The sequence below is a fragment of the Thunnus thynnus genome, chromosome 15 (assembly GCF_963924715.1).
Source record: "Thunnus thynnus chromosome 15, fThuThy2.1, whole genome shotgun sequence".
In the NCBI taxonomy this organism is placed as follows: Eukaryota; Metazoa; Chordata; class Actinopteri; order Scombriformes; family Scombridae; genus Thunnus; species Thunnus thynnus.
The window spans coordinates 29,188,963-29,261,051 of NC_089531.1; the positions used below are offsets into that span (position 1 = coordinate 29,188,963).

Sequence of the window (72,089 nt, forward strand, 5' to 3'; positions counted from 1 at the left end):
AACAAAACCATTTATATTAGAAAATAAAGAACTGAAAAAGTGGGCTAAATCTCACCTTCTTTGTGGGTCTGGCCATAAGACTTCATCCTAATCACATGCGATGTTGTCTTGAGCTAGGCAGTGTGGAAAAGTATCACGTGGAGTGTTGTATCCAGGCCTGGCATGACCCCTGATTGTCTCCACAAGCCTCCTCCACTGCCTGTAGAAGGGTTATGCGTTGGTGGAGCTGGCGATCATACACCTTGCAATGCCATGCAGAGAAGAATTCTTCAATAGGATTCAAGAACAGATAGTATGGGGGGAGATTGAGTGTGATGCAAAGTGAGTGACCTGTGAACCAATTGTGGACCAAAACAGCCCAGTGGAAACTAACATTGTGCCGGATGATAACGTACCTGTGCTGCTGTGGCCCATGGTCATTAGGAATTAGTCTATTGTGTCAACGTGGAAAGGCAATTGGCAAAATATTGCAGCAATGTAGAGACCAATGTTTACAGTTTTGCTAGAAGTGTGTTAATGAATTGCAAATTGAGTGTAAAGCAGTGAGTTGTCTTTACAGTTTTGCAAAAAGTGTGATATAAAATTACAAACTGAGTGTAAAGCAGAGAATGTGCATTCAGTTTGGCACATTTAGTAAATGCATTGGCTACAAGTGTTAATGGTTTCAGAGACAGGGCTTCAAGAATCACTGTTAGTGTTTAAGCATTCAGAAAAAACTGTAAAACTTCAGATTGAATTTCAGAATACATTGTTCTCTCATTATCTTGATTATTCCAAGCTGATTTTAACCTAAATCAGTTGTAATGTAGGCTAAGTATTTGGCACATTTAACATGCATGTGTTTAACTTTGCAGATAAATTGTGGACTCTCCAGTAACAGTAAAAATAATGATAAGATCAATAAACTGCCGGATGTTTGTCTGCCTTGAGATGATGAAGAAGTCAATGTTCACTATGAACCAATATAATAATGATGCATTTGAGTCTGTAGGAAAACAATTAATTTTTTTCTCTTTTTTTTTGTTACTTTTGGTTGAAATATTACCCTCTGAACATGTCACCAACTGTTGAAGTGTGTAAACTACAGTGTTAAATAGTCCAAACAGTCTGTTTCATAAAAAAAGTTTTGATTACTGTTCCGCATAAAAGATGAAGACAATTATTGCAGTATAAGTAAGTCGTTTTGTTAATTTGTGCCCAGGGCCAAACAAGTCCAACACAAAACTTTATCCCATCATGGCAGTTAATTGTTCGTAAAATTCGTGATGGAAACAATTTATTTTGTCGCCGATTTTGGTTGTATTGGAAATAATTGCGTCTTTATTGTACCTCACTACAATATTTGAAGAAATTACAAAATCAGCGACTCTGTGTTTATAACCAACAGAACAGAAGGTGACTGAACAGTAGCCTATTATCAGACTTAAAACGTTGGCGATTAGAATTATCTACTATTTTCTAGCAGAGTTTACGTGAAACTGTATCAGAGAAAGGTATTGATGAATGAGAAAGCGTTTTTTCCCACGGTTAGGAATGCATCATATCCGCGCATGTGTGTTTGTTAGAGGATAAACAACTGGTAGCAGTAATCTTGTAAATAAACAGTCACATTCAGGTAATTCTCTGTCTTTCTCTATTTAAATCAAGTGATATGTTATTGTAGCTCTTATCGACATACTGTGTTAGATATTAAACTGGCTCGGTAGCTTAGCTGGCATAGTAACGGAACTGTTCACCGCTAACGTTCATTTTGGACAGTTGGTAAGCTGTCAGCTGAAAGCTAGTTAGCTTACACAGGCTAACTGTTTTGTTGTAAAGAGCAGCTTGACAGCTTATTTGTTCATTTTAATTCGCTGTACACTGAAGTTAGCTACATTTACACTGACTCCTCTTCCAATATATTTTTTAAATAACGTTAACTGTGTTACTATTAAACTACTCTCTAACTCACAGTTAGAGTAGCCTAAAGGCCTTAATTTAAGGTAGCGGTGCTAACGTTAACTTGCTAAATACTAAATAGCTACTACACCGGAAGAGTGAATGAGGAGTTTTATCAAAGGCTCAAAACTAAATAAATTTAATCACCGCAGAGCTGCAACAATTAGTCCATTAATCGACTATTAAATTAATCGCCAACTATTTTGTCGTTTTGAGTCATTATTTAAGAATAAAAGTAAAAAAAAATCCCTGATTCCAGCTTCAGTGTCTTAAATGTCAACATTTTCTGTTTTATGTAGTCCTATATGAGATTAAACTAAATGTCTTTGGGTTGTGGAAGTTGGTCGGGACAAAACAAGACAATGGAGAACGTTATCTTGGGCTTTGAGAAATAGTGATTATCATTTTTCAAGACTTTCTGACCTTTTATGGACCAAACGACTAATCGATTAATCGAGAAAATAACTGACAGATTAATCAATAATGAAAATAATCGTTAGTTGCAGCCCTAATCACTTTTATAGATACTTGCTTATATGTTGCAAACAGACAAACTCGATGTAGAATATTCAGACTTTTCTGAAATACACCTTGAAAAATACAGTGGGAGACACAAAACATAAGAGGGAATGTGTGTAAAATCCCCAAATGGAAATATGAAGTTGGAAATGTTAAGGTAAAAAAGCAGAAGAATTGGGAATAAACAGCACAGATGAAGAATGTAAACAGCTTTAATCAGATTCTCAGAGCAACAAATTCTGTGTTTTGCAGATAAATTGCTAGGAAGGGATATTTCTGTGTAAAAACATAACATTTTTAGGGCTGACAAAGCTGTCTCGTCTCATTCTTTAAGCAGTGAGATGATTTATTGTATTTTCTTGTGTTTTCATTATAGGCACAATATACTTGTATATGCATACAAAGTACTAGATGAATGGAGCGTTGTCCTTATGCAATGTCATTGTTCAATCTGTCATCAGTGGAAGAATAATGTCCTTTTTTGCATAGAGGTGTTAATCAAATCTTGATGAGAATTAATACCAATAAACAGATGTTTATTTTAACAAGTTAATTTATGACACACTGGAATTGTTGTTGAAACATCTGGCTGAGGGTGTCTAAGCATTGTGTAATTGCCAGCAAGTTGCAGGTGAAAACTGTGGTAGAAATCAATGTTACCAGTGCCTCAAACCTTTAAATTGAAAGACTTGTCAGCAGTAGAAGAAGCTGTGTACACAAAGTCTAGTAAATGGTTGTTAAGCCAGTAAGGAGTGCTGGGGGAATCCCCTGCCTGTGCACCTTTACTGTGTTGTTATCATTGACCTGATCAGCACAGTCATTTAGTACTGTTTACTGTTATCACACTGCTTTCCATTGGTCCTTGGCTTAGCCAATCACTGAGTCCACGTATGGAGAGTGTTTTATACCCATCTGACAGTGAGAGTGACAGACTGTTCTTCTGTTGTGTTTTGCAGGTGTGACTATGGGGAAATCCTTTTCCCACCTCACTAAGCAGACAGGCCATGATGAGGGCCAGGACAGTCTGACCTCTCCTCTGGAGGACACGCAGAGTGAAGATGGGAAATGTGGAGATGTCTCCCAGTTTCCCTATGTGGAGTTCACAGGACGGGACAGTGTGACGTGTCCCACATGTCAGGGCACCGGGAGGATCCCCAGAGGTAACACTGCTGTGTACACAGGCTTTAGTTGCACCACAGACTTAGTTTCAAAATCAGTAGCTGACAGTGACTCATCATTGATTGCTCCCTGTGTTTCAGGACAGGAAAATCAACTTGTGGCATTGATTCCATACAGTGACCAAAGGCTGCGGCCCAGGAGGACGTAAGTTCACTTCTCTTTGTGTGTGTTTCACAACTTTGCATCTCTCATATATGTGCATGAGCGGGGAAGGTGAAGTAAAGGACCAAGGTTAACTAACACACTCAAAAAATAACGTGCTCATGTATGGAAATTGCACAGTGTGTGCTCATTATCTTCAGATAACCACACAGCTGTGATGAACTGTAGCATCTTTACCAAAACATATGAGAAGTAGGAGAGGACATAATTGATGAAAACTTTCCTAAAAGTATTTGATTTTGCCAAAACATGATTCTGCCCCAAAATATGAATAGATAATAATTTTTAACAACCATTTATTATCTTTGATTAGTGGTATAGGACCACACAATGTGGAAGCAAAGACCTTTTGCATTAAGGACATGTTTAACCTGAAATTAGCCCTGCATTAAAAATTGTAGCCCCCTATTCATTTCAATGAGACCAACACACTGGCATTGCAACCCACCTCCGCAAAACTGAGCTTTTTGAAAACTGTACTGAATTTGCGCAGTTGGGGGCTGTGTGACAACTTTTAATCACCTCCAGTGATCTCTCTCTAAACAATATCATCATAAACTTAGGATTTGGAATGACTGCTGGGTAACACGTGGCAGTGTTTCCCCTGTAATAGTACAGGCCTGGCGAGCTGTCACGCCAACAAGAACACCCACCATGCCAAAAATATCTTTTTTTAAGTCCACAAATAACGTCAAATATCCATTCATTCGTCTGGGGGTGTCTCTGTGCAGCGCTGTTCCGAAATGTGATTCAACCTCTGTGTCGTTGCGTGGGAAACTCTTGGTAGCCTTTTAAGGAACAGGGCAGTGCTTAATGTGTGTGCATAGCAAGTGTGTGGTTGAGCGAGTAGAGCGAGCGGCAGAAAAGTGATAGTGAACGCGAGCAGAGCAGAGGAAAAAGTTAGCAGTTAGTCGTCAATCTGGTAGTAAATGTACAGTACAGACTACAGTGTGTCAGTTAATAAACACTGCAGCCTCTCAAGACCAAGAAAAGTCCCGTCTGTTGTTTCCCCCAATTACATACATTCCCCAGAGTACATGACATACTCTGCACCAAAAATTCTCAATTTTACATATTAGAGTTTGGAAAAAGTGTGCAACTGTGGAATAAGCCTGTGTTTAGTGAGAGAATCATGTGGTTGTCCTGTGTCCTCTTCAGGAAGCTGTACGTAACAGCGTCAGTGGTGGTTTGCCTGCTACTGTCCAGCCTGGCTGTCTTCTTCCTCTTCCCTCGCTCCATCGATGTGACCTATGTCGGGGTGAAATCTGTTTTTGTCAGCTACGACCTCGACAAGCGCAGTGTCTATCTGAACATCACGGTGAGCCTCAGGTCCCTGGTCTGAAACTACTACAAGCCTTCAAGTCCTGTTAATGGTCAAAAACAGGAGAAGGCAACAATACAAGGGGTATATGTAATGTTCTTGTACAACAAAAAGAATTTGAGTTTATTAAATAACATTAACACGTCATTTACATTCATGTGTAAATACAAATACATGAAAATGATCCCTTATCAATATTTTCAACCTCTTCAGCGATAGTGCATCAAAGTCAGCATCCCTCTGTAGTGTCAGTTTTTTAAAAACTCTCCCTGCCCAAGAGCTTTAGAACAATTGTGGCTCCGCTGTCCCCTTGTGGATGAATGCTTAACAACCTCAGTAATGTCCAGGGAAAAGTGTAAGAATTTGGTTTGTCACCTGATGAACCATGCACCATTGAACCCAGTCCACTTGCTGATTTGTATTGACAGTAAGTGGCTTTAACTCTGCAGACTGACCTGATAAGTAATCCATATCATGCGCACTACTTGCTGGGGGTTTTTCTGGCATGTGTTTTTCTCATTTCACTACAGTTTGAACAATTAAAACATACTGAATATGGCAACGTCTTTACTCTACAACAGTTACAAAGTCTTTCAAGTAAGATCTCAATTGGCTGGGAAATTGACTGAAAGTTTACAGAACACACCTGAAAGTAGAGCAACAAATCACATCCAACCCAAAGTAACAACCGATCAGTCCAGGCTGCGTCCTTTTGCATGGGTTCAGTAATAACAGAAGAGGTGAAGTGATATAGTTGTGAGTCTCTGATAGAGAAAACAGCTCAAATATTGGAGAAATGAAACTGGGGTGTGGCTGTAGATGAGAAAGATCTGATAATACAGAAAAGAGAAAGCGTGTCAGTTGTGTGGGCACACGTTGCCATTAGTAAACAAACAGCATACAGAACAAAACCAAGTCTCAACCAAAAGGAAACAATCCCAGAGCTACTAGCATCACTAAAAACATGATTCTGCCCCAAAATATGAATAGATAATAATTTTTAACAACCATTTATTATCTTTGATTAGTGGTATAGGACCACACAATGTGGAAGCAAAGACCTTTTGCATTAAGGACATGTTTAACCTGAAATTAGCCCTGCATTAAAAATTGAGACCAACACACTGGCATTGCAACCCACCTCCGCAAAACTGAGCTTTTTGAAAACTGGGGTGTGGCTGTAGATGAGAAAGATCTGATAATACAGAAAAGAGAAAGCGTGTCAGTTGTGTGGGCACACGTTGCCATTAGTAAACAAACAGCATACAGAACAAAACCAAGTGTCAACCAAGATGAAACAATCCCAGAGCTACTAGCATAGCAAAAAACTGTTCACCTACTGGCTGCAGTAGAGGAGCAAAACTACAAATGTATGTAGCTGATTACAGGATTTTGTCTAGTTAAAAAAAATTAAAAACAAAAAAAATTAGCAACTATATCAGAATGTGGTTCCCATGGTATCCACACTGTCTAGTAAAAAGTATTTGGAGTTGAACACTGTTTTTGTGTTGTTTGTATTATGAATAAAGGAAACATGGCCACTGCTAGAATTATACAATGATACTGGTTAACTCTTCCAATGCTGGTTCTTCCTCAGAACACTCTCAACATAACCAACAACAACTACTACTCAGTGGAGGTGGCCAACATCACAGCTCAGGTGCAGTTTGCCAAGACGGTGATTGGTAAATCTCGCATCAGTAACACCACTGCCATCAGTCCTCTGGACATGAAACAGGTACAGCTCAGTGTCTGTTCACCAGTTAACCATTCCTCTGTGTGTGGGTACAACTCTGACTCTCCATTGTTGTCTCCATCTCTATCTCCAGATCGATTATATGGTCCCCACCATCATAGCAGATGAGATGAGCTACATGTAGTAAGTATTGTGTATACTGATGCAGAGCATGGATTAATCCAGATATACATGTCTGTCAAATGTTTCATCAGGTTGAGCTGTTTACCTGAACCTCTTCACTACACTTGTTTGACCTTTGACCTCAGGCCAATGCAGGGTATGGTTTGAAGTAGAGCAACAAGCAGCAAGTAATCATGAATCTGTTGAAGCTTTGTCTTCTTACTGTGTATCCAGAGTGGGAAAAACAGGTGTAATTAATAACATTAATTAAGGTGTTGAGTGCTCTGATATTGTGCATGCAGCCTCATTGGAATGTCTTATTAGCACACTTCATGAAACAAGAGTTATTATTGATTTCACCTGTTCATGTGAATAATGTTAAAAGAATGTCTTCTCAATGACCTTTAAAATAATGGAGACTGGATCCGAAGTATCGAAGTTTAAGTCGAATTTATTTTCTTGTACAAGAAGGAGCGTTTCACAGTGCAACACACAAACAGGGTTACAGAGAAAAAGGCTCGTCTCAGAATATTCACAATAGGTTTATATACCTTACAAATGGGCGTCTCCTACTTCTTCTAATGTTTACAGACATGCTCCATAAATAACGTCATGACATTTTCTCAGTTCTCTAATTGGTTGGCCAGCTGTAGGTCCCTAAATGGAGATGACACACTTCTGACCTGTCTCTAACTTTTATTTCCTCCTGACTTCCTCTAATGCATGTACTGGTCTCCCGTCGTTAATCTTAGCTGCTACGTTTGCTGTTTCTGCAACTTTGCAGAGCAAAACAGGAACATTCATCATGAAATGCAAAAACAAGAGCACGCATATAGTAAGGTTTTAATCACAGTATAATTCATATTTTTCAAAATTCAAATAAAGCCTATAAATCCCTGTCAATTATTTCCAGGTGTCTGATTTGTGATCATTTTACCAAAGACATCATATATCATATAAATAAGACCTTTGAAGGACTTGAAGCAACACAATTTTTCACAAATTTTCCAGTTCATGAGTGAGCTAAAAATAGTTTGAGCAATCTGACAGCATGAAACGTGGAATAACTTTACGACTGTACAGTTTTATACACTTGCAGTACCTTTGTCTGTATGGCCCAGTATGCTGTACTGTGTATGTTTTTATGTCATCTGCTGTAATTTTTACTTTGAACCCACACACATGTCAGTCAGTCAGAGTTACCAGGTTAAGAAGGGTTGTTTCATCATGCTTGAAAACATTAATTGATCCACATTACACATTTACCAACACTTGTTTTATTTTATAGTGACTACTGCACTCTGCAAACCATCAAGGTTCACAACATTGTCGTCATGATGCAGTAAGTAATGTTGTTCTTTTCATTTATTCAAATCTTCTCAACATTTAAGCTTGCTATGTGTGTTCTGTGTATTTGTGGCCTCACCACGTCCCTTTCCAAACCCTGCAGAGTGACTGTCACCACAACATACTTTGGCCATGCAGAGCAGGTGTCTCAGGAGATGTACCAGTATGTAGACTGTGGAGGGAACACCACTTCTATCAGAGGGATGACCAAGCCATTCAGCCTCCCACATCCTGCTGAGTAAACACATCACTGTCCAATCCAGGAGCTAGCCTTAGGTGGTTCACTGTTTCCCCCTTCCCCTCCACCTGCTGTGTCCAACTAACTGCCGTTGTCACAATACCATGATGTTCACTTCAATACCAGTACTAGAAGAAATCCACACCAAGATAAGAAAATTCATCTAATGAAAGCGCATTGCATTCAGCAAAGAAAAAACATGGTGATTGTTATCTCATAATTATTTTTCATATGATAATTTTGAGATGCTAGACAATGATTACTCTTGATCACAAGATCTGTATTTTGCAATTACAAGACAACAATTTAATCCTTAGCTCAATTAAATACTATTTCATAATAATGAGATCCTTGTCTCGTAATTACATGAAAATGGTTTCATAATTAAAAAAATACAAAGCTTGTCATTATAAGAAAGCTTTCATGGGTCTCATAATTACAAGAAACTATTTCATAAACACAAGACCGGTATTTCACAATTACAAAACAATTTCATAATTATGAGAAGATGCGTGTCTCATAACTAAAAGATACCAATTTTTTAATTTGAGTATGCTTCCTTGAAATTCTAAGATCTTTTCTTGTAACTACAAGATATGGATCTCAGTGCTAAAGTGATACCTCAGTTTTGATTGATTTGCTTGATTGTATTTGGTTGGTCCTCAAAAAATACTGAGGTTTGATACCCAGCCCTTATTTCAGAATAAGAAACGGTGGTCCTAACTGTAATATTATGGGTAAGCCTCCTATTATTGATATCTCGAGATGACCTTCCAATTTAAATCTTTATCTCTGAGTAATGGGCTTAAAAAGTACATCTTTAGCATTATATCTCAACATTTCAGTTATGATCCATTTTTACATATGATCCTTTTTATTCTTGTTATGATAACGAGAATAAAAAGTTATTACAACTGCTCACATGATGAAAGTATCATTTATATAGTTTAGTATTGGATTGGATATTTTTTAACAGTGTTGAAGTGGCATCATATTTTTTGTAACAACAATGTGATAACACTGCAGAGAATAGATTCCATTCTTATGTTTTTGTTACAAACCATGATCTATGATTTATGATTTATAATTTGGCAGTTGTGATCCTAAGCAAGAGGAGGGATTAAAAGGGGTTTGTTAGAATAATAAATGTAGATTTGAAAACTTGATAATGGTAATATATTACCTACCAAACCATAATGCACTTTATAAGTCTATTTAAAATACACATTTTATTAACAGTCCCAAGTTCTTAAAAGCCTATTCCTCCACCACAGTGTGTTGGGCAAAAAGTGGTGTTGTTCATTGATTCGAGTATTCAGATACTGCTATCTGATACTGCGAGAAGCTGAAGTTGTTCATAGTGTTCCTCTGACTGCACTGTCTGCTTTGAATTAGTACAATCTGTGTACTTTCCTTCTTAAGTATTTGGTTGTCGGTTGCTCGCTATTATAGTTTATACACTGCTATTCTTATTTACCTCTATCTTATTATAAAATGAAGGCACTCATGTTGCATTCCATTTTAAAGGTTGAAGTGGAAAATTCTAACCTCCTTGTGTTCCAGTGGTCTAGCTAGTGAGAGACGAACATTTTGAGAAATATGCTTTTTACCCCAACTCTAATCCTTCCTACCCAGAGTTGAGAATTTCTAATGTAATGTTTACTGTTGAAAGACTTGAGGCGTGGTCACACCAGCATTTAAATCAGATATTTCCACATGAAATAAAGTAATGCCATGGCAATCACCGCAATCAGGAGATCTGCGAGCAAAGGCCAAGTAAATAAAAAAACACAAATTTTCACCATCAGCCAATAGCAAACCACAATAGCAAGCTGACTTTGGGAGAGCTGGAAAGTCCAAAATGGAGTGAACTATCTTAGTTTATTGTGCGGTTAATAACTAAGCAAGCTAGCTGTTAGAGCTAGTGTGGCTGGCTAGCCTTGCGAGCTTCTAGCACCACCTTTTTTATGAGGATATACAGTTGAAGTTCACTTTGTGGTTGAACAGTCAAACAGCTAGTTTAGTTAGCCAGCAAGTTGCTCAGGAAGTAGATCCTATGCAATTAGCTACAATAGCTAATCTGGGGGGCTAATTCCTGTGTTTACTTTTGGTTTGACAAAGAGACTAAGAGCATTTGAAATGACTTATGGAAAATTGTTGTTTATTAGGAAAACCTTAGAAAGCTTGAGCTGCTAGCCCTGATACAGATTTTTATCTCTTATTTCCCAAAACTTAATAATGACAGTGGCGAGTGCAAAATTAACCATATGATGTGTTACAGGGCAACACTTTATGGTATCACTGCTGCTCGGGCTGTGGAAAGAGCATGTAAGCACCACTTACACAAGGAGGATTATTAGACTGGATACAGTTACTCTTTGATGAGCAGGGTTTATCACTTTAGAGGGGAGCTAGGCTAGCATTTTCCCCCTACTTCCAGTCTTTGTGTTAAGCTAGGCTATAAATGTCCCCGACCTATCTCTGCACTGGACACTCCATGATGAGACTGACATCTTCTCATCTGTATCTGGGTGAGGTGTAATACCCTAAATGTTGCACTAACTATTATTTTCATTGTAAATTAATCTGTCTTTTGTTTTGTTATTAATCCTCTATGTCTGAACTGTTGGGTTGCTTGTTTTGTTGTCTGACCAACAGTCCAAAACCCAAGAACATTCAACTTGCAATCATATAAGAGACAAACAGCAAATCCTCACAATTGAGAACCATGAATCAGCAACTGCAACATCTTGAAATCAAAGTTCATTCTATTTCTTTTGTATTCTACATGCTAGAAATAATGCATACATGACAGAACATCAAATCACTGACAGCTTAGGGTTGGTAAATAATGTAATTAAAACTGTAATTTCCAACTTTCTGACATTTCCTGAATGCAGTGTTTCTGTCACATTTTGGGGCATCCTGTGATTTTATGGCCATGAATGACTTTACATGTTAATTTCTACATTACGCATACTAATCACTACCACATTCTTCTACCTGTGTTGGTGTCCTCCAAAGGAATGATGTTCCCATTTTTATACCTTACAAAAAAAGATAAATAGTAATGCATTTCAACTAATTTATTTTGATTGATGAAATTCTAAAATGGTGTATATTTTCTCATCTTTGATAGAAAATCACCCCTTTGTGTATTAAACTAAATTATTTTGAATTTGGAAAAACATCTTTCATATCTAGAACTTTGTGTGATTTCTGTCAACATAGAACCATTATCTATTTTTCATCCTGTAAATACTTTAAAACCTTGTCTATAATGTTATCATACAAACTTTTGGTTGGAAAGGTAGACCACAGCTCTAACATTTGTACTGAGTGGAATTAAAAGAAAAGCACACTTATGTTTTTTTTTTTTTTTTAATCCTAACATGCATTAACAATCTTTATTAACATTTGGAAAAGTTATTTTAGACTCCTACCTCTTCTGTCATTTTAAACACTTTGTTGGTCATTATTCATAGTGAGTATTTTTTGTGGGAGCATGAATAAAGTTTTAAAACACAAGTATTTTTTTTGGAGTGTTTTTTACATTAGAGTGACCATTACCCCAGAGTGTAAGTATGGTAAATTCTCTACTAAAAACGGGTATTTAAAGAAAGGTCCAGTCTCAGCATAAGCAAATGAATGCTACTAGTCACTAATAAAGGCTTGGTAAAAAAAAACATTGAAGAGGGGTGGAATTACCTGTGATTTAATAGCTCTTGTGGTAAGTGAGGGATAATGCCCGACGAGTTGTCTGTTATCAGGAATTAATGACCTCCATGGAGTCCATCAATTCCTGATTATGGACACCTCAAAGGGCATTAACTCGCTTCTACCATGGTCACTTGTCAAAGAAAAAGACCATTAATTTAGTTTCCCTGGTAACACCGAAAGGTTTGACTAATACCTGGAACATTCATTACCATCCCATAAAGTTCGTAGGCAGTGGAAACATTTACTACTCCAGCAAATAGAAGGAACCTTAGACTTGGCAACAGGAGATGTTTTAAGCTCATAAAACATTTTGGCTCAGCTATGATCCAGAAAGCTAATGATATGCTAACAAGTCAATGACATTGCATATGGTTGACAAACTAAGTGTAATTTGGCAGCAAGTTATGTTTAACAACAAGACTAGCTAATTATCCCGGTGTTAACCCTTGTGCCGTTTCTGCCTTTTCTTCTCAATTTCTCTTTCTTCAGCTGCATCCCAGTCATCGAAGTTTTCATATCCTCCAAATAGGTTAAAAGATATATTGAAGTCAGTCATTGTTGAAATATGTAAGCTTGTTAACGTGTTGCAATAAATCGTAAATGGAGGCTTTTACTGTGTCCCTGTTGCTATGGTTACTCATTTTAGCCAGTGCATTGATTTAGAACGGTGAACAGACGGTTCCATTTGAACTACTTATTAGGTGTCCATTATCAGGAATTAATGGACACCAAGCAGTCAATCAGAATTGAGTATTCACCCAGACTATGGTATAAATTCAGTGTAATGTACATTATCACAGTATTAATTCTATCAGCACATAGATAGTCACCAATCTGCTGCTCTCAAGTTCCATTATAAGCACTTATTCTGATTTCATTCACTGTTTATTTCCAGTTGCTGCTACTTTGCAGTTTTTTTGGAGGGCTGTTAAGTTGAAGGCAATGAAACTCAACATTTAGGCACTGTAGAATTGTAAGGTTCTATCTGCATCCTGAGTGGTTTTGAGTTATTGAGGTTCAAAGTGTTGACATCCTTGCAAAACTAATATACAGTGCAGTTCTTTTATTTGTCAAGATAACAGACAACCTTAATGTGCTCTCTTATCACATTTTTAAATGGGGTTGTCATGATAAGGTGATTTTCAGATAACTTCTGACTCTGAGAACTCAATTTTTGTTTGAGAGGTTCTATCTGCTGAGGCTTCACAGGAAGTGATGTTTCTGTTAAAAAAAATAAATTAGTCTTACTGTTTTAATACACAAAATCAATGTATGAACTACTGAAGGGAGTTTTGATTTACAATATTTGCTCACATACAACAATTTAGCTGCATGTTTTAACTTAAGACATAACTACATTTGGTTTTCACTGACAGATCTGAACTGATAATACAGTTCATAAAATGTTACCAAACACAAAATTCAAGACAATTAAAAAAAAAGCATTTGAAATGTCTCTGCATTCCTATCTATTGTTCTTCATTTCAGAACCTTTCTTGAGCTCTGAATGTACGTATCTGTCATCACTGTGTCAGCTGCAGGCATCGTTGCCAGATGGGAAATGTTAAAGTATCATACCAGAGGCTTCAAATTATCGTATTTTGAGGAAAATTATCGTATGCGAGTCATTACCAAAAACAAGTAGGCGTAAATGTGTAATTTCAGAAAACACACTTTTATTGAGATGAACGACTTTTTTACACCACCTACAAATCTAGCCATATTGTGTAAGAAAAATAAAGAATTGCTGATGTAGTTATAAGATGCAAGATTGCACTCGTGCAAACTCTTGTGAGAAAACGACAGCCATGCTTGTGAGTTACAATCATCATCACAACAGGCATGACTGGCTGGAAAGACATCCCGTGAGAGATGCATAAAAACAGATGTAGGATCCATATTTTATGAGATAGCGTAGACTGATTATAACTACTAGGGATGTGCAGAGATCCCAGTATTTGTATTTGTATCTGTATTTGTTGAGGCAGCAAAATTATTTGTATTTGTATTTGTATTGAATAAAAGTGGAAAGAGGCTTAAAAATCCTGTTTTTGTTTTTATTATGCATTTAATTTTAGAAAATTAAAGTGTTACAATAAGTGTTCATGAATAAACTACCTTATGAAGGAGGTCCCCAAACTGGGTCTTGAACTGGAGTCTCCCAGATCATAGACAACTGCGCTGACCACTGAGCTAAAACTTTACTCATCGCCTCATTGCAGGCAGACCTCTAACTAACAAATATTTTTTAAAATATCTGTATGAAACAAATATTCATAAAAAAAAACATTATTTGTGCTTTGCCGAATAATGTATTTGTATTCGGGCACATCCCTAATGACCACTAATATTAAGTGTCACAAAATTATCAAATTATCATACATTATGGGACTTTTGGCATTATTGATCATACATAGGGTAAAATTATCGTACAAATACGATACATTATAACTTTAAACACACACAAACAAAAAACAGCGTCTTGTATTGAGCCATAGTCCCTAGTTAAGGGTGGTCAGAGAGAAATCTCATCACTGGCCAACTGCAGTAAAGGTGGAATTTACAGTAACCAGTTTATTACAGTTACTTTAACAATTTCCTACCTAAAGTGATTTCTCTGAGGAACCTGCTCTCTTGTGCACATGTAAATATGCTGAATGTTATTCTGTGTTCATTAATAACAAAAATATAAAATATGGCCCGTTTTGAAGAAAAAGAAAAGGTGTTGTTTTCTTCAAACCCGTCCTGACAGCCCTCAGTGAACTCCAGCTGCTAGCACTATGTGAGTTACATTACTCACAGGAAACAGATGTGTCATCCTCTTCAACATGTGATTAATCATGTGAGATATCAGCATGGTACATCTTGAGTGTTTGTGTCTAAATAGATTTGACATTTTCATCCTCATGCTGGTCGCATGATAATATCATCACCAAATTTTCAATTGTCACTAAATGTATTCACTGTGATCTTGCAGAGTGTCTCGAAGCAGCTCTGTATTCTTCTCTTTCCTATGTGATGCAGTGTGTCAAAGTTCTCAGTTGTCTGATGATTTCACTGTGTGCAGTTCAGAAGACTGAGGTCCTGGTTGCTTTCATTACAGCCTCTTTATTCTGTAATCCAACTTCAGATATAATTTGGAAAATTCAGTTCATTACTGTCGAAAATAATAACAAAAAAAGGACAAAAAGTCAACAAAGTACTGTGTGCTAATGCCAGTGATCTTAAGAGAGAAGTTGTAATGATCACATGTTGGCGAGAGCAACTTTTGTCAAATCCACTCAAAGACAGGGCCTGTAAATCATGTATTTCATTTCACTGACTTATGGAAAAGCTCGACACATTAAACGCTGCCATCCTTTGTACCAGACTTGAGAATGGTATTCCATGAAGCCCTGCTCATATCTGGCAAAAAAAACCCAGAACAAACATGAATGAAGGGGAGGTGAAACCACATGCAGGATACATGAAAACTAGTTGTCAGTGATCCTATCAAGATCTCAAAGCAAAGAAGCTTTAACTATGTAAATAAACATTTCTGTTTGATATTAAAGGAAGCGGTTATTTTGTGATACTGCTCTCCCTTCACACTACTATATGCCTGCCAGCAGGGTTCCTATAGAGGTTCTCCTAAGTGAGATATCACAACTACTGGCCAGATTGACAAGTGAAAATCGCACCGTCACACCAAATCAAATACTAGCACATAATATATCTCATCATCTAAATGGCAGATTGTCACTCTCAAAGGAATGAACTTACCTGATTTCAATGATCCTTGATCTTTCCTCTTTCACCTCCTTCAGAATAAATGTTACATTTCCATCCCCTATATCAATAAGTGTCTAAAAATAGCTAAGTCATCAGTATGTTGTTCTGTCCAGCACTTTGAAGTTAGCCATAGCCAAACCATAGTCTTAGTCAGATTTCAGACAGACATCTAAATTTATCAGTTGCAAAAATCTGTCTAGCTCTTGACTATCTTAAATAGGACTAATTTGCAATTAATTCTGGGTAAATTCAGATTTTCATTTTTCAGACTAAGACACTGTTGACCTAGCAGTCGTGTCACTATGTTACTGTGAAAATTCAGTGAATTTTTACATGTTACAATACAAAAAAACTTCCACAGCTTTGCAGAACTGTTGCAAAAGTCAGCTGCTGTGGCAGTACTTCTGCTAACTCAACAGTCGGGCTCAGGATAGTATCTAACTGAAATGACTGACGGTGTCTTCACTGCTGTATGTTTCCAACAGGTTACCATGCTCTCTAAAAACTCTCCCTTCTCATTACTAACCCCAAAATATTGTTATTAAACCACAAATTATCAGCCATGTTTTCCTCTTATTTTTCATTTGGTTCTAGCTTGTTAGAGTTTCTCTGCCAAGTGTCTTGAGCTGCTTTGCCACTTGGATTCTTGTATCCATTCACCAGTACATAAATGTAAGCTCTGTTGGAACTGTCAGACTATTGTTGAGTCACTTTTGCTTTTAGTTGACAACAGTAAAAATCATTGTTACATTAACATTCCAGAGTTTCATTGATTTGTTGGTTTATTCAGATCCCCATTAGTTGTTACTGGGGTAGCAACTGCTCTTTATGACCTCCAGCTGCTCCCAGCATCCACCTGTACCAGCAGCGCCGGAATGAGTTTTGAAATGGGGGGACATGTAACAATCTCAGTGCAGCCTACTGTTGTTTGTACCACTAAATTATGGTAAGAAATGCATTCCCTCTTCTCATCAGGGTACTTCCAGATCAAAATGGTAGCAGCAGTGTGCAGTGGTTTGCCGGTGGTTCTCTTGATACAGACCATGGATGTATAAAGAGAACTGGATACAGGAAGGGCGCCAGGCTTTGAAGCAAATTTGACATAGCAGCTAAACCGTGTAATTATAACATCACGTGATGCACACTGGCCCAAAAAGACTTTTTCCCATAGACTTACATCGTGAAAGAGACGTCTGTAAATCAGCGGATACATTTTTTCTGAGCGTCATAACCCCCGCAAAATGATTTGTCTCACTATCAGAATTAAATCCGTTCGGTCTGATCACATTTCAAAAGCCCAGAAGAGCCGCATGATTGAATTGTTTTATCCCCATTCAAGTTAGCCGGAGGGCTAAACCGGAAGTAGCCAACTCGGCCATCGAAAGTCACCAGTCTCATGCTCTATGGGCCGCACAATGCGGAAGATCCGGGTACTTTCATACCAGGACATCGATTTTTTATTGCTTCATGCGCCACCGAGCAACTTTTATAGGAATGAACGGGGCCCCGCCTCTGACGCTGTATCCACTTCTCTTTATACATCCCTGATACACACCCTTATGTTTTTACTCTGAGAACTGTTACACTGTAATCAATCAACCAACCAACATGTCAATATGTTTTTTTTAATGAAGTTCGGAAGAGAATCAGAATTCATGCCTTATTAAAATGGAGCCTTTACATTCAATATGCCTACTAACATACAAATATCATTGCAGCAGAGTGAGGTTTAGTCCCCCAGGCTCATTTTCCATACTGAGTGTGCCTATCACTCCCAAAGCAAACATCCTGTGTTCATGTCCATGTCATCAGTCAAGTCTTTCTAGATGTGCAGGAAAAGCAGGTTCGTAAGTCATTTCTCTGTCATTGTAGAACAGATGCTGTTCTTTAAATGACAGAATTTTATTGAATGTCAGATCACTTTGATTTAATTTGAATTACACAATGGTTGGTTATGATTGGATTTAAAGGTCCAACATGTTAGAGTAGGCTTACCATAATACCTGGCTTAGATGTTATCACTTTATTAACATAACACCTGAGAATGGGGGGACAAAAAATCTCATCCACCCTATTCTGGCTTACCTGTACTGTCTAACTCCTGCAGGGAAATTCTAACTGCCTCCCTATGTTCCGTCTGCACTCAAGGCTATGTACAATAACAGAGAAATGGGGTAGAACATGGTCATAGCCAAATGTAATTAAGGTTGGACATTGCAGGGGACCAAGCAACTCTTTTTACACATTTTACAGAAACCAGTAGCTGCCTGATAATCATGCCTTCACTCAAATATAAATGCAAGAACAATGAGCCACAAGTTGCCTGTATAGCAACAGTTAGAGAGGAAATCATACTAGACCGCAGTTTCCTGTCCTCAACATCAGTGCCACAAATCAACATGAAACCATTAATAAATAAAATAAAAGCAATAGTTTAGCGGCAAGAAGTAAAACTTATGATTAGCATAGCAGCTGCACAATGCTAACAAGTCCATTAGAACCGTGTGATTTTAGTAATGATGGAAGCTTGTAGGGCTTGATAAGGTGCTGAGCAGTTTGTGGTTTCAGTTTTCACAAGTGGCTCTGGAGACTGGTTTTGTCTGTTTTTTTGATCAGTTAAAGGAAATCATTTTGAATTAAGATCAGTTAACTCTTTTCTTAGAATTTTCATGATAAAATAAATAAATAAAGCTCTATCTGATTGTAGGCTAGATTGAACTAGAGGTGTTCAGTGCATGAACAAATCTCCAACACCAAATCTTCAAACTGAATTGACTGAATACTGAATCACCATTGTCACTGACCCGATCAATAACTAATAGCAGTGGAGCAGTGAACTCATATTCATATTTTAAACTCAAAAAAACACAAATCTTGCTCTACAGTACTTTACGTTGCATTCTGGTGTTTTGTGCTTTGCTTTTGGTATTTTATGTCTTTTCTACCTACTTTTTATTTAAGGGTTTTTTGTTTCAGTGGTATCATGTTACCACATTTGTTCTATAGAGAGCTGAAGTTATGACATCTTTCCATTTACTTTCCATACGGCTGCTAAAACAAATGAATATTGAATAAACAACAATATTAGATATTTTTTTCAGAAAACGCCATTCCTTATCTAAACATATGAAGCGAGCCACACAACATACTGTTGAGAAAAGTTCTATTCCAAGGCTGGATTTTTACTTAGCTTAGTTATGCATGTTAATAGGATTTTGAATGAGGTTTTCTTACTTCTGGAGCAGAATCAGGAAGTTCTGACTCTAGCTATGTTTCTGTGTCTGTTGCATGTCTTGCTTTTATGTTTTGGTGAGCCAAAGGCAATTTTCCACGCTTGTGGACAATAAAGTATTCTATTCTATTTCCCCCTCACATGTGACTGTCAGCCCACCTGTGATAAAGTACATTACCTCCTTGTTAATTATTAAAAGTATGAAAACCACAGAAACAATAATAATATGACTATTGTCACAAATAAGTGGCTGCTGAGCTTATAAACTTATGAAGTGCAAGTAGGTTAGTTTTTTACTGAACTGAACGCAACAGCTTGAACTAACAACAGACTGAATGTACTTCTGAAGTCAGTGAGTCAACATTGAATTTTCCGGCTTGCCCTATGAATGCTAAATGCTCACAGATTAAACAACTATCACTTCAGTGCTTTTATCACACAGAGTAGGTCAAGCAGATGTTCTAGTAGGTCTAGTAGTCATTTGTTAATAACACTTGCTCTTTATTGGCAACAGCCTTCAACAAACAAGCTAGCAGTTGATATGATGATATGATTATTCACTTTGTTGCCAAGAGTAAAATTGATTGATATCAATCTCTTGTCTGTAACGAGCTGACGCCATGGTGGCAATTAGCTTAGCTTTCCATGACTGATAAATGGAGGAGACAGCTAGCCTGACTCTGTCTAAAAGATTAAAAATATCCCTACCATGGCTCTAAAACTCACTAATTAACGCTATAACTATAAGTCATTTTTTTCAGTGAGTCATATGGTCTCAATCGCTAAATTCAGACCCTCTAATAAGTGTACTAGTGGTCATTTGGAAATTATTGCTCTGTTAATAAGATTTGAAGACTTATAGTGGCTTTGATGTCCGCCGTGTACATATTGATTGATAGCTGTGATTGACAGTTGGCTCACCTGCTGCAGTTTTTGGCTCACCTGCTCCTCCTGTCAGACTATCGTTGCCATATTTCACTAAGTTTAATGTTACTTGATCACAATACCTGCCCTGTTAGCACAATTAAGCTATAGTAGCTAACATTAGCCCAAGTGTGCAGCACTCAGTGTTCCCAGTAAGCTAGCATTAGCTTTGGTCCAAGGTAGCGGGTCGTGTTTCCAGAGAGTGAAAGGCAACACCCCGCACTCTTTATTTGGAAGGTCCTGGCTCCATAACCTGAAACTCTGGGCTTAAAACTGGCGTCATATATATATAGTCTTTTGGTACACACTAAACAAAGAAGATACATGTTAATCAGTGAACTCAAGAGTTGCTGGTAGGTGTATTTTTGTTATTTATCTGGTAAATCCACATGAACCAGCACCAAACAGCGGAGAGACATCTAGCCAGTGAACATAGTGGAGCAAAAAAATAAATAAAACAACATATTTTGTTATATTGGAAATTCAGGTGGACCCAAACATGATTCTAAATGAATGCTAATGTTGCTCTGTGTCTGCTGGATGTGTTAAGCTAGTTTGCTAACATATTCACTGTAACAACTTTATATAGTGATAATATGCTAATGTTGCTGCCCACAAGTTTCCACTAAAAATGTATTGTTTTGATGACAAAAACATATTCATTAGTTTATTATGAATATAATGAGGCAATACAATTACTTTTCTTTGGTCTATTTTCTTCTGTCACCAAAAAAAGAGTGGGTGTGCATGTGCATTTGTGCTGAAAAGCTTGATTCATTCGTGTGTATTTGAGGGTGCTGGTGTGTGTTCTTTGGCAACATGTGGACACACCCACTCAGTGTGTGTAAGGGCTATTGAAAGCACACTTTACTGCTGCTGTACAGTCAGTCAGTCCTCAGGAACAGAGCAGCAGTGTGTGCCTGCTCTCAGCCATCCCACCTTCCTCTCACCTCGCCTGGGATCCTCACTCAACATCACACTATCAAAACAGCAGCAGACATGGTGCTCTACCATCAAGAGTTCACCAAGGCAGGCAAGACAGCTGGCCTGCAGATATGGAGGATTGAGAATCTGGAGTTGGTCCCTGTGCCCGAGAGCTTACATGGGAACTTTTACACTGGAGATGCTTATGTGATTCTCTACACTGTCAAACAGAGGGACAGCTTCTTCTACCACCTGCACTACTGGCTGGGTAAGCGACTGAGGCCCAACGCTTTTTTAATTGGGTCTTTTTTTACTCCCCTCACTGAAAATAAGGGGAATGAGTGGTAAATACATGTGATAATATACTAAGTCATTCTAGACATGAGAGGAAAGGGGTGTAGACAAAGTCCTCCAGGGTAAGAGATATGTATCCTATCAGATTCTCAAGAAGTACTCAGCTACGTTCTAGGAAAGCAATTAAATGACATTATGTTTATGTTGCAATGCTATCTGTACTCAAAGATCATAACTGGTGTTCAGATTTAGACATCAACAACCCTTTTTACACCTAGAAATGATATGCAACAGTAGCGCTTCAGTTACTTCAGGACACTAGAATGTCAATTTTTCCAGTTTGACTGCTCACTCAGCCAGTGCTTCTTTGCATGTCAGTCAGTGTGTCAACAGACTGACAATTATCCTATGAGCTGTTTTCACACTGAGTCCGTATGAAAACATGAACACAGTGACACAGCACTGTCTGGTAAGAGCAGAGGGAGGAAAAAAAAAAACTTGCATTAGGACTCATCATTGCTATTTGAAGGCACTGCCTCTGTGTCATAGAGCTTCACCATCATCCAAAAACTATAAAAAACATGTCACTGAGCCACAATGTTACACCGGGTGACATGTTCCTTCATTAACATGAACACAAACACACACACTGTAGTTTATTTTCACCCAATCCTGCACACACCATTCTGCTGGCACAAATACTCACTAGAGCACCAAATGTGGGTTAATCTGCTGCTGAAAATATTCCCCAACAAATGAATTAACCAATAACTGGAATCAATTAAAACTACAGTGACCAGATTTTATACAGTAAAAATATCCATTCTTTTTAAAAAAGTAAAATAATCCTTTAATTATCAACGCAATATATATCATGTATATATTCTGCTCCCCCAAAACTAAGAAAAAGACAAGTAAATAAAAATAAACTTACAAAAAGAAAAATACAAAAAAGAGAGAGGAGAGAGAGAATGGTACCTTTAAAAAAAAAAGAAAAAGTAAATGTATAATTACAATTGTCTTGAGAAAAGCCAAACTAAAGCCATGACAATCACACTTTTTTGTTAAGTCTTCACATGAAGTTTTTGTGTTTGTTTCAAGTTTTTAAGCAAGTATTAACAAGTATTTTGGGCATATACTTAATGCAGTACAATACAAAGCTGCCATCTCTTGAAATTCAACCCCAAGGCAACAAGCAGGAAGTAATATTCGTTATGAAAATATTGAAATATTGTGGTGGTGCAGAGATGTCCTGGCCTACACATCATGTTCTACAGACTTAAAAAACCATCTTTGTTTGGTACTGATCCCTGCAATAATCACACCAGAATCATTTTAATATGTTTTTTAATGAAAATAAGAATAATGATGTGAAAATGATCATTCCCTCAAATATCGCAAATCATGTCGCAACTGCAATATCAGTCAAAATAATTGCAATTAGATATTATTTCAAAATTTTATGAGCTCATGGTTTGTTTGGTTGTATGTAACTTTAAGATTCCCCAAATGCAGTTTCAAGCCGGTTTCAACCCTTAACTTTATATTAATTTATTGTTATTTTATATTAAAAAAAGTTTTGCTTGTAGAATCTTATATTATAAATATTCCTCTGAAATGTAATGTGTTTTCTCACTTCTGTATTTAGCAATGCAGATAGTTTACATTTTATTCGCATTTCATCTTTATTAAAAAAAATAGGGACACTGTTCCTGGAAACAGGAGTACAGGATGCTTTTTTTTCACTGCTGTAAGCACTACAGTAATATCTAAACTCTATTTGCCTACATTGTATTGTCAGAAATCTCAAAACCTTCACAAATCAAACAAACTGTGTGCAAGGCTGCGCATAGTTTTGGCTGACCATCAGAGGTACATGAGAGAATATGTTTGGCTTCTGTAAATTCAAGTCTGGTGTCATTCCTTACTGACAGTTGTCCCTGAATGCTGACTGTTATGTGTAAAGTGACTCCAAGAATGCTGCTGATTGACTAACTGGCGCAGATGTTTCCTATACTGAGTGTTTTCTAACTGTGATTCCTGTCAGTGCTGGACAGACAAGAGAGCTAATTTGCTTCCAGTGAAGATGAAGCAGTGATTAATTTTAAATGACTTGCAAGACTGCATGCCATATTCGGTGTGTGTGCCCCAGAGCAGGGTAAGAGAGAAAAGCGGTGTTATCAAGCCGATTCTGTTCAGGAAATGAGATGTGAGTGCACAGCAGGTAGTCACACAAATGAGAATACTAAAGAGGCCCATTGGGAAAATAATAGAGAAATAATAATTGGTGTTGGTGTGAGCAAGATTTTGCATACAACTTGAAGTTATATGCTTAATCTATTCTTATTTTTTATTCACAGATTAGAAACATTGTTTAAAGCTGCATTAATCAATTTTTTAATATTAACAATCAATCACATGACTATGTGTAATGTGGAAGGGGTCACTCGTAGTGACAAAATCACAATCATCAAAATCACCAACTCTGCAGTTCGCCTGAGCTCTACTGAGCTTTTTAGCCTATTTTAGCTTATTGTTTTAGTTTTATGGCCTGCAAACACCACTCATCTTTCTTTCCAGCAGCTGCAGCAACTGTTTTTAGTGAAAAAGTTGAAATAAACCCAGTGTACACTACCTGCTCAGCATCAAACAGCAGACAGACACAGTTGGAGACTAGCTGGTGAACATAGTGGAGCAGCTTTTAAAAAATGATCCCAAATTTCCTTAAATGTTATGCTATGTACAATCAGCCACCAGTAACCAATCTGAGGTGCTCTAGACCTTCAGGGTCTCTAAAGGATTGTGATTGTTGAGAATTTTTTCTAGCATAAGCACCACTAAAATACAATATCGTCTCAAATGATACAATCCTTACGGCAGGTCATGCATTATTCCCTGGATCAAATTTACATTCTGCCAAAGTTATTCCTACATTTATTCCAAATTTTTACCAGATTACCACAAACAGGGGATCAGTTGGGTGTAGACAGCTAATTTTTGCCAACTTTTAACAGGTCAATCCGGCCATGCTAGCAAAGAGTTGTGATTGATGTAATGCTAGAGCTAGACTCACTTAGTTCAAAGTTATCTGTCGTGTATAACCAACAACAACAAAACACCCAAAGCTAAACACATTTCTTCCATAAATTTAGCCTCTCTGTAACAGATGTACAATATAGGGAGTAAACGACCCCATCACTTTCTAACTTGTCCATCTTTGGTTCAATATTGAGAGGACATCTTCCACTGGTTTTCTTGAGATACAGACCAGTTGTTTTTTCTGTTCAGAAGGTGCTTTGTGGTTACCTTTTTACCTACAGAAAGCTCTGACATTTGGGATAGTCACAAGCAAACTGGACTGATCTTGGAGAATTGAATTCTATTAATCCTCCTGCATTTAAACAGTGGCTGGACTTTCTCTATATAAATTCTTGCTATTATAGAAATTGTTTTGGTGAAAATTTTAGTAAGAGCTGGGAAACAAGAACTTTAAAGGGCCACTCCACCAATTTTACACATGAATGTCAGTTTACTTGTCAAGAGGAGTACTGCTCAGCCTGTGAAAATAATTGTGTAATGTGTTCAGAGGCTTGAGCTTTGTCAATAACTCTGGCAATGTCGTAATGATGTCATCAGACTAGCAATGTCCTGCTAGATTTACAAATCTCAAACAGAAAGCCTATGTTACAAACTGAGGACATGGAGTTTGGAAGATGTGGGTATTCACCAGGGTTAAAAAAACACAATCGAGCTGAATTATGAGGAATGTAGGATCCAGTATTTTGAACCATATTAGGGAATAAAAGACTGGAAATCTCACCTGCTGTTGCTTTGAATTTGACCGTTCTCTTTTTTTTGTGTGTGTGTGTGTGTGGAAAAATATAGTTTCCAAATTGCATTATCCTAGTAATGACCAACATACATACATTCTAATAGCTAAAAAGAGGACCACTTTCATTGTGGTTGTACAAAGCTAGTATGTTCTGAGGTTAAGGCACACAGATTTTGATCAGTAAGCGTACTTCCTTCCTGCGTTTTCTCTCTTTCCATTTCCTCTCAGAGTGGAAAGTCAATACGACTAAGATGTTTACTTGCTTTTGCCTTCTTTCTGAAAACCCATCAGCATTAATCATTAACCATCATTCATTCAAATGGACAGCTAACATGCTTCCTTCCTGCTCCTCTCGACCACAAAACACTTTCCATGCAGTTTGTTTACACCGCTGTCACCTACTCACAGTAGACTGTAGTCAGATCATCAGTCAGAACAAATGACAGTATAACACAACAAGCATTTTGACAATGAATAGATGTTGATGTCTTCTTGCATTGCCATCTATCTTTATGGGGGTATTTTTGTGTCATAAGCCTTCAAAGAAACAATATAAGCACAAGCTGAGATACAACTGACTAGCCAACTAGAAGAGTGCACTAGAATGCAGATCTCCACCACGTGTGTACAGTCAAGATGGCGGTGAACAGAAACAGGTATTTATTCACCTTGTATCATGCCTAACTTTAGTGGATGATAACATATTGGGTATGGAATTAATCATCAGATGCTCCTGTTCAAGATGAAACCAAACTTTTCTATGGATGTTTTTGAGCCATGACAAATGCCAAAATGTGGCCTGCAACAATAAGCCTTGTTTTTAGCCTAGCCTAGATTCCCGGAAATGCCTTTTGCTATGTTGTAACGCATATAGTAAAATGGTTAGGACTGATGACAAGGCGAAAATCTAAGTTTTATGATAGGCTCGTAAGAAATAGCATTTAGGTTTTTCAAAAATTGTTAATCACTGCAACTACAAGAATTCCTTAAGCATACAGTCATAAATGTGCACAAAACAAAAAATATTAGGCTGATGTGTCCAGGAGTATGTAAGATTAGCTGTGGACAAATACACAGACACACAGATACATGGACACACGCACACACGCATACACGACCAAACGCATGAACACCTACACGCCCTACAGTGGCCAAGTTCAATATCAAATAACAAGTTTATCCTATCAATTACATACAGTTTCCAAAGATATTTGAATCTGATAAATATATTATCATATTGTGCAGATTTTGTAAGGGTTTACATGTGCACAAGTTTGTAAGTTATTGGAAGAAATTAGGTTATAGGAACTGTTTTTCCTCACTGCCCTCATGTCTCTGAAGTCATAAGTTACCTACATTCAGCTGCAGTAACCATCTTAAGTGCACTTATTATTTGCTGTTTGAATTTTTATATACTCAGACTTGAGTTGTGTTGGATTATTTTGGACACAAATGTGAGTAATGTTTATTTCCTTTCAACCCTTTACTACTACCCTTAACCCAGTTAGAAACACAAACTGTATGGCCAATAATATCAGTACCAATATCAGTTTTCGCCAGTAGAGTCTGAACCTTACCCTATTTAAAGAGGCTTTGTTTATTGTTTACACAAAATTTAAGAAATCAGGATACTGCACAAACACTTACCAAATACAAATGCAGTAAATGCAGTGAATGCACAAGATGATTCCAGTGTTGCTGTCTGGCAAATGCGTGATAGGAAGAACCCATGGATTCTAATATAAATTCAACAGAAATGAATACATCCATCCAGTGTCCTTCATTTGAGCTTTTGTTTGTTGTTTAAAGGGAAGGAGTGCAGCCAGGACGAGAGTACTGCGGCAGCCATCTTTACTGTGCAGCTGGACGACTACCTTGGGGGAAAGCCAGTACAGTATCGAGAACTGCAGGGCGTGGAGTCAACAGCCTTCACCAGCTACTTCAAGGGAGGGATCACCTACAAGGTACAGATCGAATTCATTAGTTGAACTGATATCCATATCAGTATATTCACATACACTGACCTTTAACTAACAAACAATCACTTGCAGTCCCTAGAGGCTGAAAAGCTCATGACACTACACTAAAGCGTTAAACAACATGGAGGCAATTTTATTTAAAAAAAACACACAGGCTTTTCTAGAAGTCTGAAAAAGTTTGTGCTAAGGGTGGCACTAGAGATAAGGCCTTGGGGCTACAAAAGAAAACATGGTTCATCCTCTTGGAAGTGTGGCAGATTATGTTTTTCTCCTTTCTTCTTTGTCTATCTATATATTTACATCTCTATGTCAGCTGTTGTGGACTGGTTTTTACTTGTATTGGTTTTTTGCAACTGGGTTCACTGTAATGTTCATACATGTTCAATGTGTGTTTTCATTTTTTTTCTCTTTTTTGGCTTGTATTTGTAGATTACCCCCTGTGTTGTGTTCTCCCTTTGGTCAACTGGGTGTGCATGTGGTGTGTGTGTGCATTTTTTTTTAGTTGACATTTATGTCTTCTGTGCTCCCCCCTCACTGTCCACACTGCTTGATTTTGCCAATTTCTTGAGGTGCTAATTTTTATTTTAAAGTTTGGAGACGTTCTTGTTTTTTTTTAAAAAAAAAATATTATTAATGAAGTTTATGTTCTTTGTTTTTCGGGCCTGTGTGACACTATTAAAAACTCCCCCTGCCCTTGTCATATTCTTGGCGTAGTTGACCGGATTAAAAAAACTGCTTTTGCTACAGAGGCATAAATATGCGTAGCACACTTTATGGCATCTGCCTGTAAGACTGTTGGAGATTCTGTGTGTAAATCTTACATTTGGGTTGAGGGTTGATCCAGTAGACAGAAAATCGAGCCTCCAAATTGAGAGGCTTCCCAATCAAGTCAGTGATAGTATTCAGAACAAATGGATGGCACCATCAGATGCAAAAAGGTGAGAGAATTTAATATGCCTAATATGTGCACCAAAACAGGTGCTATATCGTTTTTTGTATTCATGTTTTTATATTATAACGTTACAATGTCACTTCCTGACATTTCTACAGACACGTTAGTATAAAATTCTGATTCTGCCTGAGTAAAAGCGCCAATGTGTTGCAACCCAGGACTGCTGATTCACCTTTTCTGTTTCCTTCATGCCATTGAGTTCCTGTATTTGTGCACATATTGAGTATATTATATTCTCTCACTTTTTTGAATCAAAGGGTTGCTAAATGAAAAGTCAGGGTCGCTAAAACATCAGGAATCATCCTTTGGGGGCCATGGATTTCCACATCAAACTTTATGGCAACCAGGGGCCTTCAGTGGTTTGCAATTACTGCTTACATGTAGATCACAAATGGTAGCAATGTCACATTTCATAAATGATCACAAATTCACTTTGATTGATTGTCTTTCATGAGCAGATGAAAGCCAATGAGGACAAGAAGTTCTTCCATGACAACTGAGCAACTCCATCTGCTAATGAAGACTGTGTGATCCAGTCAAAACGTCCAGAACAATCATGTTGAATGGACCTTGAGTTGAGATTTTTTTCACCAAATTAGATATGTGGTGTATAAAGTTGACGTTTGGAATGAGGGTAGTGGAAGAGGAAATGTCAGGAGGTCACCAAAACATTATTCAGTCTCCAAAATGAAAGGGTTAATTGTCTGGCAAGCATGAATATGCACATTTCATGGAAATCGTCCGTTTACATTTTGATATTTCGTGTATAGAAGTGGAAATTTTTGCCAGATGGATCCATGAGGAAATGTCAGGAAATTACCAAAATGATGAAAAATTGTCCTGCATGGACCATGTGCATCCACTTGAAATTTCATGGTAATGTGGCCGGTAGTGGTTTAACTGATTCCACATTTATTGAAGGGCTAATCAGTACTACACCAGCAGTTAATGTAAAGCTATTAGATTTAAAACAACAAATATGTAGCAACACATACATTTTGGGGTTTTGAACTCTAATGGATATAATGTTGATATTAGTATTGATTTTCAGAGACCCAAGTTGTTTGAACTGGAGTTTGAATCATAACTGAGTCGCAGCTGGTTTTCCATAAAACCTGTTGCAGCATTATACTTGGCTGCAGTGACTGCAGAGGAACAGTGACTCATGAGACAGAAAGAGAAATTAGAGTCAAGGGTAAACAGAGAACTGGAAGACGGTTGACAGCATGCTGTGTTCTCTGCCCCTCAGACTGGAGGCGTGGCCTCAGGTTTCCACCATGTGGTCACCAACGACCTTTCAGTGCAGAGACTCCTCCACATCAAGGGCCGACGGGTCGTCCGGGCCACCCAGGTCCCCCTCAGCTGGTCCAGCTTCAACAGTGGAGACTGCTTCATTGTGGATCTCGGAAATGTAAGTACACATTGTTTTCCTGCTGTATGTTTGCAAAGGGAGGGTTGATCAAACTGGACAATCTTTAACATCTAAAAGTCTACCCTGACTCTCTTCCTGTGTTTACCTATTTTTAGAAGATCTACCAGTGGTGTGGATCCAAGTGTAACAAGTTTGAGCGACTGAAGGCAGCGCAAGTGGCCAGAGGTATCCGTGACAACGAGAGAAACGCCCGCGCTGAGCTTGTGGTTGTTGAAGAAGGAAGTGAACCGTCTAAGTTAACTGATGTGAGTTTCAACAGGTTCTATTTGAAATTCATTCATGTATGTAGCCCTTTATCACAGACATCAAGATATATACAGAATCAAGATAAATACAGAAAAAAATTGACCAAAGATCTAACAAATAATCAATAAATAATAGGACAAAATGATGTAATAGAGGAGACGACAGGACTTAGAATATTGAGTCAGAGTTTATTCTCGGAAACAGTAGTTTGTCAAAGAAACAAAAAAACAAACCTCAGACATAAAGCTAGTAAGTAGATCGTGAGTTAAGATTTCACGATAAAATATCTTTTATTGAAAGTTCACAGACTGGCCTGAAGAAGGTGGTAGCGAATGTCAATGGGTGTCCAACATGAAAGGGTTCATGTAATAATAAAAATTATTAGGAACCATGATCTGGGGACTATCTATACCACAATTCATATCAATCTGAGTTGCAGATATGATCCTCCGTGGAATCAACCAGTGAACAAATAGATATCACCAGATCCTCAGACCCTGCTGCTAGCAGTAGCCTACAACAAGACTGACAGTTTACAGCCATGCTAGCTGCTCTCTGAGGCTGCACTTGAGCTAAATGCATTGCATGCAAATACATTCTAACCAGCTGTTAGAATGTATCCTCTAGGGATCCTGAACATCTGTTGTGAAATTCATGTAATTGATGTTGAGGTATTTTACTCTGAACCATAAAAATCAACCTCATGGTCAAAGTCTGTAGGATTCATCCTTTGGAGAACATGAATGTCTGTGCAGAATGTCACAGCAATCCATCTGATAGTTATCAAGATATTTCACTCTGGACCAAAGTGGTGGACCAACAGACAGGCAGACTGACATTGCCATCCCTACAGCCATGCTGTAACCCAACCATATCTAAATAACCTAGCAATAATACCAAAAAACAGAGAGGACTTGAGCACATTGATAAATTTGCAGCCTTTAATTGTGCAAACTGACTAACGTTTCAACACTAATGTGTCTTCATCAGAGTCAGAGTCTCTGACAGCAAATTTATCAGTGTGCTCCAGTCCTTTCTGCATAGAGAACCCTGTTCTAACAATAACACATTTGTTGGTTTGCAACAGGAGTGCATAGACCAGTGCACAACCATCTGCCTTAGCTGGCTAAATATAAAAACACTATTAACATCTGAAAACAACATGTGCACACTCAAATGTTTTCCGTTCATTTTCATAAAGATCTCCACCCACCTTGAAATGCCTAAAAAAACAATTAAATCTCTTCAACAAAACTGTGAATCATACAGTGTTAATATTTGTCAAAGAGCAATCCCCCACCTCCACCATGAGTGACTTGGATTTTATTTTGCAGGCCCATTATATTTTCCATTATTGCCTAATGTGTTGATAGTGTGGCTTTGGTATACTTGGATATTCTGTAGTTTCCTGATAATGAAAATGGATGCTTATCTTAAATGGATGCATTAATGGCTTGTAATGTAATTTTTCGCAGGTCCTCGGAGTCAAGCCTGAGCTATCAGAGGGAGATGATGATGACGACAGAGAGGCAGACATATCCAATAGGAAAATGGCCAAACTGTATATGGTAGAGTACTCACACACATGAAAACAAGTAATTCAATGCAATTTATGTCTGTCTAACAGTGAAACAGAAACAAGAAAAACTGAACACAACATTTTGTTTGGCGGCTTTGCTGGTTGTTTGACTTAACTGGAAGGAATGAGCCTAAATAAGCCTAAATACCATAATTATACTGGCCAGAAAAGAATTATTGATTCATTCTATCACACAAAATGAGACAAATGCTTTTAACTACTGTGGTGTCATGCATTAACACCTCTGATGCCCTAAAAAGAAAATCAGAGATGAAAGTTCAGTGAAGCCAGAATTGCTAATATCCTTCCTGCTTCACTGGAGCACTTCACAAGAAATTTTATAGCCTCTGCAATACTGCTACACCCAAAATGTGTCTATTGATGTAAATTATATTCAAGATTCCAATGAACTTGACAGAAATATGTGTAAAAATGTACTTGAGTATTCCCACTTAATGAAAAAGTGCAGTCATAAAAGTATGTTTGATTAGTTTGATACATAATTCTAATGAAACCACAGGACATCATCAAAGTTTTAGTTTTATTCTGGAGGTTTGCAAGTTAAAACAGTATATTATGTAAAATAGAGTATTGATTGTTATATACTTAAAATTCTGAACCACTCAGCTTCTGACCACATAAACTCAAAAGCTGGATAGATTAACATCTTATACAGGGAAACTTAGTTCTCAGCAGTCAACAGAGTTCACTGCTGAGAACCTATGTATGTATATTATGTAAGTATGATAGTCGGTTCCATTTTGGATCCGGTCCCGGCCAGCAAAACATCCAGATTTGTTAAGCTCTGATGCTAGCAGGTCTGTTATCGAACCTTTTATCTTTCCTCATTCATGTTCATTAGAAAAAAAACATTACAAAACATAAAGGGAGCAGCTTCTCATTTTACCTGAATTAGCTGTAGCTGACCTTAATTCTGTACTGGCTAAAATGAAAAGTGTGTCTATTCTCTGGTTAATGTCTTCTCTGCAGCTGGTGTCTGTATTCAGACAAAGATGTTTGTAAATGAAGACACATCACTCTGTAACATCAGTGAACAACCAGCGGTGGTCTGTGTGTTTTTGTAATTTGGCAGAGTGGAGACTCTTCTCTAGAGAAATGACCATATCATATAAACATTTCAATCTGATAAGCTTCATAGTTGTGAATCACATTCTTCAGTATTTGGAGTATATATATATATATATATATATATACACGACCACTTAATATTCCTTACATACAGATGACATTGATCTCAATAGTTCCCTATGCTCATCTCAATAGTTCCCTATGCTCATATTATAAGTCAACCAGCAAATGTGACAGTACAAAACACCCCCTGTATTTCTTTAACAGTTGGCACATTATTTGTGTGTGTGTCACCAGGTATCTGACGCATCCGGATCCATGAAAGTGACCATTGTGAAGGAGGAAAACCCTTTCCTCCAGAGTGACCTGCTGTCAGATGAATGCTTCATCCTGGATCATGGCCAAAACAATATGATATTTGTATGGAAAGGTAATCAGGCAGCACCACTGGAGTATTTCAGCATATGCTTTGAATGTCTTTCTGACTGTGCAGCAGGCTGTGTGGGTTTTTTCATATCAACATCAGTCTCCTCTTATTTATCTCCAACAGGGCATAACGCCAACCCCAGTGAGAGAAAGGAGGCCATGAAAACAGCCGAGGGCTTCATCAAACAGATGGGCTACCCAGCCAACACACAGGTTGATCAACACACACATTCATTTTCACTTTTGCACTTTTACACTGTGTTGTTTACATTATTTTTTTTGAAAAATGCATGGTATTTTAGTTGATAAAATTCTAATCTTAATATGAATTGAAATTCATTTCTCACAGATGATGATCCGATATATTGACTTGGCCTTTCAAATCAAACTCATATCGGCAAAGCCTGTTGTTCAATGTAATGAAACCCAATGGATCAATGGATATGATGTTTTATTGTCAGTGCACAGTTTATTACTGTACTACCCAACTAAGATGACTCTGATTATAAGATGACCCCCCTTTTCCAACCTTTTTTTGGAAAAAGACTTTTTGATACAAACTTAGGAAATTTTGTCTAAGATACTATTATCCAAAGAGAAGAGAGTCGTCATATTTGAAGCCTTTTCGCTCATAAAAGTGAAATAACACCATTAAAGCAGAACATAAATGGCACACTTCTGTTTCTTGTCTCAGTCACACACTCTTCTGTCAGGCTCTTGCTAAGCAGTCAAAATGATTTTCTAGCATTTTTAGACTGTTTGTCTGAGCTCCTCCTCATCAGTAACAGCAGTAATTATTGACAGATGATACAGTACCCACTTCACTCATCATGACTTTATTTCCTCTGCGGCAGAAAATCACATTAAATGAGCCTTCAGATACTCCAGCAGGTTAAACTGAGCTAACCAAACACTTTAAGCACTGACTGACTCTAACAGACTCACTGTAAACAGACTGGAAGACATTCTCCAATAAGACAACCCCCACACTTTCAAATGTAATTCCATGAATTCATGGGCCACTATGGTAATCCTCAGACAACAAACTTTGTAACCATTGTCTAGATTATGTGAATGCTCAATAACACGGAAATTCTTCCCATCTCTGCCATCCATCCCATATGATGTGAACATGGCATGAGGCAGATGTCTTATAAATACTGATCACAGTCATACATGATACAAGTACAGCTGGCCCATACAAACTTACCCAATTAGTGAACTAACTTCAGCCTGCTGTCTGAAAGATTTTTTGTCTGATTGTGACTGATTGAACTTCCCAAACATGTGATCAGTCACTCATTCACCTGCTGAACTGACTGAATCAGATCTTCAAACATCTCGTGTCATGATCACTGTTGTAACTAAATGAGGGGTTAAACAACTGCTTCCCTCTTTGTGGCTTTTGTTGGATGATATAGCGTCTCTGCTTGTTTTCCCTGCAGTTTAACATCATAAATGTGTAATAATTTCTTCTGATGTTACTTGAGGAACTTTTTATATAAGCAGATGTTGATGGCTACACCAACTTTGACAATCCATACATTGATGAAAATGAAAGCTGAGAGGAAATGTTGTTGATAATTGCTTTTGCATCAAGCTAAATATTTTTATGCATCTAAGTTCAAAACCAGGGTTTCTCACTGTTGTTTAAAGGAATACACCAGTAATTTATACTTCTATAAAGCTGGAAGGCTTGTGAGAGACAGATGTCAAAAAGTCTGGTCAAAATTGAAGCAGCAATGCTAATAGTGTTGTTTCTGTCACGTGTGTGCAGATCCAGGTGCTGCCGGACGGAGGAGAGACTCCCATGTTCAAGCAGTTCTTCCTTGGATGGAAGGATAGAGACCAGAGCGAAGGCTTTGGGAGAGTGTTCGTCACTGAGAGGATTGCCAGGATCCAGCAGGTGGAGTTTGATGCCTCCAAGCTCCACAAGTCCCACCACATGGCAGCCCAGTATAACATGGTGGATGATGGGAGTGGAGACACACAGGTACAGACTCAAGTTGAAACTATAAGATACAACTGATATAGTTGTACTAGATAAAGATAAATGAATAACTTATGACAAAGAAAAAATATGTTCTAAGTAAAAAATATATAAGTAAAAAAGTAATATTGATAGTAGGCAAGCTGGGTCTTCTGGGATTGTAATTTACAAAACAAGCCCCTGGCAAACATGCCCAACCCCTGAGGTGGGGAGGGGGACCACCAGGGGAAGACAGCAGGGGCAGGGTGAAGAACATAATCAAAGCTAAAATTACCTGGATGTCCATGCAGAGCCCACCATCACTCTATATCACAAAAGTAAATGAAGGAATGTAAACACAGTTACAGTGGGGAAAAGCATGACATGGCCTGATCACATACAATACATCTGTCTTGTGTTGTAATGGTGATATCATATGCTCCTGCTTCAATTATAACCTCAGCTTTTTAGCCTCTTTTAGCTCATTATTTTGGTTTTACAGCCCTCAACTCCACTTTCATCTGCCTTGTTTCCAGCAGAGCCAGTAGGATTGACACTGACAGCTACTTTGCATCTTCTATCCTCACACATGGCCCTTAATTTTGCACTGCTTCTTTCTCACAGATCTGGAGGGTGGAGAGCAGCGGTAGAGTCCCTGTCGAGCCAAAGAGCTACGGTCAGTTCTACGGTGGAGACTGTTACATCATTCTGTACACTTATGGGAAGAGACAGATCATCTACACCTGGTATGACACCATTCAGTCTCTTAGCTGGTTTTGCATAGATGACAAAGATACGCTCTAACACTCTGCACTGAGCTTCCTGATTTAGCTCTGCTGAATGTTGATCATATCTTTATTTCTTTGGTTTATTTTCATATTGTTCCAGCATTTAAATTGTCAGCTGTAATGTTCAAATGACCCATTAAATATATTTTTTTCTCCTCCCTAAAATATATACTTTTTATACTGTAACAATGAATCAACTCCGCAGTTCTGTAAACCATTTTAGCCTCTTTCAACTCTTTGTTTTGCTTTTTTGGCACATTTACTGTTTGGTTCAGTCTGATCAGGCTGGTTTCCACCAGCAGCAGCAGCAGCAGCAGCAGCAGTAGCAGCAGTGGGCAGCTGTTTTTAGAGAAAAAGCTCTGATAAACCCACTGTACACTAGGTGCTCAGCACCAAACAGCAAACAGACACAGGTAGCAACTAGCTGGTGAACATAGGGGAACATGTAGCAGCTTAAGAGCCAGCTATTTTTGTCAGGAGTTGCTGGAGACCAAACTAGAGCTTAAAGAGGTGTGAATATTGGAGTTATATTCATTATGTTCACCAGCTGGTCTCTAACTGTGTCTGTCTGCTGTTTGGTGCTGGGCAGGTAGTGTATGGTGGCTTTTTAGAGCTTTTTAACAGAAAATGATGCTGACATGAGACTGAACCAAAGCAATAAGAAATGGGCTGTTAAACCAAAAAAATGAGCTAAAAGAGGCAAAAATGTTCTGTTTGGAATGACAGAGTTGGTCTCTCTTAGTCACATTAAACATAGTAACTTGATCCATTGTTAGTACGAAATGCTTGTAGTGCAGCTTTAGACATATGTGTTGTTTTTGTCTGTAGGCAAGGAGCCAGCTGCTCTTTGGATGAGCTGACAGCCTCAGCCTTCCTGACTGTAGAACTGGATCGCTCACTGGGAGGGAATGCAGTTCAGGTACAGCCACTAATAGTGAAAATGAGCAACACATTCAATGGATGCTTGAAATTGCTCATAAATCTGAGTCTCTCTGCCAAGTGAAGCTAAATGATGTTTGCAGTGCTTTGCCACTTCTCATTTCTGATTCAATGAGCAAATGAGTCATAACGGGAAGTTCTTTTTTAAAGAATAATTCCAGTTTATGACAACTTGGATCTTATTTTAGCAGATCTGGAAACAAACTTACTGGAAAAAGAAACAAAGGTGAAACAGTAAAATTATTACTCAGACAGTCTGTTGTAACCATCCATCACTGTTTACAGACCTCCTGCTTCAACTTTGACCCACTGTACTTTGTAGTGGTGCTCACAGTTTATCAGCATAATGACATATGATTAGCAAAATCTCAGGTGTATCACTTTCACAACCTCCAAAAAAACTGATTTATTCTTAGGGATTTAGAGATTTTCCCAATCGTATACAGTACTGTATGAACTATATACTGGAATATATATATTATATAGTACTATACAGTAACTATACCTGTACATACACACATATCTACATACATATGTACATACACATACATTACACATACACACAAAACAATTATGTATACTGTAAATTACATAAATCAGGTTAGTAACAGGTACGTGCTATGTGTTGTTAAACAAAAACATCACAGCAAACAATAAGGAATACTAAAATTTATTTAAAAATATTTAATACCAAACTAACAGACTGAGAGGCTGTGTAGTGTAGTATCAGGTTAAAGTAACAAAAGACTGATCAGTAAGAATATCTTAATAGGATGTTGACATAGAGAAGGAAGGTTCCCTTTTTCACATAGCCCTTATCTAATCTGCCCATCATGGAAAAGGATATATTTTCATATGTGGTCACTCCAATGATCAGGATGTCGCAGTCTGTAAATGACAACACAAGCACTGACTTCCACTGTTGGACAAGCAACCTCCTGTCTGGAAGAATGGCTGTTAGAATCCATTCACAAAACACTGAAGGAAATTTAAACTTTTGGAGATGAAATATCCTCCAGCACCAATAAGTGTAGGCAATAACAATAACCATCTGCATACAATCACCAATTTAAGGCCAGAATTCCTGGATTTCAACACAATTTTATAACACATGAATGAATGTGTTATAAAAGCTTATTGTTCTTATTTTTCGTCTGGAAGGAGTCCAGTAAACTCTATTAATAGGTTTGAAATGTATTAACTATGCGCATACATCATCATACATCTGTTGCTGAAAATCAAAAAATCCAAATCCTTTTCCAGTTGTTTTCAGTTAGTTTGTAGAGCTTCTCTTTCACAGTAATAGGGGTTAAAACAGAGGCTTTTTTGAGAAAACAAGAATGCGTGTGTCTGAATTTTGTGGCACTGGATATTTTTTTTTTAAATGTCAGCATTAGATTGGATCTACACATAATGCCAATTACACTATATTTGCAAATTAAACTCTACTTACAAACTGATCACTGCAGAGCTCCCCCAACACCAGGACAACTACTCTCCAGCAAAATGAAGATTTGCCAACTCATAAACAAGGGTTATACCATAAGCAAGTCACATTTTAGCGATGTAACCATTTTCTCAAATCTAACAATGTTATCTCAACCGATAGAAATGATGGCCAAAAGTTAAGACACAAGTGGTTATAAACTAATTTTCTGTAAGTGCAATGGCTAACAGCTGTAGCATCTGTATCACCTCTTAATGAGCTTCCATTTTGTATAAAAATTCAGTTAGAGAAGGAAATCTTCCCTGAAAATGTTTTATTTCTGTTTCAAATGTATGTTTGGAATGAAGTTTTTTGTTGTTGTGGTTTCAGGTCAGAGTGTGCCAGGGCAAAGAACCCCCACATCTGCTGACTCTCTTCAAAAGTAAACCCCTCATTGTATACAAGAGTGGTACGTCCCGACTCGGAGGCCAGGCCCCACCACCTCCAACCCGACTCTTCCAGGTACGAAGGAATCTGGACACCATCACAAGAATCGCGGAGGTGAGTGATTTTCCTGCTGTTTGGACTTTGTTTATTAAAGGGAGTAAATGATGACTGAGATGTCTGAAGATGCTGCATGTCATGTGTGTTTCAGGTTGACGCTGGTGCTGCCAGTCTGAACTCCAACGACGCCTTCCTGCTGAAGATGGCTAATGGGAAAGGCTATCTGTGGATGGGCAAGGGGGCCAGTGAGGAAGAGGAAAGAGGAGCTGAGTACATGAGTGAAGTGCTGAACTGCAGCAGCAAACGCATCGTGGAAGGAAATGAACCAGGTAGACTTGTTCTCATTCTGCTGTAGCATCTGAACTCAGTGGTCAGCGGCCCACCACCTCTCATTTCACCTTGTCTGTGTGTTGCAGATGACTTCTGGGCAGCTTTAGGGGGGAAGACAGAGTACCAGACCTCAGAGAGACTGGAGAGTCAGACCATGACTCACCCACCTCGTCTATTTGGATGTTCCAACAAGACTGGCAGGTTCATAGTGAGTACAATGTAGCACAGTCTGGAAGAGTCAAAAAAGTACATGTTCACTTAAATACAGAAAATGAAGTAAGACAAACACGTCAGCCAATTTGTCCCTAAACATTTAATTACCTTTAAATTTCATTGTCATTCATACAACTTTTATGTTTTATATGTTAACCGCAATTCCAGGAAGCGTTAAAAAGGTCTGCAGTCATCATCTAAAGTAAATAGTCCTGACCTTTCGTTGTGACTTTTCAAATTGGATGATTTAAATCCTGTTCAGTACGCAGGATTTAAATCATCATTAACATCATAAAGAGTGTTGAGAGCTGCTTCTGGTTCATGTTCATTCTCAGTGTAATTTCCATCTGTTTTATTCATGGTAATGATCTGCTACAGGTCATGTGTGTTTCATGGCCTCGATCGAGGGACGGCTCCCACCGACACTGGATTTGATTTGCATTTTGTTCCACCAAGCTGTAGGCGGAAGTCGCCATGACTGCAGTGGCATCTCATTTGTAAATCCACACAATAACACTGACATGAATGCAAAGAATTTCAGTTTTTAACCTCTTTTGCCAAGAAATCTGACCAGAAGATCCTGTAGAACTGGTTACACAGTTGCAAATTGAAATGAAGGTGTCATCTAAAGAATGTAAACTTTTAACTTTTTTCCCTGCAAATCACCAAAACCACACTGACTGGGCTGTGCTGTTATCAGCTGCTCTAACACTAAACTTCAAATCTAGAGCAAAGCCTGCCTACACAGGGCCGATAGTCAGCCGTATCATTGTCCCAGCTGAAGTTTCACTTTCACTGTGATGTCTGTTTCACATTTTTATTCAGGAAATAGTGCGACATTTTGGGAAATATGCTTATTTGCTTTCTTGACAAGAGTTTAGATGAGAAGATCAATACCACTCTCATATCTGTACTGTAAATATGAAGCTACAGCCACCAGCTGGTTAGCTTAGCATTACCTTAGCACAGAGACTGGATGGAACCGGGGTAAGAGTGCTGGTAGATGGATTTTGTTACTACTGGATAGAGCCAGGCTAGCTGTTTCCCCCTGTTTTCAGTTTTCCAGCTTCATATTTACTGTACAGACAGAAAGTCTGTTGATTTATAATCACTAGTAATGCTGGCTGGAGTTCAGATTAGCAATTACTACACAGAGCTGTGACATCTGACCACTGTGGAGGTTGGACAAAAGCTAATGTTATTTCATTGTCTCGCAACGTATTTCACTCTGGTGTTTTTAGGCAGAATGTTTCCATCCACCTGTTTTTATGTGTGCATAAACACACCGGAGTGGAGACACTGGAAATTTAAAAAAAAGTCTTGAAATATCACAAAAAAGTTTTTACACTTGGCTGAGGCGGAAAAGTTGTTGTGTGGATAAGAAGCAAATGTAAACAGACTTAGTGAATAAATGATGATGTACATGATGTACATGATTGAAATATCAGTGAGGCTTCAGAACATCAGATCTGTGTGGAGTGATGAGTAGACTGTAACGTTCATCAAATGAATACATGAAACAAACAGAAATGCCATATTTCTATCATGTTTTCCTCATGGTTTTCCATCATTTTAGCTTTGACTGCAGCTTTTTTAATCATCTCATTGTGTCCTCTTCTTCTGCAAAGGTTTAATGGCACCGACTGGAAACTGTTATATTCAACAAATATTCATTCACATTTTCTTTAGCAGATTTTCTAGAAATCCTGTTAAAATTTCTGCTACACTTGAATGGAAACTAATGACTAGCTTTAGAGGGGAGACTGCTGAGCCAAGAAATCTCTGCTTCCACTGTCAGTGTAAATTTGTTTAGCTGAATCAAGGATTGGCCTGTATATTACTAACCATAAATCTGTATTTTTATTGTTATTAGTAGGTATTCAACAAGTAAAATGTACATGTGGTGGGTGCTGTTTGCTGATGATGGTTTGCTATGTTTGCATTTTTAATGTGTAACATCAGTTAGTAATCAGACTCCAGAGTTCTTTATTTTTGCTTTGCACATAAGCGCCCTGACACCCTGATAGAAAATTCAGCAATGTTCAGTATATTAAAAAACTTGAAATGTGAATCAACCCTTTTATCATTACTCCCTCATCTAAAATATCTTCTGCTCTAGCATGTATTATTTGATTTGATAAGCAACTTTAAATTGCAGGAGCAATCATTAACTTTTTTAAACGTGCTTCTCCACAACACGAGTTGCGTGTTATATTTCTCATGTGGTGAAGTGAATCCCACACCAATCTGTGAGAAACTGCAGAGTTTTGAATTGGAGCTGATGGTAAAATACTATCTGACCACATCGATGAGCTGAGTTATCATCTTGTGTGCAGATTGAGGAGGTTCCAGGAGAGTTCACACAGGACGACCTGGCTGAGGATGATGTGATGCTGTTGGATGTGTGGGACCAGGTACACAGCTGTAGAAGAACATGTTAAACCATCCTTCCATCCATCCTAAACCAAAGCTCTAACACTGACTGTCTTGTGTTGTAGGTATTCGTCTGGATCGGAAAGGAAGCCAACGAGGTGGAGAGGACTGAATCTGTCAAATCTGGTGAGGTTTGAGATTTTTTTAACTTAATCCATGAGTGTATGTGGTTTTGTAGTGTTGCTGTTTCATGGCTGCGACAGACTATAGAGAGGCAGCTGTAAGCAGGTTTTTCATTGGTCAGCACCAGGAGAGCTCAGAACCAACATGCATGATGGGTTTTACTGCTGGAGGCACAACAGAGATTCACTGATTGATTAAAGGCAGTTTAGAGCTTCTAGTTAACCCACCTGCTTGTCTTTAGACTGTGAGAAATAACTGGAGCACCTGGAGGACACAAACCAACTCTGTCTGCTCATGACTTCCATATACAACATTTTGTAAGACAGCTGCATGATGTTTGTTTTTTCATTTACATATAGAGGGAACTTTTTATTGAACCTATCTGTATACTTTCAGTCTGATGACCAGACTGAATTCCCATTTCCTTTCACTTCATGAATGGCATGTTTTCAAGGTAAAAGACGGTATAAAGTTGCTCATAAATCAAATATTTTAGCAGCAGGTTAGTAGTATATAAACATATTTTGTATCAGACAGGGCTGCATAAACACAGAGATATACTATATATATATAACATACTGTATAAGTTGTCTGATAGGGTCTGGAGCACAAGTGTCTGAGCTGAGCTCCTGATGTCTTCAAGTCCTTGAATGTGTACAATGTTCTAGAGGAAACCTATAAAACCATTGATCTCTCTCATCCCTTTCATGTCTTTGAGTCGCATATCTCCACACATCAGCCTGGAATTTCTCTGTGTTGAAATTCAGATGTGTGAAACAGTTACCTCTTACTGCCACATGAGGCTGCTACTAACATGTGAAAATGATTTCTGGCACACAGCAGCCAGATGTTACTGTTATACACTGTGTTGTAACGGTGACTCCTTGTCTCCTTGGTAGCCAAACAGTACATCGAGAGTGACCCGAGCAGCCGGGACAAGCAGACTCCTCTGGTGGTGGTGAAACAAGGCCATGAACCCCCCACCTTCACAGGCTGGTTCCTGGCCTGGGACCCCGCTCACTGGGACACTGTCAGCAGGAGCATGAAGTCAATGAGTCTATAGATAAATACATACTGTATGTGCTGATCCACAGAAACCCTTACATATTCATAAACATAGCCCACAAGCATTTTTAATCAGAAATCTGTTTGTACTCTCTGATATCAGTTATATTTACAGTGGCTTTTCACCCACATGTAGGGACAGCTTTTGCATGATTTCTTTCTATCCTGAGATACTGTTTCTATTGATGTAACTTAAACTATCAAAGTTTGGCTTCTGAAGATGGGCATGAGACATATTGTAGCCCCTTTGGAATATTTTTGTATTTTTGTTTTGTTTTTGTTTTTATTAATCATTTGTTTGTATATGCACTATGAGTCATTTATATTGGTCTTCTCATCTCACTATCATAAAGAAAAGAAATAAGTGTAAATTTCCCAAAATGTTGAACTCTGTCTGACAATCCTTTTGTATGTATAAGTACATATTTCAATAACACCCTTCTCAAGCATTATATTAATAGTTAATAAATGGCTTAGAACACGCTTATATATCTGTAAGCAGATATAAGTACATTACGTGTCAGTAAATGTATTTTCCAACAGTTATAACTTGTATGAAGCACCTGTAACTGCTTTATGAACAGTTACTGAATGACTGTTCACACAGCTGTAATCATATTAAACGTTATATGACTACAAACACAAACAAATAGTGTGTTACAAAACATTTATTATCTGTTAATAACTTTAGAGGTGAAAAATTAAAACACATTTTTCATATTCATATCAAATAGTTACAACTGTGTTACATTATTTTGCCAATCATTAATTATCTGCACATCTATACAGCAGTTACAGATGTTCACAGGAGTTCTAGTTGTTAACAAATACACTGATAGACACTTAGAAATGTTCTCATACAACTACAATATCATATATTATAAACTATTTATAACTAACTGTTAATAAACTGCTATAAATGTTATATGGGGTTTGGTGGGGGTAAAATTAAGTGTTAACAGTCTTGTCAGTATCATTTAAACATTAAGATGTAATGAAATTATATTGTGTATAGGCTTTTCATTTTGAAAAAAGCATCAGAGTTAAATATAAAAAATGATGATAATGAAATACAACAACACTAGACCACCAGTGTTTTTTTTCCTTAAGATAGTGAAACCAGAGAAGCATCCTACAGTCTGTTCAAAGCAGCTCCACACCAATAGGACATAATGACATTGTTTATTGTTTTAACACTGAATCTTGAACTTTTCCACTTCCACACTTCTAAGTTTTTACCTGCTCTCTGTTCTTGGTATGACGTAAATAAGGGTCAATAAATGTATGAAATGAAATAATTAAGTTGAGTTTTGTTTGGGTTATTGTCTAATTCTGTTGCTTCTCCCGCTTATCTTTTCCTGTTTCATGTGTGTATTCGTGTTCATCACTTATCTTGCATTCAATAAAAAGATAGAATGTCTAAATATGTTTTGTGCTCAAATAATGTCAAAGGTTACACAAAGATTCTGAGAAAAAGTGCTTTTGTGAACATTTGAGTAGATATTCAAAGCAGCAAGTGCTGTGTTACCTCACTGTTGACATTATTTATGCTCACATTCACACATTCATTCAGACAAACATTCTTACATTCCTTTTTTCTACAGTAGCTTTCCCATATAAACATAAAAACAGTACACTGTAGGCAGGAGTTTGTGCAAACAAGTTGGTGTTAACAAATGTATAAATGAATCAGGCAAAAATGAACCCTGGGAAGACCTGAAGCCACACAGCAACCTGCTACCTGACCTCAGCCTCACCTGATTGGCTGCTCAGGTAAGCACAGGGTGAGCTAGATGGCTACAAAGCATTTAAATAACAACAATAAAGAAATGAATTTAAGATTCCTCATTTACTGCTGACATCACAATGTACCTATGGGCACACATTCATGTATGCGCCAACTTTAACAGAGTATCATTTATTACATTTCAATTTTACACTTCCCTCCACAACTTAACAGAGCAGTCACTCACTGTTCAGAGGACTTAATGATAGCCAGAAGTTTTCATTGATTCAGATGGTTTACAGTGCTTACAATAGAATTGACCCTGTCCCTGTGGAACATAAATAAACCTGTCAAATTAAGTCAAAAATGTGTTTTGCTTATCACCGGAGTTGGATGTTCACTGTGTAGAATGATGTTATGTGCAGAGTTTGTTTTCACATTCATCTGCTGAAAGTGGAAAGTTTGTTTGTGCTCATCTTAAAGGACGGGTTCAGTTTTTCAAGTCTGTGTTAAACCAACAGTCAGGAGCCCAAATGAATATTGAAAGCAGTTTTTCTTGCTGTAATCATTCCTCCTGTTCATACTGACCATTAGAAGATCCCTTCATAATGCATTTACAATGTAAGTGATGGAGGACAAAATCCACAGTCCTCCTTCTGGGCAGAAATGTATTTTAAAGTTTATCTGAAGCTAATATGAAGCTTCTGTCGTCCAAATGAGTCAAATCAAGTAGATATCTTTCAACGTTACAGTCTTTTTAGTGTCAAAGTCCCTCTTTTTGTTACAATCCCTATTTGCATATTTATATATTCTGGACTTTTCAATGGAGGGAGAAGGAGCAGATGTCATTTTGAGGATTTTTATGTGGTAATTTAACTTTCTGGAAAAACCATATTAAACAAATTATTATTTAAAGCTGAGTGTTTCTACATCTTTAAAAATGTATAGAGGGGATCTTTAACAAATTAACTGAACCACTGGACTGAAATTAAGAATTTAACACACACACACAACCTGTAAAGTTGGAATCAAGGCCAAGTGAATAGGGTTGGAAGCAGCCTTTGCACAAGCTACAAAACTCAATCAATAAATTCATAAACTTGAAACTTGTGAGCAGAGCTTTTACGATATACAACCACAGGCTTTGACTGTATTTTTGAACATCATTGTGCAATTTGATTGACCCTTATTTGAGCTCACATATGTCATTTCAGAATCATATTTCAGCCATTAGATAGTCATATCAAACAACCACTAGCAACATCAGTAGTAATCGGAGTAATCAGAGTAATTTCATGTAGGTGTTACGATGACTGTAACATAGTAATGTCACCAGGGGGACTGAAGGACAAGTTTATTTTTAAAAAATTCTCTTTAGTTTAACCTGTGTGTGTTTCTAAATTAAGCCACAGTGGCAGTATAAAAGCTGCTGCAAAGGTACTGACTGTTTTATTCACATTATTTATAGATTACAGGAGTATGTTTAAAAGTGCACATGAGGATACAGAAGGTTCAGAGAGATTTTAAAGAAGCCAGAAGCAGTAAACAAGTTTTTCATGGTCAGCACATTGACTTCTACTGATGTAAGAATGCAACATGTCTCTGTATTGAATTACAGATATGTGAAACAGTTACCTCTTACTGCCACATGGGGGCGCTACCAACATATGAAAATGATTAGTGGTTGCTTGCATACAGAGGTAGCTGTTACAGTCTGTAGTCTAGGTGTGAATCCTTGCTTCTTCGTAGCCAAACTAAAACTGGTGTACATTATATAGCACATTTCTCAGTGAGATTACTTGGGTTTTATTCATGAGTTTGTTTTATCCAAAAATACATTTAAACTAAAGAAAAAAGAAAGAATGTTAAGATTGAGAACATTTTGAACATACTATGATTTTAATATATTTCTGGTTATATTGTGACATGTGAACTGCGTCTGCAGAATGGGTATTCTGTAACCATTCAATTCAATTCAATTTTATCTATATAACAAATCACAACAAAAGTCATCTCAGAGCACTTTTCACATAGAACAGCTCTGGACCGTACTCTTTAACCATTCATTCATTCATTCATTCATTCATGGATGAAAGCAGTCTGTCTGACAGTCCTCTCTGGGAACAATCTATTGCTTGTATTGATGGCACCATTGAGTCTCTGTCTCACAACTGCAACAATGGAGTGCTAGACTAAATACATCTATACATTACTGGCCAGTTAAAAGCAAGTGTGAAGACTGGTGTAAGTATGTAAGTAGTTCTTCAACTATACCAAAACAGTCTGACCAAAGTGTTTGGACATTAAACATTTTAGGAAATATGCTGATTCACTGTCTTTCTTTCTGAGAGTGAAGTGTTCAGATGGACATCATTTCAGTGTCTCTATGTTAAGTACAGAGCTGGAGTCTGGATGTATTTAGCCAAGCTTAGCATATAGACTGGAAGCAGGGGGAAACAGCTAGCCTGGCTCTGTCCAAAGTTTAAAAAAAATACTGATTAACACACTGCATCTTGTTTGGGATTTTATGCCTGAGGTGGAAAAATATGTTTTCTTGGAGGATTAACATATCTTTTATGTTGTGGACTTAAAAAAAAAAAAAAAAAGAGTTTGCTCTTGATGAAAATTTTAAAAAAATGCAAAGTGGAAATGGAACCCTTTTTGTAGAATGACCCCAGAGACACTGCATGCACTGCACACAGTGTCTCTGTCTGGGGGGTTTCCAGATACAGTCAGTGAGCACAAGTTTTGGTTTCTGTACAGGCACAATGGCACCAAAACTGGCAAGTTTGCAGGAAGCTGTGCAGGCACTTTGTGTTGTTCACAAATAAATAGCGTACTTCCTCTAAAACTACAAATTGTTGTTTTTTTTTCATTTCAGTGTGAGATAGATTAAACAAATGAAATACAATGTGTTAACTAGCGAGCCTTAGAGGTGTTGTTAGGTGTATTTTTTGCCCCTGCTTCCAGTCTTTATGCTAAGCTAGGCTAACAACGTCCTGACTCCAGCTCTGTACTGAACACACAGACATGAGACTGACCCATCTACTCATTTGACTCTCAGAACAGAAGCAAGTTAACATAGTGTCACGAATACAAGATAGGCTTTCCTCTGAGCTGTGATGCATTCATACAGCATGTTTCAGACGAAAAAATCTGTGTGAAATAAAAATTCAAACTGTTCATCCCATCTCTTATTTCAGAATCCCAATACATCCAATCCATTAAACATGTAATTTCACATATAGAATTGGCTTCCAGCGTCCGGCAACCTGCAACTTCTGTAATTTAACTGAAAAAGGTTATGAGAGCATGCAAGCTAGCTGATAAGATTTTTTTTAAATCAAATTAAGTGCAATTCCGTGTAATTTATTTAGACTGAGGGAAAATAAAGAGTAGATTGAAACCGGACTGCAGGTGTTCTGTAGCAGAGAGATAAGCCTATTAAAATAGACAGTTTTCAAAGGGAATGTGTCTCATGGTCTCAGTTCGTCTCTCAGCTGTGGAGGTTTCGTCTACTTGAGTGACAGAAACAGGTGACGTGCGTGAGCGCGTGTTTGTGCGTTTTTATGTGTGCGCGTGACCTCGGGCAGGCGTTGCTGACAACGAAATTGAGCTGCATCCAGCTAACCAATGTTAGACACAATGACACCGGAATGTTGACCATTATCACATCAAAATAAAAGTGTTAAATAAATTTGAAAAAACACAATGTCCACAACATCAACAGGTGGTATTTTTATACCATATAGGAAATTAGAAATAATTAAATACTGGAATGAACTTCAACGAGTTTAGGAAATGTCCTGTGTGACCAGGAGTTGTTTCATAGAGTCTATTGGACACTAGCAAAGCTCCACTGAATGAACTATGAATAGTAATAAATGTTACTCATGTGTTTCGGAAATGCACACATTTTATTTCCTTTTGGAAAAATATTGCTGGAATCCTGATCCTACAATGACTGTAGTAACTTTTGTAGTTCCTTTTGAGAGATGCCTCATACTTATAGCCCAGTCCTTACCAAAGCTATCAAAACTTCCTCTGCTGGAAAGACAGGAATCCTCCCTTTTTAATCAACATGGTTTATTGAAATGTTGAAAAAGTTGTGTTTAATTAGAGAATTCAATGAAGTTTGGGCCCCCCTGTTAGATTTAATGAAAAGTGTAGTTTACAGTGTGTTGAAAATAGTAGTTCAATCATCTCTGTATTTTGTCTGTATTTCTGTTTCATTCATCTTAGTGTATTTGATTGTTTAATGTAAGTTGATATGAAATTTGTAGCCTATGTATGAATGAAGAAAGAAAAGAAAAAAGAAATGAAATGAGTTGCTTAATAGTTCAGAATTAGGTTTATTCTGACAATCAGAACCGGAAATTGTATCGTTTACTCTGACTTGGCGCCGCCGAGGAAAGAAGAGGGAGTCATTTCAGCTACGCGCCTCAGTGGCTCTGAGGATATGAACAGAGCATGAAGCCAGAGGACAAGTCACACGGCCAGTTTGTAATGGACTAACACTGTCTATGCAGGTAAGTTTTCTCTCTCCGCTCTATCACCTTGTTAGCTGCTGTCATAGTGACATTTGACGTTATAGACAGCGTAAAATTAATTTCTCCTCAATGAAACACACACAGTTACTATGTCCTCTGTTATAATGTAATGTTAATGTTACGTTTCTTTATACTATTGTGCATGCTGTAGCCTAATGAAGCCAATGTAAGTTTTATTATTTTTCAACACTTGTTGGCATCTCAGGCTCTCTCTTTCATAGGAGTGGAGAGAACTACACGCCAGGCTCCATTTAAAATCTCTCAAATTGACGTGGCTTTGATACGCTTCAGGTGTAAAGCTAGCTTTACCTGTCGCATTTAATATGATTCAAGACATTTTCTGGAACTCTAGGATCCGCTCTTTATTTCGGGTTAAATCTTATACACTAAACAGCACCGACCTTCAATTAAATGTCCACTTTTTTTGTAAAAATTCACCTGTTAACGATATCTCCACATTCTCCATCTACCAAATGTATAAGGCAGGGAGGGAGCGGTCCCTGTAAACCAGTCATAAAGTCCATTTTTATTCAAATGTAATACTGCAAGGCGGACTGAATGTATGCCGAATTTATCAACGCATCCTACAGATTTGTTACAAGTGTTACATTATGGTTTACGATGTGTTTGTGTGTAATTTTACAATTCATACATTTTAAAATTTACATTCGCTTATCCGTTTCAGCATAAGATAGAAGTCATGCTATGTTGCTGAGCAACACCTTTTTTTTTTTTTTTTTAAAGCTGTATCTCCATGTCAGTCTGCTGTGCTGTTTGAATACCTCTGTCCCTGTCACGGAAGACTGGATAATTATTTGAATCTTGGATTTCAGTAAAATTCAAAAAGCCTCTATCCTGTTGTATACTGATTCACACACTGAATAGAAATTAGCGTATCAAATCCCTGTAGGATGCTGTGGCGCTACATGTGCAAATGGGCTGCTATCCACCCTGCTGTTTTATTTCTCATTCGTCCCTCTCTGCCAGCATAATGTGAGGATGTGTAGTCCAAAGGGAGAGGGGGATATATTCACTTGTTGGGTGTTTAGTCTTTTGTAAATCAATGGTTTGCTGGGTGTTTGTGTGCTTTGACTCATTATGCATACTGTCTTGACCCCCCAGGCTCCTGCTGCAGTCCCCGGAGAATAAAAGCAGCCTGGTGAATATTTAGTGACGACTTCTCCTGCTCCTTATACCAAGATGGGGAATGGATTATCAGACAACCACTCTCTCTTCCCCTGCCTCCCGTCTTTCCAGGCTCTCCACATTGTCATTCTAGGACTGGACTGTGCGGGCAAGACCACTGTACTGTACCGGCTGCGTTTTAATGAGTTTGTGAACACTGTCCCAACAAAGGGTTTTAACACAGAGAAGATCAAAGTGTCACTCGGAGGTAACCGGAGAACTGCGTCCTTCCACTTCTGGGATGTAGGTGGTCAGGAGAAGCTGCGGCCTCTGTGGCGCTCTTATACTCGCTGCGCAGATGGCATTGTCTTCGTGGTGGACTCGGTGGATGCTGAGCGCATTGAGGAGGCCAAGACGGAGCTGCACAAGATCACACGGCTGGCAGAGAACCAGGGCGTGCCGGTGCTGGTGGTGGCCAATAAGCAGGACCTAAGGAACTCACTCAGCCTGGCTGAGATGGAGAGCATGCTGGCTCTGGGTGAGCTCAGCGCCGCCACACCCTGGCACCTGCAGCCAGCATGTGCTATCATTGGTGAAGGCCTGCAAGAAGGTCTGGAGAAGCTGCACACTATGATCATTAAGAGGAGGAAGATGCTCCGGCAACAGAAGAAGAAGAGATGATGTGTTAACAGTGGAAACTATACAATGTGAGCTGGATCTAAAGCTACACAAGAACTAATGTGAGCTGCATACAATCTGCTGGTCATTGTGTTGCTATGAAAGAGACACAGCGATCCCTGTCCAGTCATTCGGCGTCCCCTTTGAAGTCTGATTGGTTGAGTATGATCCATCCAGTGGAACTGTTTGTTCGGGTCAGCCAATGTTTGGCTCCCACAGAGGACAGTGGGATTGATTTTGCCCTGTGGATTTTGGATGCTAACAATCCTATATCCTGTCAGCAACAAGGGACGCTGAAGTCACTCTAAAGGAAGTACAGTATTATGCTATACAGCAGCAAGCTATGAAGTTTACACTGAACTCTAAATGTAAAAGACAGACAGTGTCTCTTTTATGTTATTTGTTCAAATATGTGCTGCCAATCTGTTCATAAACAATCAGTCTTTATATTTTTATTCTACCAAAGCTTGTGTTGAGATTACACACAGGGCCATACAGCATATTACAGCCAATCAATCAAAGTTGTATATGTCAGTATAATGACAGATAGTATTTTTTACCATGTTGCACAAAGGGGGTTTGGTCCAGAAGTTTACATGAAAATTAATGATTCACTAAGTACAGGATGACAATGACCCTAAAACACAAACACTACTCAAAATGCCCACAGTGTTGGTGATGGAAAGCAACTGACATGACCAGCCAAAAATATTCTCAGCACAATCACACTGATAGTAGAAAATGTTCATCTATCTAAAACATCAGTGCTAAATGTCAGGTTTTGGTGTTGGACCTTCAGAATGAAAAAAGGCAGGGGCTTCTTTCAAGAGCCGCCACTTCACACTAACATTAAATCAACAGGCAAATGAAGGAAACAGCCAGTTTCAGTTTTTAGCCCCAAAAGATCAGAATGCATCACAGACACATGGTGTGTTTTGAGTGAAGGGAATGGCTGATAGTTCCTCTGTACTGAATTGGGACCTTTGTCAAAGTTAGATTACCTCCACCACACTGTAACTTCCATTTACAGATGATAAAACAACTACTCATTTAAAATAACAGAAAAGTAAAACTTTGTTTTAAAGTATGTGTCATGGTTTAGAAGTAAAAGATGCTTCTTTGATTAATTAACCCATCCTCCATTGATTGTTACCTAGCGAGCTAACTAGCTAGCTAACATTTGTTAAGGAACATAAGCCTGCTAGTAGGGCAAGTTGAACTTGAACAGTTTTCAGTGTTATACAATGCCTTGGTTTCAGCACAGATACCAAAAAGATACTTTTTTGATACTTTTAGAAATATAATCATGACTTCCTAAAAAAACCCTGTTTTAATTTACCAAAAGAAGACTAAATTCTCACAAACTATGTCCAAATAAAAAGTTTGAAATTAGGATTTATTTATTATAAACTACCAAATCAAGGAATATGTTAACAGGCTAATAAATTTGACATTCAGTACTTGATAGTTGATATACTGCAGACATGGTCAATACCAAAAAATGAATGTTGAATATTTATCCTTCTTGCTAGTCAACAAATGTTAGTGCTGGACTGCTTGGAGTGAATTTTCTTCCACAGACATGTAGTAGTTGTAAAGTTAGTTAAGTGAGTTAACATTAGTTTACTACCCCTGCTAGCAAGCTAACATTCCTCAGCATTCCCAACATTCCTACCCTCTTCCATACATTTGTTAGCTTACTAGCTAAAATTGGCATAACTTGCCCCTGTTGTTGACAGTGATTTGGCTATCATGCTCAGTAGCTAGCAATTATTGTCTGTTTGTTGTCGTCAAGAAGAGCTGCCGCGGTTATTGCATTACCATGGTAACGCTATCATGTTATACCCACCGCAGAGTCAAGCTGATCACCACTTCACTGCTAAATGAGTGGCTCAAGTGATGGGACATTACTTGAGCCAGGAGCTCAAAAAGACAAACAGGCAGTCTTATAAATGCTACCTGGCGGGGAAAATAATTTGTGACCACTTCAAAGAGCCTTGTAAGAGAGTTTGTCAGTATTAACTATACTATGTTGTTACATTCAAAGTATTTTTCCAAAAACAGGTGTTGGAAAAGGAGGGGGTTGCCTTATATTCGGGCCAATGTGGTATTTAGGAGCTAATTATTTTATAACATCAGAGGTTTAATTTTGTGTGGTAAGGAAAAAATTATACCGCGGCAGCTCTATCATCAAGCTAATTTACTAGTATATTATTTGTCAACCATTCAATTCTTCTTCAGTTGTAGTTTTAGTTGTTCCATGGTTTTGGCTTGTGCTCATGGAGTGTAGTCTATGCAATGCATTATTAACTGCGATGAAAGGTTCTGTGTTTGGCTACCTAGCTGTGGTTAAATTCTTAAAGATATAACTAATCATACTGGGGTAACTGGGGAGAAATATATACATCCTAAAAAAATATTATCAGCTAATCACAAAACTGATTATTTTGATAACAGTCCAATAACAGAGCCACCCGTTGCAGCTGTAGTATCTGCATGTGGCTGTAAAAGGTGAGAATTATTGGGGAAGCTGTGACATCGTCACCAACTCAGCTCCCTATAGATGTGTCTTGTGTAATCCTGTTGATTGACAGACCAGTTAGCTCAGCAGGAATATTTCTCAGTTGCCTGTCGAGTCTGTCCTCAGAGACAGGCTGGTGTCAGAGCCAGCTTCACCTAGATCTGAAGACACATTCACATGTTCAGCAGAGCCGACGTCTCAATGCACTTTAATGGCCCTTTTCCTGACCTTCAAATGGACTCTAACAGAATCCTGTATGATTCTGGAACGGGAAGAAGTGAAATATTGCTTCAAAGAAGCGTTTTACATATATACAGTACATATATATGGGAAGTTGGATACTGTTGCCAGGTTTCACTCTTCCACTCTGTTTGGCAGGGTGCTCATATTTATGTGTTTGGAATAAAGCAACAAAAGAAAAGTGACAAAACTCAGTGTTGTGTGTCTGTTTGTAGCTCATGTAGCAGTTCAGAGCACAGTCCATCAGGTGCAGGTTGTTGGTTTGTGTGTTACTGACGCACTGTTCACAACAAGGGGTGATAAAAGGGTGAGTCATGGCAGCTTTCGCAGGAAAACAAAGCTCTTCCTGCTAGTGTGGAACATTCAGACACCAGTAGCTTTTACAGCACAGCAAACTGGAGCTGATGTATGGAGTCATGTTCTTCCACATTGTACAACAGTTGAATCTCTCAGTACTCTAAACATGAGCATGTTGCATCATTATGAATATTCAAATGAAAGATAGTTAAACAGCAACACTTTGCATTTATATTAGTCGTTCATCCAGAGGGACACATTACACTGTTGCCTAAAATCCAAATGTTCTGCTGTTTCCCCTTCAAATGATCAGCTTGTAAGAATTTGCTGAAAAAGACCATGACATGTGATTGAAAGCTCTGAAAAGCTAGTAAGTGCACCTTTACCCTCCAAACCCAGTTTTCCCATAGGTCACTTCATTCCTGACCTTGAAAAAAACTTCTAACTCAATGGCCACTTACTTAGTTTTTCTAGAGCTTGAATGTGTATGCTGCATCAGCGGATGGTGTTTTACCAGGTACATCCTGTACTTCAGGAAAAAACGCCCAAATGATGACAAAAAGTTGTCCAAAATGTCACAAGGTGACCAAAGCCATTATTACCCACCCAGCATCGGATATCTGCATGGATGGAAATGTTCACATATGTTGGCAAATACACTCATGTAGTCATAAAAGAGATGTTTGCGTCACGAGGACCACTGCAGCTGTGAAGAGACGGAAAGTAATTTATACTTGTCTATGTCGCTCACGCCGCACTGTTCTACTATTCTGTTCATTAAAGGACACATATTCTGCACATTAACAGGTCTATGATTATATTCTGGGGCTTATTTGTCTTAAACTGACCCTTTATGCAGCTCCTCAGTTCAACAATGAGCCAATGTCAGCTCTTGGCAAGGTAGACAAAACTGTCAGAAAGAAGCCCTGACTTGCAGGGAGCAGTTTTGCAACTTTGACCATGTTTAACATCCAACATCATAACAGGATATAAATGACAGAAAACCACAAAAATGTCCCATTTAAAGGTCACTAAAAACAGAATAAAACTTAAAGTGAGAGCTAATTCAGGAAGATTATCTTACTCATGCTTCCAGATCAATAAGCTGACTGATAGTTCCAGTACGGCTCATGGTGTGACTGCCACTATAAAATCATGATGTCAACCTCACATATCTTTTCAGCTTTTCCTGTTGTGCGCACTACAACAAATCTTTCAAGTCTCTCCTGATTGAACTCGATTACATTGTGTTTAAAAAACTGCCATCCCTGTCTAGACAATTTGTAGTTTTTTGCATTATTACAAATATTAATGTGATTTTGGATGAGGTTTTGGTTTAACTTTGACTCTTAAAAGCACATTTATAAGGTGATTCACACATGATTCACAGATATCACATACATGCTTACTGTGAAGCAAGGCCATATGAAGTTGCTGTCATTTTAAATGGAGTTTGGTGTAAATTCCAAACAGTTTCTCAGTAGCTCTCTCATGCATTTGTGTTGTGGTGGACTGTTAGTTTTGGTGGCCATGAGAGGAGTGGGGGGTTGGGGGTGGGGTGAGGGGGGGGTTGTTCTGGCTCAGACTGGGTGTGCTCAGAGAACAATACCAAGCACAAACACATGGAGGGAGAAGATTATGGAGGGTGACGAGGGGCGGGGGGAGAAGCACATGAACTGTTATGGACTCGTTTCTTCACACTGTGTTTGGAGTTTCTGGGGCTGAAATCATGTGGTGCACACACACACACACACACACACACACACACACACACACACACACACACACACACACACACACACACACACTTTACCTCCTGGTCATCCAGCCAAAGATAATGGAGATGAAACTGGCACATATTGTAATTGTTTCAGAGATAATGAAATATGTAGGCAGACTGGCTTCCCAGCATGCTCAGCTGAGTCCAGCAACCTCAAAAAGAATTTAAAATGGTTAGTTATTTATTCAGTTCTTTAATAAGCTTACTGTTGGAGTTGTTGGAGCAGTGGAAGAAAACATTTTATCAGTGTATTCATATATTTCTCATCACCATGCTTTCTGCATGTATCAGAAACAGTAAAATGATGCATATAAAAGTAAAAAAGCCTCATTAGGGACTGACTGTGAACACTGTTGTCCTCCCTGCATCTGCAGCAATATGGCTGCCTGCCCAGTGCCCCTGTATATTTTCCATTACACAAAGCTCACGCAAGGCTGGGTGGCATGCCAGGTTAAGCCTCTCCCTCTTCCCATGGCCCTTGGCTGGAGGATAACCAACACACTTTAGCACAGTGACAGAGGGGCTTCAGGGGTCACTTGTTCCCAAACATCCATATCAGCCTGCCTGACTTCCTGGAACAGCAGAGTCCTGGCCGGCACTCCTCACTTTGATCCTGGACTCTAATTATCAGTGGATTAGTGTGGGAGCAGCTGAGACACAAGACACTAATGGTCAGAATGAAGGAATAAAACATGTGTCTATTGATATTTTTAAGTAAAAGTGAGTTGAGTCAGATTTTTCTTCTCATGTGAAAAAAATATTCCCGTTTCAGATTTGCTTTGGGTCACATTCATGTGTCAAGACAAATCTGACAAGAATTAGATATCTGCTGATGTGACTTTGATCTAAACCAGGGGGTCTCAAATTCAGTTTGGCTTGTGAGACAATGTCATGTGGCCCCCCACATGTTTAGAATCCATTGCTTGATGTAGCCTGCAAATTAATTTGACTTTTTTTTTTAATTTAGAGTTTTCTCCAGACTTTTATATTAGTTAAATCATTTAATTTCCTCAACAAAGCTTGGAGCATAAGAAATATATTTAACAAGCTGATCCTGACCCTTCAGATAAGACCAACAGCACTCGCTCATCAAAAAATGTCTTTTTCTGAACCTAAAAGAAAAGTTCACCTGGAGCACAGTTTCAAGAGAAGTGGACAATGAATTCACTATTTTTACATGGAGTTAAATGTGACCTCTTCCTGTCTCATCTGCAAGAAGAAGGCAGTCTTAAACAGTAGAATGACAGGTAGCTTTGGAGTGTGCATGACTGAAATTAATTGCCCCCCTTTGGAGAGAATAACCTGGCCAGTGGCCCCCGGGGTTATTCAAGTTTGAGACCCCTGCTCCTAACACACAGATCATATCTTTCCACTCACTTCAAAATGCTGCATTTTATCTTGGGACGTTTCCCACAAAACAGTGATGGGGGAAATCCAGCTCACCTCACTGTGTTTCCTTGTTTAGACCAATGGCAGATGGTGATTAGCTGTGTTTGTGGCTCAGGTTGACATCTACAATTTGTTACACATGCAGGCTGTTTTGAGAGCAAACACAAGAGGCACATACAGTATGAGTCACTTTACAGGCTGCCAATAAATACTAGCAGTGTCAAAGTAGACGAAGGAACTGGTCTATTGTAGCATTTAAATGTATGGAATCTGGCAGAGATAAATGATAAATCAAAGGAAGGAACAGATAGAATGTCTAAAATCTGACATGTATCTACAAAAAGCAGAGCTTTAATCCACAACATTCAGTATTAGTGCCAACCTTAAGAAACCCATTATGTTTGAACACCCCCTGTGTCCCGGGCCTGTCAGTCCTCTGCTGTTTCAGCTCCAATATTAGAGCTTTTGTAGAGAGTAAAACAAAGTATGTGGTCATTAAATGCTTTAATAAGGAGTGTGGAGCAGATCTGGACTCCTAAACTTTTTATTTTACAGCAGCTGTTACCCTGCTCCTGAAGTTCAGGCACAGTAAAGGATCAAAGATTTAAGAAGTAAAGCAACAGTATCTTGCAGTCTCTCCACTGACGTGTGTGCCAGTGTGCTTGTGTATTTCAGTCATATTCAGCGGTCCTGTCTTTGATCCCTTGTTTTCTTACAGCTGAGGAAATGGACTTTGAAAGTACACCCATCCATCTGAGGAGTGCGTATTCAGCATGGGGTGGAGGGGGGTTTGTTCAAACTGATTGATGACTGTGTGAACTGCTAATCTGGTCCCCCGTCAGCGTGAGCTGTGAAGGGTGTAAACGGTGGGGTCGTCACAGCGAGGACAGGATGTGGTGATAAGGGAAGAGGAACCACTCCCTACCCGCTTCGGTTTCCTGAGAAGAGCCTGGCTGTCTGCCACTGTGACCCCGCCCCCCAAACCAGACCTGAACCAACCCTGAAACACCGAGAGGAGAGGGGTACTCTTCTCTGAACTACATCGTCTTTTTCAACTGTCATTGCAATCGAAGTTGGTCGATCATCCATTCGACAGCAACTCCTTAGCCAGGATTTCAGAAATACTGGGGTCAACTCAACTGACAAAACTCTACCGAAAAGAACTGTCTCACAACTGTTTTCCTTATAATTAATACTAGATTAAATAGCTCAATCCAGTAATGCCCCTGGAAAGTGATCAGGGAATTACAGTTCTTGTAAATTGAAGTGTTAGTGTTTTGATTCTCATCATCGTCTAAACACAGGTTCAAGGCTTGCATGATTAACCAAACCAAATTTCCAGAATGAGAATCTATGTGTTTCCATCCACTACTATTAGCAGGATATTAGCAGTTGGCTTCATCCAGATAACCAGGGATATTTACTAAGACTTCTGCTGAACTGTAGTTTTCTGCTGCTTAACTGGGAATACTGGTTGAAGAAAAGACACTTTTGGAACTGCAAGCACCATCCCACATGAGGAACGCTGTATGTGAGGAAATATTAAAATGTCCTGAGCCTCTGAGCTCAACAAAAACATCAGTGATTGAATGAGTTATGAGAAATCAGGGGAAGATTTTTGGTAAAACTTTAAAACTCCTTTCACAAGACTGTTTTTTGTAAACAGATAATACAACGGTCTAGTCTACATAATAACTATAACTGGAGCCTTTAAAAGTCAGGGAAAATATGCAGGAGGGACCTCAGGGAAGCAGAAAGTAAAGTTGTGTGAAAAATAAGAGACTGCTGCATTCCTGCTCTTTAATCGTGTTGTGTTGCTGAGCACAGAGCTCCGCCAAAGTCACTTTGTAATGCATCTTTCTCACTGTTTCTCTCTGTTACATGCTCTATCCTTATAAAACAGTGCTCACATATCACATTTCAGATGTAGTTTCATGCTGCATCGGTCAGTCTGTACTGATAAATCAGGTGCCTCTAAATAGGAACGCCTTAAACATATTGTATGAGCTCAAACATGCACAATTGTACCACTTTTCTCCCATTTTATCAGCACAAAACATCTGTGTGGGCCTTTAGTAAAGAAGGAGGAAATGCAATTCAGCTGTTTATCACCTAAAGAGCAGCCACAAAATCTATATGCCCCAATGAGATGACATCATTAAAAGATCTGCAGTCAAAGCTCAAATGATGGAAAAACGTGGAGAATATGATGGAAATATGACATTTCTGTTTGTTTCATGTATTAATTTGAGGAACGTTACAGTCTCCTCATCACTCCACACAGAATCTTCACTGATGTTCAAGTCACATGCATCATGTACATCATCATTTCCATTGCTCTTTGTCAGATTTTCATTCATCAATTCATGTTTTATGGTCAGTTTACACTGAAATTCATTTTGCATCCTTAGGCAGTTCCATTCAAGAGATTCACACACAGATTAAACATAAAGTTACACATATGACACTTTTCATACACATACAAAACACATAAAACAGTCATGACTATCATACATATATTATATCCTCTGGATTCAGATCTCAGTTAGCAGCACACTGATGTTGGATTAGCAGCAGCATAGCCTGATGTATGAAAGAATTCTTCAGCTTGTTGTATTTAAATTGCGGGACTCTAAATCGCCTGTTAGAGGCCAGAAGTTGGTACTTTCTATTTAAAACATGCGAGGAGTCAGAAGAGATACTGTTAACAAGTCTAAGCACGCTTGTGTTATGATCTATTTGAAAGGAGTGTGCCACAGGTTGGCCAATAATCTTCCCACAAATTTGGATTTGATTATATAGTTTAGTTTGAAGTTTCACAGATAGGCTGCTGAGCCAGGCCGTGCTGCAGTACAGCATGACACTCAGATTTTCCACCTCAGCTAAGCATTAACACTCAGGTCTGTTTATGTGCAAATAAAAATGGACACACACTTAACGAGTATGTTTTTAACATATGAGGGCTGCTAAAACTCTTGAATTTCCACAAAAATACACTCACTGGTAGCTACAGCCCTGATCACACCACAGTTATTCATCACCCATCTTATTTGTCATCCATCGTGTAAATCATGAGTTGAACAGCAGAATCATGTCAATGTACAACAAGGCACTTTTTTCCAGGAGGCCTTTCCGCTGTGCCAAATCAGTGGTCTCCTTGAATTGAGCTGTGCTGTAAACACAGTCAGCCTGAATACAGATTTAAGCCGGAATTATGGTCGACACAAGGGGTTAAAAGGAGTCATAGCCACAGAAAGATGGGCGCAAAAATGGCAACAATGTAGATGACATTGAAACAGCTGTATGGTTTGTTGTAAGTCAATGTTCAGCAATAATAACTCTTTTTTTGAATGTTGTTAAAATTGTTAACGGCTTTAATCAACCACTACCACAGCTTCCAACAACAAAAATGATATTTCACTCTTATTATCAGGCTACATTCATTCATTTTCATATACACATTCAAACATTTCTACTACATATGTTCTTGTATGTTAGAAATGTTCATTTGGGGGCTTGTCAAAACTGATTGAAAACTCTTAAAGTTGTCAATGTGTTTTTGGGCATCTAGATTTGGTGGCTTAGTGGCGGTAGGCCTGTGTTATCTGGATGTTTCTGGTGGTTTGTGCCTGGAGCCAGGTGTACTGTGTATTGCCTTTTGTGTTTTGGGTGACTTTTTGGACACTGTTTTGTTGGCTTCTTGGTCATTTGTATTTGTAGTCAGATGTACTGTGTGTTGCCTTTTATGTTTTGGATGACTTTGTGATCACGGTTTTGTTGGCTTTGTGCTTGTTGCAGTAATTTGTGAGTCGTAACATATGCGTATCTTATATTTTACAGCACTGCGTTTCTGATCTGTGGGATCATCACTGTTAGATAAACTACTGGATGTATCTCTGATTTCCACATGACTCAGTCAAAGTATGTTAACAACATCATATGCTGACCAGCTGTGTCACTCAGTGGCTCTGAACACTCCAAACATGCAGACAGCAGAGAACGGCCTGTACTAGTTCTTGTTGCGTAATCCTGACCTTCCAGTGTTGGTTTCTTTTATCTCTGTTTAAACAGAACCAGCCATCATCTCCATTTAACTAGAATCAAAAGGTACTTTGAACGGCCCAGCTTATTTATTGTACTTATTTACAGTCTCAGAGCTGTTCCTGACCCCTATGGAAGGAAAATCGGACTGCTGAGGGCCTGAAAGTCTGAACAAAGCTGCTTTCCCTCTAAAGGCTTCAGTAGGAAGAGGGAGGCAGCTCGCTAATGTTCAGGATTTATTTTCCTGGTCAGAGGTTCATGACATTGACAGATATGGGAGCAAAGTTGCGACAGTCCCAGCAGCCAGGAAGCCGGGTTACACACCACCTTGTTCTGTGCCGTAATAAAAAGGCCACATGTTATCTGTGCGTCAGTAATCACACTCGCCACATTTACAGAATTCAAGGTGGTATTATTCCTCTGTGGACCTCACACTTCAAAGAGATTCAATCTGTAATTAAGTATTTTATGTGCCATCAATCAGATAATAAACTGCACCAGAAAAGACTCTGAAGGGCAAATCTGCTTTAAAGTTATCAAGGTCTCATGACATGACGCTTGAATCTGCTGTCCAGATTTCTTGCTGAGGATGAAAAATGTGTGTGTGTTTGTGCGTGTGTGTGTGTGTGTATATCTGTTGTCATTTGATTAATAAAGTATCTAGAATTTATATATCAGCAATGGGCCCAATCTCACAGGAAATTATTACCTATATAAAAATAACTGCAATTTTTGTCACTGTACAGGTGAATTCAGCTGTGGCAATTTTAACCGTATTTATATATAAAATTGATCATTTCTTTCCCTTGTACGGCAGAACGGAAACACATGTTCAACCCCTTTGATGCATGATGTTTATTAAAGTGGAAAGTTAAGTTTGTTTGTTTTGTTTTTTTTTACTTATGTTTCATATAATACATTAAACAGTATGGGAGCCCATTCCCACCACAAAAAAAGATGAAAATTTATGAATGATAAAAAAGAAAAATATGCAGATAAAGTTGAAATTCTGAGACTTTTAACTCACTGAGTCTGTGATTATAAGATAATAAGCCAAAGTATGACTCTAAAAGTCACTCATATACTTGCTTTTATCTACAGGTTCACGTGTGCATCATGGCTACCTTGCGTGTCCTGCATTCCTTGGGGGAGCTGTTTATGCACGTACTCAGAAATTAATGCTACACATTTGTGAGATGCAATTCAGTGCATGACCAGTTGGGGCAGTATCACAAAACAAGGTCAGCAGCAGTGTCCAGTCACAACAACAATAGTGCAAAGTTTTGGAGAGAAACTCATACCGATGCTTATTGTCGCCACTGCCACTTTTTCTGCCATGATCCCAACATCTACAACACTGCAACCTCCACGAGAGTCACCCTCATTTCTGTTTATGTTGTTCAAAAGTTGAAGTTCAAGGAATTTCTGTGTCAACAAGGAATGATTAGGCCCCGGTGATTTTTAATCACCCATGTTTACACAAAACAAATGTGAACAATGATGCTGGAATTGCAGCTGTGGTCTACGTGTTGGTAAAAAGCCAGTGTATCTGGCTTTATAATTCTGACTTTAAAAGATACTTAATTAAAAACTCATTGACCTAATATTTGTCTTTTTCTGGCAGGAATGGGCTTCCATAAAACTACTCAATGAGACATATAGGTAATGATGTAGAAATATTAGATTCAATTGAATTTCATTGCAGCGATATATTCTAAATGGCTAAAAATGACCTTAAATTAAAGGTGAAATACTGACTTGAACCACTTACCAAAAAATAATGTACACTTTGCTTAAAATTGTAATCTAAAGACCATGATACACAAATTGCAAAATACATAAAAGATACAGCTGTATTTATACTACAATCAACTGAATCCCCTTGACCACACACAGGTGATCCCTATTTAACTAATTACTGTATCTGGCGGCACAGTGGTGCATTGGTTAGCACAGACACCTCACAGTGAGAGGGTTCTGGGTTAAAACTGTATGCTTTCCAAAAGTGCAGACTGTTTCAGCAGTACTTGACTAAGCCACAGACTGAATCTTTATGCACTTAATAAGCAGACTAGCCCGGAACCTTCTGCTATGGAGGTGAGTTGGTTTTGGAGCATTGCAGCCTGCAGAGTCAGAGCAGGACCTGTGCTGTTCTGTTTTGTCTAAGGAGGGTTTGTTAACTTAACGGGTGGGAAAGAACAGAGTTTCCTGGCCCGGCCCTCCACTCTTTCCTGGCCTGCTTAGACGGTGTCTTCCACCATGACGGGATTTTTGACTTTTAACAGAAAGATTGCAACTCTGCAGGAGTACATGCATGATATTTTAGAAAGATGTGGAGGGAGGGGGCTTTCAAAGCTATTCAAGTCATTGGACAAGGAGTTCTTATGGAGTATACTGTTCTATTAACAAAGTACATTTACTCAAGTACCACTACTTTATACGTCTACTTACTACAGATTTGTGCATCAGAACTTTGTTTTTTCCTTTTTCCTTCCTCATTAATCATCTCATGACCCTTCAGATTTATCTGGTGACCCTTTGTTGGAGCCCAACCTCTGGGCTGGAAACCACTACCTGACTGTATGTTAAGTAGTTCAAATTAGCATGCAGCAGTATTAATTTAATAATGTCATATACAATAATACATAAGTCACAGGGGACATTTCACTGCTGATATATTTTACTCAAGTAGGATTTAAAATCTAGGACTTTTATTTGTAATTGAATCATTTTACATTAATGAAATGGTTCTTTTGCCGAAGTAAATTATCTAAATACTGCGTCCACCATGACCAGCTGTGCTTTAGTAAGCATGTGGAATATTATTGTGACACCATTTTTTTAAACTTTTTGTATCTTATCAAACTTCTGTGCTTTTATTCTGAATGTCAGACGCATATTCCTGAAGCCTTATTCAAAACTTTTCCTCAGCCATGTGTTCAGTTTAGCAATTTGTTCACACAGTTCAATAATCTAAGCACAAAGATTTGATATTTGTTTTCTACCATGTGACCCCTGGCAAGTTCTAACATTATTTTATGGAAACCTGAATAAGGACTTAAATTGTAAACATATGAGCTGACCTGTAAAGAATTAACCAGTAAACCTTCAGTGTGAATAGCCAGTACCACTGTGCACATATGAGGAAGAGTTTTATTTTCACTGGAATAAACAGTTTCTTCTGCTTTACACATTACATCTACAGTTTAATTACAGCATTTATTTGTTTTCATCACAGATGATTTACACACAGTCAACTGGCTGTTAAAACTTCAAAATATACCTGATTTACTTAAGTCAATAAATATCATTATTTATCTTCTGACTTGTGACTTATGATCATTGATATTTCTATTTTCCACAGTAAACTGTTCAACTGATACTTTCTTGACTTCATACATGTTCATTTCTTGTGATGGCGCATGCATTTTTAAGTTGCAAACTATCCCTTTAATGCAAAGCAAAGTGTTTTGTGCAAAAACAAGTTGAAGAGAGAGACTTGGCACCAAAGCACATGTGAATAGCCAGTACCACTCTTCGCAAAGGAGGAATAGTCATATTTTCACTGGGACAAACAGCTTATTCTGCTTTACACATTACATCTACAGTTTAATTGCAGCCTTTATTTGTTTTAATCAAATCTATGATTTACATACAGTCAACCAGCTGTCAAAACTCCAAAAAATACCTGATTTAATAAAGTCAATAAAGATCATAATTTATCTTCTGTCTTGTGACTGATGATCATTGATATTTCTATTTTCCGCAGTAAACTGTTCAACTACTACTTTCTGCATTTCACACATGACTTTGACAGCTTGTGACAGTGCATGCATTTTTAAATTGATCTTAATGCAAGGTGGTTGGTGCAAAAACAAGTTGAAGAGAGAGACTTGGCACCAAAGCAGAAAAAAAGAGAGACATACATGAAAGAGACAGCTAGCAGAAGATATTATTTTATATCTCAAGACTACTTTTCTCAGGATGAGATATTTTCAATTTTCTGAGTGCAGAGAGGAAACATAACTCTATGTTTCAGTTTGGAAAGATTCAAAATACTCTCCCTCAGTCCAGCCTCAGTAAATCAGATGATATGTTACAGCAGATAGTGCAAAAACACATTCTTTAGACTCACTCTTTTGACTATTGTGCCCGGTGCAGGTTGCATCACCCCAGCCCTTGTTTTGCGAAAACACACTGAGGCGGAGTCAAATTAGAAGCAGCCCAATAAAATTCCAGCTGTCATTTGTAAATGCATGTGTATTCCTTCCAAACTGTTACATAACTTGGCCCATGTTCTGCACAGATGCTGGAATTTTGTCTCTGTCTTTGTCCACCACACTGATCCTCCAACCCTTACATAATCTTTCTTTATCGCTGCCCCATCCCTCTGCCTGAATATTTCAACAGAAAAAGACAGGTTGGAGAAGACTCTCTGCTTCTCAACCACTAGTTCAGCTCATGTGGACGCTGCCTCCGACTGAAGTCTGCTCAGCAACAGTGAAGTGTGGCGTGATAATCAGGGCAGATGGGCTTTTTATTTCTCTGTGTGGCTGACACACTTCTGTACTCACTGCATGTCATGCTACTTGTGAGGCACACTGGAAATTATTAATATACTGTATAAAGGATAAATGACTGTATGATGTTTTAGTTGGCACTGCATGGTTCACTCGTAGCTCCCTAGCAGCAGGGTGGAGGGGGGATGGAAGGAGAGTGCAGGACTAACAGGGAGCCACCACTTGACGCTTCATTAGCACCTTTGACTGACATGCTGAGAGGGCTGGAAGCTAAAATCCTCTCCACTTGTCTCAACTGTTTGAACAGGCTGACATGTCACCCCCGTCCTCTTTAAAGGATGTGACAAATAACACACGCCTGGAACAGCTTACACACTTGCTAATGTTTGTTTGATCTGATCAGCTCTGACTCGTGTCCTCACTCACTGAGCAAGGCCCATTAACTATAGCAGGGCTGAAGCTGCAGATAAAAAGTGTTGCTTTTAGAAAATGACTGAAGAGCAAAGCATCTGTTAAAGTTGAAAAGAGTAACATGTTTTAAAAAATAGTTCAACATTTTGGGAAATACGCTTTCTGTTGAGGTGTTTCTAAACTGTGGCAGGCTAGCTGTTTCCCTCGGCTTCCAGTCTTTATGCTAAGCTAGGCTAACCACATCCTGACTCCCACACTCTATTGGACATACAGACATGCACGCAACAATATTTTGAATTGTGTCTCGACCTTAAAAATGTTTTCAAATGCTCTTTTTAACACATGTTGTTTTGCATTGTAATTTACTGTATTTTTATGACCTGATTTGATCATTTTATTTCTGCTGTCCAGCGAACACAGATTGGAGTAATTATCCAGATTCTTTGCATAACTTTGTGCCATAAAGCAATACAGAATTTCCACTAAATCTGACCACTAATAATCAAATCACAGAATGCAGTAATCGAAATGATGCATAACTTTGATTGTTAAGGGAATTTGGTTAGAGGAGCATTTCATTAATGTTTTTGTTTCCATGCTATGTAGCAAAGTCATGTGACTACTGAAGATCCTCTCTCAGAAATATATTATGTCAGATAGTGATATACTGATGTTAACATGAGTCAGGTACTTTTATTCTGACATTATGGACAACATTTACATACTTTAATAGCTTATTTTATTTACTTCTTACTATGAACTACTTAGGTGTTAAACAGGGCATCTGAAGTTGGCTATCATGCTCTCAAAGTTAGCTTCAAAGTTAGCTTTGTGCAAGAATATATTGTCACTAATATACTTTTTTCCTCAGAGTGGTCATCACTATTTTATCATCATTATTGCAATTTTAGACAGATTTATATTGTGTTTCCTGTCCTTGTCACATTTCTGCTGATTGGCATAATATCACGATTGACTCTCACTATCAGTTAGACTTGACTTAAAGGAGTACTCCATGATAAGTAAATGAATAAGTATCAAAATAGATGCAGCAGAAACAGAGTTATCATCTTTTTTATTCTACACATTCTTCTTCCTTGTCAATGCCTGGCACCTACATTACTCAAAATGCAAAATCGACCGCAGACAGTTCGGTCAGAGATTCAAGTGTATTATGCTAGTAGTAGCTAATATATCCTGGAGCTGCTAGCCTCCAGCAGAGATGAGGAGTGGGCTACAGAGGTCTGGTAACCTTATTGCTTTCTAACTCCTCACCCTCAAGGTTTTTTTCATTTTCAAACTTATAGTCAGCCCCAACTGACACTGACTCATTTGATATCACTCGAAGCAATATATCAGATTTCACACAGCTCCCTCTGGAGACACAAAAGACTTTATACTACATTTTCACATATGCAGTAGTTCTCCTTAAAGTTGTAATAAACAACATTCAGCCTCACTAGATGTCAGCAAACAACTATTTGCTATGTAAAGATATAGTGAATTAATGGTGACCTGAGCAGAGAATGAAGTCACACTCCCTCTGTGTGTGTTGTTATCTGAGCTTCTCTGTTCTTTATTTTGGTAGCCAATCCAGTCATGCATGCATTTTATTTCATGTTAGTGCATGTAAGCATGCATTTGATATGTATATGAGTCCCTCCGTGTCCTCCGTGTCCATTTCCAAGATGGTGGCCGTGTCACAAACTTTCTCAAATTACAGCTAAACAGTACACTAAAATATGTTTCTGAAAACGTTTGAGAAATAGGCAACACAGTAACAGAATCTAGAACTGCCTAGTTTGACAGTTTGATCTGAGTTTTGTGAGCTGACGGCCCAGGGACCGCTTTCTTTTTTTTTCTTCCAACTTTATTAAATAAACGACGTGCACAGTTTTTTTTGGTCTGAGATGTTGGTGCTATAGTGCGACAACTAGTGGCTGAATGTTGTGTATTGCAACTTCAAGACCCTTTAAGTGTTGACTACAGCCCTGGTTTTATCTGATCTGTTAAACCCATTACACCAGCACATGGGACTAAAACTGGTCTCTTCCTAAAATCTGATTCAGTCCATATTAGAGGTTTGTCAATTATAATTATAATGATTGTTCAATTGACTGAATTTGACTTTATTAAATAAAAAGAATTTGAATGTCCTTAAAAGGTTACTGGCAACTTGAACTGAAAATATCATAGACACCCAAACCTCCCACAGCCCTATTGTCGTCAGTACCTAAACACTGTTTCCTCCTCTACATCCGCACACAAAGACAAGGAGGGAAGCATGGAAGCTCAGCCTCAGATGATAATGATCATGTGTGCTGGTCAGAGTAAGAGAGCTGGAAATGACGGCAGTGTGGAGAGTGTATCTGCAGCAGGCAGATTACCTAAAATGTGTGATCCTTGGTGTAGAGACTGTGGTGTAAATGGTTGAAGCGGCTCCAACAGGAGGCAGCTGTTTAGCAGTAAGATAGGCCTGCAGTCTATCCAAGTGTTCTTGGCACCGACAGACCAGATCACACATCCTTTGAGAATAAGAACACTGCATCTGGGAGGAATAATATTTTGGCGGGACAAGGACATTGGGTTTTAAGAGAGGTGTTTCTGTAGCAGTGGCAGCACCACACAACCACTTAACTTTTCAAAATAATTGCCTTATACATCTGACTCTAATAGGCACCAGAGAAAGATATCCACAGCACACTATATATTATTACACAGTGAAAACTGGCTACATTCATCCTTTCAGCATTTATTTCTCCAAGACACTCAAGCTGACACTTTAATTACTTTCAGTTGTTACATGCCAATGGACAGTTCACTTGCTAACAATGTGTATGCTTCAACTGACATTTCATCTGCTTGTGTTCACTGACACTTCAGCTGAATAGCCCGTTAAGTTAACCCTTTAAAGTCCATTTGTTTTAACTCTTTCACTTCACCTGAAACTTAAGCTCATTGCAATGATTAAATTTCAACTGACCTCATCTTGTCTCTTTGCTAACACTTCAAACTGTTAACAGCGCTTCAGTTGACACTTCAACTCCTTAAGTGCTGTAACTATGTCTCAACATCTCAGCAGCAAGAATTATTTTACATTTTAATCTTTTAATTTACATTCAAAAGTTCCAAAAGTTGAAAATATTTGACATTTTTCATTAGAAAATGCATCCTTTTCTAGTTGTGTTAATTTGTGTGTGATTTGTTAGGTTTTTTTTCTCCCCGGTGTTAGTACTGAGGATAAGCCACCAACATATGGAAATATTTCATGAATTTAAGCTGCAAACATTTACGACTTCTAATGTTATTTAGCCAAGTAGCACTCAACTTTGCAGTGTATTGGTGTACTTTAAAAAATGCATTTTGGTTGAATTTTCATGTAGTACGATTTATATTGTCCTTTAATCAAAATGCTTAGTGTAGTGCACCTGCAACATGATGGATAATGATCAGTACTGCACTGTTTGGAGCATTCTGGTGGCCAAGTTGTTAAAATACATACCATGTATAGTTACCCCATCTCCAGTTCAGTCCTGTACAGGGACCTTTGTGGCATGTCATCCTCTCTTTCATCCATGTCTCCTGCCTAGCTCTACTGTCACTATCAATAAAAGCTAAAAATGCCACAAAAAAAACTGCTCTGCCCTTTGACTGAATCAAATGTATTTGTTGTATCCTGGCGTTCACTGATTGTTTTTAGTATCCCATAATGATCTGAATGCTATTAAAATTTATTGGCATTTGTCCTGTCATTAAAGCCTTCAAACCCCATACTGCTAATTATAATCTACCTCACCTTAGAGTCAATACTGACAGGAGGAATTATGCTAATCTTTTAAGCCACTGTGAATCCCCAACCTCCTTGGGAAGCCCCTTTTCCCCGGGTGTTGTTGCTACACTGATGTTAATGAACTCAGTGTGAGGAACAATGGCTGGGAGGGATGTGTTTTCCTTTGGCAGAGGGAGGAGGACACATGGATGGTAATACAGCAACACTAAACTGCCAAGTTTTTGGTGTAGTTTATTTATTTATTTATTTTTAGTTATTTTGCTATGAACAAAATTCCACACAACCTGTAGGGGGTCAAAGGTCAAGTTGATTTTTTTTCTGACAATTTTGTTCACATGAAACTATATATAAACTTAAATTTGCTTCTGCTATAAGCTTACTGCAGGCTTTATCTGTGTAGTTTATGAGCCAAGGCTAAGTCACACATCACTGTAATTCATTGAAGCTTATTGATTTTCTCCATGGTTTCCATCAGTTGCAGAGATAAATGTTTTCACATTTGCTTATTCACATAAGCAAAGGTCACCGGTATGAGGGAAGCAGATGAATGTTTCATTCCTGCTGCCTATGCGTACAGAATTTCCATGCGAGAGTCACCTGTGTATCTGGACTTGAATAGACAAATCCTCCCTCTCCTGCAGCTGAATAGAGCTATACTCAAGGCTGAGTGAAACATGGTTTGGGTTTGTTATAGCTGGAGGAGAAGTGGTGAAGAAGAGATTAACATGACATATGAACATACATGAAAGGTCCCAAATGTTTGAATTTCCTTCTTTTATTTTTGAAACAAAAACAGTAAAGATTACAGGGGGAAAATCACTATTTGGTGGAGCTGTTAACAACTCAGAAAAATTATTTTTCATAACATTTTTGATAATAAATAATAATGATCAGTGGTAAGTCAGTAGTAAGACAGTTAATGATGAACTAGTCATAAACAAAATATTAATATGCCTTTGTAATTATTAATGCTACATTAACATATCAAAATTATCCTGTAAGGTATCTATAAATGATAAGTTAATCATGAAATATTCAACAAATAATAAGTAGATGGTTAATTGATGATTTGTTGATGTATTATGAATCACTTGTGAGCCATTGTAAGAGAATGGCTGAGCAGGAAGTGTACCCCAGCAGATGATTTTAAATGGCCTGCTCACTATGAAGTCAACTGTCATACAGCTTGGACAACACCACACCAATAAAAGGTGTTCCTCACTAAGCACAGATGCTACTCTCCTAATGAGTTAAAGTTGCTCCCAAATACTGTCCACATGTCATTAAAGAATGGAGCTGTTGTGATGTAGAAACTGAGTCTGTAGAGCACAAAACAAAACAGCATATTGCATGAGTTACTTATCTGAATATGGCATTTTAACTTTGTGTCATCCCGGGTTATAAGCCCAGACTTCTATTTATTTTTATTTATTCTAATTATTTATTCCTAATTTTATCTGTAATTATTCAGTTAGTTTTATTTCTTATTAGTCCTGATCACTTCTTAGTAATGTTTAAAACATTTTCTACCTTATTATAATCGCCTTTTCATTAGGTACACCTAGATAAAAGTAATGCAGAATAATACAGCAGCCCTGCAATTAATCCTACATACATAAAGGTTATAATAATCAGTTTGTTTTAATTCAATTTTTTTAGAGAGGTGTTGATTTATTTTTGTTGTTATTTTGGAGGCTGCAGTATGTATTGTTGTTGAACTATATTGGATTATACTGAGAGGTGTTTCCAGTATTTAGCCTACCCTAATTCATATAAATGGTATGGACAAAATATTAGAAACACCTCTGAGTGTACAATGCAAACAGTATTATGATTATCTGTACATGCTTGTTCTTATGATACAGAAAATAAACCCAACTTAGCCAGCATAGCAACAGTAACAAAGGGGGCGAGGCTTAGCAACAAGATTCAAATAAAGCCTTCTGAATGTTCATGGATGCCTTGATGTCCCTAAACAACCTTTTTATGTCTGGTTTCATAGGAAAACAAGAACACCTTAACGCTCATGATAGCAACCATTACAAAAAACAGGCATCAAGCTTTAAGAGTCACACAAGCATTAATTAGCGACATTGCTCTTCATTTTTGGTTTGAATTTGCCACGTTATTTAGAAGGCCCCTGGATATCTTGAGGAACAAGGAGCTGAAAGCCCAAGGCTTCACCATGAAGGCCACCATGAAGAACACCATGGTCGAGGGTCCCCCGGCTGCAGGGATTTTTTGGGAGTGCCCCTCAAAACCAACAACC

General features: G+C 38.2%; 3 protein-coding genes and 1 pseudogene across 4 annotated transcripts; all 4 read left to right on the top strand.

The window, feature by feature from the left end:
• The first annotated feature begins 1,512 nt into the window (after positions 1 to 1,512).
• On the top strand, positions 1,513 to 12,090 carry LOC137198054 (transmembrane protein 106B-like). The gene is made up of 8 exons (XM_067611664.1): positions 1,513 to 1,615; positions 3,414 to 3,617; positions 3,717 to 3,780; positions 4,957 to 5,116; positions 6,717 to 6,857; positions 6,949 to 6,998; positions 8,266 to 8,319; positions 8,428 to 12,090. Exons 2-8 carry the CDS (start codon positions 3,422 to 3,424, stop codon positions 8,564 to 8,566), a joined length of 804 nt encoding a protein of 267 aa, XP_067467765.1. The 5' UTR covers positions 1,513 to 1,615; positions 3,414 to 3,421; the 3' UTR covers positions 8,567 to 12,090.
• Positions 12,091 to 20,530: 8,440 nt separating this feature from the next.
• Positions 20,531 to 44,126, top strand: scin (scinderin). The gene is made up of 16 exons (XM_067611665.1): positions 20,531 to 21,401; positions 27,069 to 27,223; positions 29,440 to 29,601; positions 29,718 to 29,867; positions 31,344 to 31,436; positions 32,834 to 32,966; positions 33,087 to 33,175; positions 34,740 to 34,955; positions 35,556 to 35,677; positions 36,548 to 36,638; positions 38,475 to 38,645; positions 38,740 to 38,917; positions 39,005 to 39,126; positions 41,468 to 41,545; positions 41,630 to 41,690; positions 42,587 to 44,126. The coding sequence occupies exons 1-16, from the start codon at positions 21,209 to 21,211 to the stop codon at positions 42,748 to 42,750; spliced, it is 2,178 nt and encodes a 725-aa protein (XP_067467766.1). The 5' UTR covers positions 20,531 to 21,208; the 3' UTR covers positions 42,751 to 44,126.
• Positions 44,127 to 48,887: 4,761 nt separating this feature from the next.
• arl4ab (ADP-ribosylation factor-like 4ab) lies at positions 48,888 to 53,786 on the top strand. 2 transcript variants are annotated; one of them, XR_010931573.1, is made up of 3 exons: positions 48,888 to 49,007; positions 50,151 to 52,721; positions 52,752 to 53,786. XR_010931573.1 is itself a non-coding variant. In XM_067611666.1 (2 exons), the coding sequence occupies exon 2, from the start codon at positions 50,229 to 50,231 to the stop codon at positions 50,832 to 50,834; it is 606 nt and encodes a 201-aa protein (XP_067467767.1). In that variant the 5' UTR covers positions 48,888 to 49,007; positions 50,151 to 50,228; the 3' UTR covers positions 50,835 to 53,786. The 2 variants fall into 2 exon arrangements, 1 of the variants encoding a protein (XP_067467767.1); XM_067611666.1 differs by having other exon boundaries at positions 50,151 to 53,786.
• A 16,989-nt stretch (positions 53,787 to 70,775) lies between these two features.
• Positions 70,776 to 72,089, top strand: part of LOC137198420 (parkin coregulated gene protein homolog pseudogene) — a 1,992-nt pseudogene continuing 678 nt past the window's right edge.

Excerpts from the sequence above, each read along its gene's own strand:
- LOC137198054 (XM_067611664.1), top strand. The coding sequence starts at position 3,422 with ATGGGGAAATCCTTTTCCCACCTCACTAAGCAGACAGGCCATGATGAG. Across the intron at positions 3,781-4,956 it reads AGGCTGCGGCCCAGGAGGAC|GAAGCTGTACGTAACAGCGT; the intron begins GTAAGTTCACTT and ends TGTCCTCTTCAG. Across the intron at positions 5,117-6,716 it reads GTGTCTATCTGAACATCACG|AACACTCTCAACATAACCAA; the intron begins GTGAGCCTCAGG and ends GTTCTTCCTCAG.
- scin (XM_067611665.1), top strand. The coding sequence starts at position 21,209 with ATGGTGCTCTACCATCAAGAGTTCACCAAGGCAGGCAAGACAGCTGGC. Across the intron at positions 36,639-38,474 it reads TGGGAGGGAATGCAGTTCAG|GTCAGAGTGTGCCAGGGCAA; the intron begins GTACAGCCACTA and ends TTGTGGTTTCAG. Across the intron at positions 38,918-39,004 it reads CGTGGAAGGAAATGAACCAG|ATGACTTCTGGGCAGCTTTA; the intron begins GTAGACTTGTTC and ends TGTGTGTTGCAG.
- arl4ab (XM_067611666.1), top strand. The coding sequence starts at position 50,229 with ATGGGGAATGGATTATCAGACAACCACTCTCTCTTCCCCTGCCTCCCG.